Source organism: Heptranchias perlo, unplaced genomic scaffold (assembly GCF_035084215.1).
Source record: "Heptranchias perlo isolate sHepPer1 unplaced genomic scaffold, sHepPer1.hap1 HAP1_SCAFFOLD_73, whole genome shotgun sequence".
NCBI classification, from domain to species: domain Eukaryota; kingdom Metazoa; phylum Chordata; class Chondrichthyes; order Hexanchiformes; family Hexanchidae; genus Heptranchias; species Heptranchias perlo.
In genome coordinates, this window is record NW_027139761.1 from 1815956 (window position 1) to 1883985 (window position 68030).

The 68030-nt window shown below is 44.0% G+C and overlaps 5 non-coding genes across 5 annotated transcripts; 2 read left to right on the plus strand and 3 right to left on the minus strand.

The window, feature by feature from the left end:
- The first annotated feature begins 8856 nt into the window (after positions 1–8856).
- trnas-acu (transfer RNA serine (anticodon ACU)) lies at positions 8857–8939 on the plus strand. The gene has a single exon. It is a non-coding gene; the product is annotated as a tRNA-Ser (tRNA).
- Positions 8940–17038: 8099 nt separating this feature from the next.
- On the minus strand, positions 17039–17112 carry trnan-guu (transfer RNA asparagine (anticodon GUU)). The gene has a single exon. It is a non-coding gene; the product is annotated as a tRNA-Asn (tRNA).
- A 24759-nt stretch (positions 17113–41871) lies between these two features.
- On the plus strand, positions 41872–41945 carry trnat-agu (transfer RNA threonine (anticodon AGU)). Its single transcript has one exon. It is a non-coding gene; the product is annotated as a tRNA-Thr (tRNA).
- A 2915-nt stretch (positions 41946–44860) lies between these two features.
- trnas-uga (transfer RNA serine (anticodon UGA)) lies at positions 44861–44942 on the minus strand. Its single transcript has one exon. It is a non-coding gene; the product is annotated as a tRNA-Ser (tRNA).
- A 3886-nt stretch (positions 44943–48828) lies between these two features.
- Positions 48829–48913, minus strand: trnak-uuu (transfer RNA lysine (anticodon UUU)). Its single transcript is given in 2 exon segments — positions 48829–48864; positions 48877–48913. It is a non-coding gene; the product is annotated as a tRNA-Lys (tRNA).
- Positions 48914–68030: the final 19117 nt, after the last annotated feature.

The window sequence follows — 68030 nt, forward strand, 5'->3', positions numbered from 1 at the left end:
AGCAAAGAGATCAGAATCAGGGAGAACGCGTTTTGACCAAGGGTAATAAAATAAATTGAAACCCCAAAACTTGGTGCTATTAAGACCGCAACAAACACTCAGCACAGCTGCGACCCGCTACTTTGGTGAACTGCACATATGATTTTTTCACCGTGACTATTAATTGATTAAATGTTGGAACTGACGGGTTCAATTAATGTTTATTGCCCAATTGTCCCTCAGGAAGTCACTCTGACCATTAACCCGCCCTGGTGACGAAGGAGCGATCCGGACCAATAGGAAGAGTGGAGAGGGACTGGAGGACCGAGCAGGCAATTGGTCCTCCAACGAGTCGGAGCGTGTGAGGGGCGGCACTTACGGCACCGAATGGGTGGCTCTGAGCCCGGATAGCCCTCATTATCTGAAACTCTGCATCATTTTTAAAACTTAATTTATCTTAAACACCAGGAGAAACCTTCATATTGTGGCAATAAACAGATGAAACCCTGTGAGGTGGAGCTAACGTTTGAACATTTGTTAGAAAATGGATTAATTAAGGACACCGTGGGTTATTTGAAGTAATAACTCAAGTGCAGTGATAAAGGAAATGCAGCGGATGTTGTGTGGATGGATTTTGAAAAGGTGTTTGATAAGGTACCGTACGCGAGCCTTGTTGATAAAATTCAGACTAAAGCAATGAAAGGGCCTGGGGAGCACGGATAGCAAGTTGGGTAAAGGGCAGAAAACAGAGAGTAGTGGTTCATGGATGTTCTTCAGACTGGAGGAATGTAAACAATGGTGTCCCCAAGGGACAGCGTTGGGACCATTGCTCTTCTCAATATAATGAAATGATCTGGGCTTGGGTATATGGGGCACAAGAAGAAAATCACCAGATGACGCCAAAAAACGAACCAGGGCAAACTGTGAAGAGGATTGTAAGTGACTTTAAAGTGACAAACACAGGTGAGTAAATGGGGCAGATAGGGGCCAGATGAAATTTAATGCAAAGCAATATGAGGTGATACATTTTGTGATTTAAAAAAAAAGATAAAATCGGGCTAAAAGATAAAAGTTTAAAATGAGTAGAGGAGCAGAACAGTAGAGGGATGTAAGATTCTAACTAACGCCTTGTCTTATTAATCAGCAGATTCGAGAGACTTGTGTCAGCAACTTTAATACTTTATTAAGAAATAAAATATGAGCAGATTATCTGTCCTCAACCGTATCTTATATTGATCTATCGATCAGAGTAAACATGCAAGTCCCCCTTATCCACAGTAACTTACACGAGGTCAGCCCATTGGATGGAACCTCGGACGCCCTGAGCTTGATCTCCGGTGTCTCCACTCCCGAGTGTCCACTTCCATCAGTATCCCATTACTTTTATACCCTGTCGTGATCGATCTCTGTCACCTGACTCTTCTTTGTTTTCTCTGCTGCGTTTAGGACAGAAGTGAGGAAAAGACAGCAGGAACTTCTCTGATCTGTGATTTACAAGGACACATTCCTTGGTTCCCAGCAGTTACTTTTCTTCAGTAATATCATCACTATCCCTAAACTACCCTGTTAATTATGTCATTTCTTATACTTTTACAATTATAGTTGGAAACATCACACATTATAATCTAATCTATTATATTGCTCACGCTGATTTAAGTTTATAGTGTGGATAATAACAGAGAAAGCCTCTGTTCTCTCCCCTTATCTGATTAGAGTTACCATGTAGCCGATTCTGTGGAATGGAATGTCTGATCAATGTTGCCATGGCGACCTGTCTGCTGTGAAGCGCTTGTTTGAGTTTTCAACTCAGACTAAATTTCTCTTTCCCATAATACACATTATATCAGATTTATGTCAATGTATTTTAACCAAGTTAGGTAAATTTCTCCAAAATCTACAAGGGGTTCAGTACACAAATCTTTAAAAGTGGGAGGACAAGTTGATAAAGTGGTTAAAAAGCACATGGAACCCTAGGTTTCACAAATATCGGTATAGAGTACAGAAGGACAGAGGTCATGTAAAACTGTACAAATCTGCAGTTAGAATATGGTGTAAAATTTTGGGCATCTTACACTCGGAAAAATGTCAAGGCCATGGAGAGGGCGCAGAAGAGATTCACGGAGATAATACCAGGGACTAGACACTTTAGTAATGAGGAGAGACAAGAGAAACTGGGGCTCTTTTCATTCGAACAATGATGGGTAAGTGGTGTTCAACAATTGATCTGTTAAATAAAGTAAAAATAATTCCACTGGTTGGTGATTCAGTAACTAAAGCGAATCAATTTCAAATCATCAACAAAAGACTCAGATCCAGGGATAAAATATCGAACACACTGTACAAAAATGTTAGGGACACTCACTGTCCTTCCAGATCTGTGTCAAGGGACAAACTGATTGGTTTCTCTTATCAACGGGAGCTACAGGGAAAGAGCGGGGGAATGGGTCTAACTGGATTGCTCTTACAAAGAGCCAACACAAGTTTGATGGGCCGAAAAGCCTCTTTCTCTGCTGTAATGATTCTATGATTCAATGATTATATCTTCGGGTTAAATGTTGTACTCATCGAGGAGATGGATGTCAGCGCTGGAGAATGTGGCATTCTGAGCACGTCGTGTCTGCTTGAAACACTCTCCAGTCAGGTACAGCACGGATTAGATACAAAGCAAATCTCCCTCTAAACTGTCCCATCAAACACTCCCAGGGCAGGTACAGCACCAGTTAGATACAGGACAAAGCTCCCTCTACACTGTCCCATCAAATTCTCCTCAGGCAGGTAAAGCACGTGTTAGATACAGAAAAAAGCTCCCTCGACACTGTCCCATCAAATTCTCCTCAGGCAAGTAAAGCACGTGTTAGATACAGAATAAAGCTCCCTCCACACTGTCTCATCAAACATTCCCAGGGCAGGAACAGCATGGGTTAGATCCAGAGTAATAGTCATTCTACACTGTCCCAGCAAACACTCCCTGGGCAGGTACAGCACGGGGTAGATATAGAGCAAAGCTCCCTCTACACTGTCCCATCAAATTCTCGCAGGGCAGGAACAGCTTGGGTTAAATACAGAGTAAAGCTCCCTCTACGCTGTCCCATCAAACAATTCCAAGGCAGGTACAGCACGGGTTAGATTCAGAGTAAAGGTCCCTCTACACTGTCCCATCAAACATTCCCACGGCAGGTACAGCATGGGTTGGATACAGAATAAAGCTCCCTCTACACTGTCTCATAAAACAGTCACAGGGCGAGTGCAGCACGGTTAGATACAGAGCAAATCTCCCTCTACACTGTCCCGTAAAACAAGGACAGATAAAGCACGGGTTAGAAACAGAGCAAAGGTGCCTTTCCACTGTCCATCAAGCACTCCCAGGGCGTGGACAGCATTGGTTAGATACAGAGCAAAGCTCCGACTACACTATCCCATAAAACACTCCCCAAACTGGTACAGAATTTGTTAGATTCATGGTAATGTTCCCTTTACATTGTCCCATCAAACACTCCCCAGGCAGCTACAGTCAGTGTTATCTTTAGCCTTTGATGTATATCCTTGTATACCATCTTTTTTTTTATTCGTTCATGGGATGTGTAAGACGCTGGCAATTTATTGCCCATCTCTAACTGCCCTTCAAAAGGTGGTGGTGAGCCGCCTTCTTGAACCACTGCAGTCGGTGTGTTGAAGGATCACCCACAGTGCTGTTCGGTCGGGAGTTCCAGGATTTTGATCCAGCGACGATGAAGGAACGGCGATATATTTCCAAGTCGGGATGGTGTGTGACTTGGAGGGGAACGTGCAGTTGGTGTTGTTCCCATGTGCCTGCTGCCATTGTCCTTCTAGGTGGTAGAGGTCGCGGGTTTGGGAGGTGCTGTCGAAGAAGCCTTGGCGAGTTGCTGCAGTGCATCCTGTGGAAGGTACACACTGCAGCCATGGTGCGTTGGTGGCGAAGGGAGTGAATGTTTAGGGTGGTGGATGGGGTGCCAATCAAGCAGGCTGTTTTGTACTGGATGGTGCCAAGCTTCTTGAGTGTTGTTGGAGCTGCACTCGTCCATGCAAGTGGAGAGTATTCGATCACACTCCTGACTTGTCACTTGTAGATGTTGGAAAGGCTTTGGGGAGTCAGGAGGTATGTCACTCGTCGCAGAATACCCAGCCTCTGACCTGCTCTTGTAGCCACAATATTTATGTGGCTGGTCCAGTTATGTCTCTGGTCAATGGTGACACCCAGGATGTTGATGGTGGGGATTCGGCGATGGTAATGCCGTTGAATGACAATGGGACGTGGTTAGATTCTCTCTTGTTGGAGATGGTCATTGCCTGGCGCTTGTCTAGCGCGAATGTTACTTGCCATTTATCAGCCCAAGTCTGGATGTTGTCCAGGTTTGCCTCATTATCTGACGGGTTGCGAATGGAACTGAACACTGCAATCATCAGCGAGCATCCCCATTTCTGAGCTTATGATGGAGGGAAAGTCATTGATGAAGGAGCTGAAGATGGTTGGGCCGAGGACACTGCCCTGAGGAACTGCTGCAGCAATGTCCTGGGGCTGCGACGTTTGGCCTCCAACAACCTCTACCATCTTCCTTTGTGCTAGGTATGACTCCAGACACTGGAGTGTTTTCCCTGATTTCCATTCCCTTCAACTTTGCTAGGGCTTCCGAGTTCCACACTATGTCAAATGCTGCATTGAAGTCAAGGGCAGTCACTCTCGCCTCACCTCTGGAATTCAGCTCTTTTGTCCATGTTTGGATCAAGGTTTCATTGCAAGAGGATTTGAGTACAGGAGCAGAGATGTCTTACTGCAGGTATACAGGGCCTTGGTGAGACCACATCTGGAGTATTGTGTGCAGTTTAGGTCTCCTTATCTGAGGAAGGATGTTCTTACCATGGAGGCAGTGCAACGAAGATTTACCAGACTGATTCCTGGGATGGCAGGGCTAACGTATGAGGAGAGATCGGGTCGACTAGGCCGATATTAACTAGTCGAGATGGTGTGTGACTTGGAGGGGAACGTGCAGGTGGTGTTGTTCCCGTGCGCCTGCTACTCTTGTCCTTCTGGGTGGTAGAGGTCGCGGGTTTGGGAGGTGCTGTCGAAGAAGCCTTGGCGAGATGCTGCAGTGCATCCTGTGGATGGTGCACACTGCAGCCACAGTGCGCCGGTGGTGAAGGGAGTGAATGTTTACGGTGGTGGATGAGGTGCCAATCAAGCGGGCTGCTTTATCTTGGATGGTTTCGAGCTTCTTGAGTATTGTTGGAGCTGCACTCATCCAAGCAAGTGGAGAGTATTCAATCACACGCCTGACTTATGCCTTGTCGATGGTGGAAAGGCTTTGGGGAGTCAGGAGGTGAGTCACTAGCCGCAGAATACCCAGCCTCTGATCTGCTCTCGGAGCTGCAGTATTTATATGGTTGGTCCAGTTAAGTTTCTGGTCAATGGAGACCCCGAGGATGTTGATGTTGGGGGAATTCGGTGATGGTAATGCCGTTGAATGTCATGGGATGTTGAGAATTTTAACGTAAACCGAACAGTTATTTGGGTGGAGGTGCTTTTACGACCCAGTTGATTTGCTTCTTCCAGAAAAACAACCTGACCTGCATCCGCGACAGGTTTGTTTTTATTGGTTGTAAGAATGGACAGAGTTGGGGTTCAGCAGAACACGGCCCGTTGAATCAATCTATTGTGAGATAGACCAGTGTTGTCCAATAGGTTGGATACATGTCACGTGTGGCTAATTGGGTACAGATGTGGATAATTTCAATTGTAATTGTAATTTAAAAACACATTATTGGACACAGTCTTTTGGCAAGTGATCTCATTCGCATGGCGTATACATATGGACTTTAACCTTTCTGTTGGTAAAATGATCAGATGATAAGCAGAGTGTGCGGGTGTTTTTGATCATTGTGAGTGCTTTACTTCCTTGGTTACTGAATGGTGGTAGATGTTTGTAATCAAATATACACATGTAGAAAACCCAAAATGTTTATCAGTGCATTAAGAACAAGAGGATAGCTAAGGAAAATATAGGACCTGGGTATTTCTCCCTTTCTCTGTCTCTTGTCTCTCTGTTTTGTCCCCGATGGACTTCTCAGGCTTCCACGAACGGCAAAGGCTGATCTAACCTGCAACACCAGCAGAGAAGGGTAACGAAACACAAGACAGAGATGGTAGGAAAAGTAAAGCTGCGATCCAGCTGATAAAATCGTAGCTGATGTATCCACATGTATGTCTCTTCGCTCTCATAGTGAATGAAAGCAGCAATTTGAGTAAAGTATACTTACTGTAGAGTGTATAGTTTGGCGATGTCGAGACAGACGTTTCAGAGCAATTCATCTGCAAAGTGTTACTTGATAATTCAAATCGTCCAAGTCGGGGTACCGCATGTCTTGGTGCTAGGTCCGTTGCTTTTTGTGGTATACATTAACGGTATGGATTAAATGTAGGGGGCATGATTAAGAAATTTGCGGATGACACAGGATAGGCTCTATGTGGTTGATAGTGAGGAGGAATGCTGGAGAATGCAGGAAGATATCAATGGACTGGTCAGATGGGCAGAAAAGTGGCAAATGGATTTCAATCCGAAAAAGTGTAAGGTAATGCATTTGGGGATAACAAATAAGGCAAGGGAATATAAAATAAATGGGAGGGTACTGAGAGGTGTAGAGGAAGTGAGCGACCTTGGAGTGCACGTCCACAGATCCCTTAAGGTAGCAGGACAGGTAGCTAAGGTGGTTAAGGAGGCATATGGAATGCTTTCCTTTATTAGCCGAGGCATAGAATATAAGAGCAGAGATATTGTGCTGGAATTCTATAAAACACTAGTTAGGCCACAACTTGAATACTGCGCACAGTTCTGGTCACCACATTACAGGAAGAATGTAATTGCACAAGAGAGGGTGCAGAGGAGATTTACGAGGATGTTGCCAGGACTGGAGAATTTTAGCCATTGATGACAGGTTGGATGGGCTGGGGTTGTTTTCCTTGGAACAGATGAGGCTGAGGGCTGAATGGATTCAGATGTAGAACATTATAAGAGGCCTCGATAGAGTGGATAGGAAGGACCTATTTCCCCGAGAGAGTGGCAGAGGCAGAAACCCTAAACTCATTTAAAAAAATACCTAGATGTGCACCTGAAGAGCCGTGACCTGCAAGGCTACGGATCAAATGCAAGAAAATGGGATGAGGCTGAATGGCTCATTTCTCAGCCGGCGCGTACACGATGGGCCCAATGGCCTCCTTCTGTGCCGTAAATTTTCTATGAATCTATGATTCTGTACATTCAAAACGAATTTGCTAAAGATAGGCTAGTATTGTTGATGTGAAATAATTAGTGTAGAACCTGATATTTTTCTACATCGTACATCGTACAAGAAAGTGAGATTGGATGGCCATTGTGTTCTGAAAGGATGGCGGATCGGCTGCGTGGCAGCGAAATTTTACAGTGGCTGCACGGCTCTGTTGCCAGTTGATTTTTCGATCTGATTATCGCTCAGGATTTTCACTGATTCAAATCCCGGATGAGCTCCTTTGCGTCCCCATTTTCAAAAATCAACAATTGGCTTCTCACATTGTTTCAGCAGTGCAGAAGGCAGGTTTGACTTATCTTCAGCAGAGCATGTTTGAGCACCAGAGGACAGAATGCAGAGGATTTGTCCAGGCAACACACGTAGACGACATGAAGATATTATTTCAAGAAGTTGCACAGATCGAAGCCGACACATTCGCTTATCGCAATTCATGCGATCTCATGGGTGCAGAATTCAAAAGGTAAACGATGCTGAATTGGCCTGGAAACAAATCCCTGGTTTCCCGCCGGTAGGGGAGGAGTCGACTATTAACTCATGTGGAATCGCGGTATAATTGCTTACGGCGTTTGGTTAAAATTGCGACCTTTGTGAATACACATGTTCGAATCCCACCGCTGCTAGAATTTGTGAAGCTGTTTAATTTGGCCTTCAACAAAAACATGACTTTACTCAGATGTGCTTTTCGCATTGTTGGCTTACATCTGTTTGCTCAAATCAGCAAAGTCTTGTTTGCCACCCAAACTGCTTCTTGCACGGAGGTGTTGGGAGTGCACGGTGTGATCGAGTTGAACCATCAATCAAAGTGCGCAATGGCGCCCTGGTAAACCGAGTGTTTCGTTCGGTCAGCATAAGATAAAAAATATATACAATAATTATGAACAACTTCTTCGCATCACGCTAGGATGTATTATCAGTGAATGTACATGAGCAGGTCGATTAACGTCACACTCCGGTCGCTTTTCATCGCCTCCTGTACCTTTTGGATCGGTTCACTAATTGGGAATCGGATTTAACTGCTGTGGTTCGGCACACGGTCCCACACTGCTGAACTCCCAGCCCCTTCTATCAGCACTCGCTTTCTTTCACACACCGACTGGATTTCAGCATGTTGCTGTTCCATCTGAAATTCATCAACGGCCTCTCCGCCAAAATATCGAGTGAATCGTTCTGCTTGGTATCCTGGCAATTCCCCACGCTCTCCATTACAGTCTTTGGTCCTTCGAACATCGCTGCATCCAGTGGCAAAAGCTGTTCTTCCACCGAAGTTTGGTTACAGCAGCTGATTGGACATTTTCAACATTCTCGATTTGGGTGCATGGGCAGGTCATATTGTACGGTCAGACTTTCTTGTCCTCAGAGTCCAGAGCTTTACATTGAGAAATAAGACAATAAAAGCGCTTTTGTTCTGACCCAGCTCTGACCAAAGGTTATCGACGTGAAACGTTAATTCTGTTTCTCTTTTTACAGATTCTGCCTGACCTACTGAGGATTTCCAGCATTTTCCGTTTTTATTTCAGATTGCCAACATCGGCAGTATTTTCATTTTGAATAAAAGGGCTTACGCACTTTTTGTCATGTGACGAGGTGGCCGAGAGGTTAAGGCGATGGATTACTAATCCATTGTGCTCTGCACGCGTGGGTTCGAATCCAAATTCTCGTCGTTATTGCGTTTAAGTTTTATTTCCTTCATTCAGTTTATCCAGAAAGTCTGGCTTTCAATCCCATCCATCTGGAAACGGCAGAGGGAGGTTTTTGCATTGTTTGCTGAAATCAGTGACAGTTCCTTCCAGGAAGTATTGAGATTGTAAGGTCACGAACTATCAAAGTCCACGGTGGAGTCCTGGTAAGAAGAATACATCTTATGGTCAAGGTAAGAGAAACTTATGTCCATAATTATGATTTATATCCCGGATCATTCCGTGCCTGTGCATGTTTAAAAGGAATGTGCTGTCAGTCCCGGATCATTCCGTGTCTGTGTCACCCGATTTTCTTGATATATTTTCCTTCTGAACTGAAATGACGATCCTCTCTCGTGGAGAAGGTTCACCGCCTGCTGTTGAGATCAAGTTCATTCTGCTGGGCTTCCATTCCAATCTCCGCACTCTATCCCCCATTCAGTCCCACCCCGCCTGGATATTATAATCTGCGATATTCATAAGGGAATGGAGAAACCGAATATCACGGTTGTAATTTTCTTGGTTCCTCAACACTGAAAAGGATCAATTGTAATTATTCAGAAGGTAATCATAGAATCTTACAGCACAGAAGGAGACCATTCGGCCGTTCTCCCTGTGCCGGCTCTTTCGAAGACCTGTCCAATTGGACCCACACCCCAGATTTTTCCCTGCAAATTAGTCCTCTTCAAGTACATGTCCAATTGCCTTTTGAATGATCCCATGGAATCTGCTTCCACCACCCTTTCAGGAAGTGCGTTCCAGATCTTAACAACCCTCTGTGTGAAAAAAATTCTCCTCAGTTCCCCTCGAGTACTTTTGCAAATATTTTAAATCTATGATCTCCGGTTACCGACCCACTCGCCAGAGGAAACAGTTTCTCCCTACTTGTACTTTCAAACCCCTCATTATTTTCAATACCTCTATTAGGTCTCCCCTTAACCTTCTCTGCTGTAAGGAGAATAATCCCAGCTTCTCCAATCTTTCGATATAACTGAATTCCCTCATCCCTGGTATCATCCAGGTCAACCTGCTCTGAATCCTCTTCAATGACTTTTCATCCTTCCAAACGTCTGGTACACATAACTGTACAATATACTCCAGTTGAGGCCGAACCACTCCATGTCATTATAATGATCTCTGTACATGGACCCCAAATCCCTTTGGAACTCCACAGTTTCGAGCTTTTCACCATTTAGAAAGTATTCTGATCTACACTTTTCAGGTCCAAAGTGGATGAACTCACACTTGCCTAAATTGAAATCCATTCGCCACAGTTTTGCCCATTCATTTATTATATTAATGTCTCTCTGAAATTTTATGCTTCCATCTGCACTGCTTACACTGCTGCCCTTCATAGTGTCATCGGCAAACTTGAATATGTGGCTCTCTTTCCCGTCATCAATATCAATGAGACCGCCTGAATTGGGGTAAATTCACTTCCAGCTTCAATCTGCTCATCATCTCGAGGCATCTTATTTAATTCACCTGTGTTGCGCCTTGGACACTTTCGCATTCTGTCCTCTCGAGATCAAACATGCTCTGGATAGAATTCAATTCTACCAAAAGCCGCACTGAAAAGATGTCAGAAGTCAATTGGTGATTTTCACTAAAAGCAGTACATCAGCAGGGCTCGTCTGGGAGTTGTACACGGAATCTCTCGCATATCAACCAATGAAACCCCTGAAGCGAGAATGATATCCCTGGACCAACGAGCTGCTGTCAGTGGAGTCCTGCAGCCAGTGTAAAGTCTCGCTGTCTCCCATGGCCGATCGGCCATCCTTTCAGACCTCTTCTGTCCATCCAATCACGTTTTCTGTTCCGGTGCACAGAAGTATCAAGTTATACACTAAATATTTCCAGTCACCAATATTAATCTCCCTTTACCAAATTGGTTTCGACTGTGCGACTTGAATTTTCAAGTAAGACGTTTCAGAATTAGTTGCTCTGAAACTACATTGCTAGGGACGATACTGAGAGGTGTTAGATTAACAGAGGGACCTTCGGGTGCACGTCCACAGATCCCTGGAGGCAGCAGGACAGGTAGATAAGGCGGTTAAGAAGGCATACAGGCTACTCTCCTTTATTAGCCGAGGAATAGATTATAAGAGGAGGGAGGGTATGCTGGAACTATATAAAACTCTAGTTTGGCCACGGCTTGTGTATTGCATACAGTTCTGGTCACCGCATTACAGAAAGGATGTGATTGCACTGGAGAGAGTACAGACGAGATTTACGACGATGTTGCCAGGACTGGGGAATTTTAGTTATGATAAAAGATTGGATAGACTGGAGTAGTTTTCTTTGGAAGCGAAGAGGCTGAGGCGAGATTTTAATTGAGGTGTATAAAATTATGACGGGCCTAGATAGAGTGGATAGGAAGTACCCATTTCCCTTAGCAGATAGATCAATAATCAGGGAGCATAGATTTAAGGTATTTGGTAGAAGGATTAGAGACGAGCGGAGGAGAATTTTTTTTCACTCAGAGGGTGGTGGGGGTCTGGAACTCACTGCCTGAAAGGGTGGGAGAGGCAGACACCCTCATCGCATTTAAAAAGCACTTAAATATGCACTTGAAGAGCCGTAACCTACAAGAGTGCGGCCCAAAAGCTCGAAAGTGGGAAGATGCTAGATAAATGTTGCAGGTTAGATCAGTCTTCTCTGTTCAAGGAAGCCTGAAACGTCCATGAAGGACAACACGGAGAGGTAAGAGACAGAGACAGGGAGAGATAGAGAGATGAATGCAAACAAAATAAAGATTATAAATGTCAGGTTTTGCAAAAGAGCAGAAATTAAGTTACGGATTGGGAGAGATTCCTTCTCGGGTCTTGAAATCCAGCAAGAGAAGATTGGACTCCCAATTAGAAGCAGCTGCCACGGTGAAGTATCTCTCATTCTGGAAGAGAGGTAAATGCTGTCAATTAACTCCAATTAATCGACTTGATCATTGAAGAGATCTTTAAACAGTCGCTCTGCGAGCAGACTTCAAACCTACGTTGAAAACTCGATTGGAATTTTGAGACCAACGGTTCAACCACTCAGCCATGGCAGCTGTGCACGGCATGTTCGTTCAGACTGGATTCCAAATGGACACATGCTGCTACTACCCATCCGAGCATTGGTTGTTCAGGGGTGGAGTTCTCACCTGCCACGCGGGAGACGCGGGTTGAATTCCCGGGCAATACATGGTCATTTTGCATTCTCCACCAATGACAAACTTAGGGACAGCAGTAGGCCATTTCGCCCTTCGAGCCTGTTCCGCTATTCAATGAGATCATGGCTGGCCTGTGAGCTAACTCAATTTATCCGCCTTAGCCCGTTATCTCTTAATACATTTGGTTAATAAAAATCTATAAATCACGGGTTTGAAATTAACAATTGAGCTCGCAACAACTGTCGTATTTGGAAGAGAACTCCAAACTTCTGCAACTCTTTGCTTGTAGAAGTGTTTCCTAACTTCACTCCTGAAAGTCCTGAATCTAATGTTGAGTCTATTTCCCCGAGTCCTAGACGAACAGAAATAGTTTCTCTCTACCTACCCCATCAGTTCCCATTAATATCTTGAAAATTTCGATCAAATTAGCTCTTAATACACTAAATTCCAAGGAATACAACCCTAATTTGTGTCATCTCTCCTCGTAATTTAACGCCTAGCGTCCAGGTATCATTCTAGTAAATCTATACTGCAGTCCTTCCACGGCCAATATATTTTTTCTAAGATGCGGTGCCCAGAACACAATCCTCCAGGGGTGGTCTAATGAGAGCTTTGTAATGTGATAGCATAATGTCAATCCACTTGTATTCTCGTCCTCTCGATACAAAGACCAGCGTTCCATTCGCCTCTTATGATTATTTTCTGTACCTGTCCATGACATTTTAATGATCTATATACATGGATCCCTAAGTCCCTTTGGAACTCCACAGGGGTTTCGAACTTTTCACCATTTCGATCGTATTCTGATCGATCCTTTTTAGGTCCAAAGTGGATGACCTCATACTTGCCTAAACTGAAATCCCATTGCCACGGTTTTGCCTATTAATTTATTATATTAATGTCTCTCTGCAATGTTATGCTTCCATCTGCACTGCTTACAATGCTGCCCATCTTGATGTTATCGGCAAACTTCGATAAATCGCTCTTTGTCCCGTCAACTAATATCAATGAGACCAATTGAACTGGGGTAAATTCACATTCAGCTTCCATCTCCTCATCATATTGAGACATTGTATTTATTTCACGTGTGCTGCAACTTGGAAAATTCTGCACTCTGTCCTCTGGAACTGAAATATACTCAGGATATAATTCAATTCTACTAACAGCAGCACTGAAAAGCTGTCATAAACCAATTGGTGACTTTTCACTAAATGTAGAAACAGTCGGGCTCATCCGCGATTAGAACCCAAGACCTTTTGACTCTTAATCAATGGTACCAACTAAACAAGAGTCAGCCCCCAAGACCAAAGAGCCGCTGTTGCTCGAATCGTGCAGCCAGCGTAATGGTTCTCTGCTTCCCAGAGCCGATCGGCCATCCGTTCAGTCCTCTTCCATCCATGCAATCTCGTTTCCTATTCCGGTGTACAGCAATATCAAGTTGTACACTAACTATTTGCAGTCAGCAATATTAATCTCCCTTTACCAAATTAGTTTCGACTCTATGACTTGAATTATCAAGTAAGACGTTTCAGAATTAGTGGCTCTGAAACTACATTGCTTGGGAGCATACTAGGAGGTGTAGATGAACAAAGGGACCTTTGGAGTGCATGTCCACAGATCCCTGAATGTAAGAGGACAACGAAGTAAGGTGGTTAAGAAGGCATACAGGACACATTCCTTATTTAGCCGAGGCATAGCATATGAGAGCAGGGAGGTTAGGCTAGACCTGTATAAAACACTACTTGGGTCACAGCTAGAGTACTGTGTACAGTTCTGGTCACCAAACTACAGGAAAGATGTGATTGCACTAGAGAAGGTACAGAGGAAATTTACGACGTTTCCAGGACTGGACAATTTTAGTTATGACGATCGATTGGATAGGCTGGGATGGTTTTCGTTGGAACCGAGTAGGCTGAGGAGAGATTTAATTGAGGCGTATAAAATAATGACGGGCCTAGATAGATTGGATAGGAAGGATCTACTTCCCTTAGCAGAGAGGTCAATAATCAGGGGGCATCGGTTTAATTTAATTGGTAGAAGGATTGGAGGGGAGCGCAGGAGAATTTTTTTCACCCAGAGGGAGGTGGAGTTCTGGAATTTCACTGCCTGAGAGGGTGGTAGAGGCACAAACCATCATCGCATTTAAAAAGAACTTGAATATGCATTTGAAGGGCGGAAACAAAAAGACGATGGACGAAACGTTGCAACGTGGGATGAGGCTAGATGCCTGTTCATTTCGGACGGCACAGACATGATGGGCAGAACGGCCTCCTTTTGTGGCGTAAATTTCTATGATTGTATGATTCTATGATTTGATTGCCGTCTGTCTCGGCATCGTGATAATATACACTCTACCATAAACATACTTTAATCAAATTGGTGCTTTGTTTCACTGTGAGAGCGAAGAGATATTAAGGTATAGACATTAGCTGCAGCAGCTGGGTTGCCCCTTTACTTTTCCTACAGTCTCTATCTGTCTTTAACCTTCTCTGCTGGTGTTGCAGGTTAGATCAGCCACCGCAGTTCAAGGAAGCCTGAGAAGTCCATCAGGGGACAACACAAGAGATAGACAGGAAGAGATAAAGAAAAGCATGAAAAGAATATATAGAATATAAATCATGAAATGTTAACAGCGCAGAAGGAGGCTATTCAGCCCATCGTGCCCGTGCCGGCTCATTGTAAGAGCAATCAAATTAATCCGATTCTCCCGCTCCTTCCCTGTCGCCCTGCATGTATTCTTTTCAACTATTTATCAAATTCCTTTTTGAAAGCCACGATTGAATCTGCTTCCACCACCCTTTCCTGCAGTGCATTCCAGGGTACAACTACTCGCTGGGTAAAAAAGTGTTTCCTCATGTCGCCTTTGGTTCTTTTGCCAATCACCTTAAATCTGTGACCTTTGGTTCTCGACCCTTCCGCCAATGGGAACAGTATCTCTTTACTTACTTTATCTAAACCCTTCATGATTTTGAATACTTCTATCAAATCTCCTTTTAACGTTCTCTGCTGTAAGGAGAACAACCCCAGCACGGGGTAAATGCGGTCAATTAGCTTCAATTCATTTATTTGAGAATTAAACAGCTCTTTAAACATTACCGTAACATTATGGTAGCGTGGGCCCCACGGTCTAAAGTGTTCAATCAAATTTCGATGGAGGCGTGGGTTTGAATCCCACTGCTGCTAGAAGTTCTGCCAATGTTTACTTTGACCTGTTCACAGAAAACCCGATTGTAGTGCGATGGAGCAGAGGATGTGAAAGAAGCTGAAAGTGAAAATGTAGATATTATTTTCATCACGTGGACAGGACACGTTTCCACGGGTGAGGGCCTCCCACGTTAATATTCTTTCTAGCAGAGTGACCGGGCTCTCGCGGCGCAATCAGTCAGTGCGCGGTCCTTTTATGACAGTCCAGGGCCGGGAAATGCCGAGGTTGTTAGTCGAGTCTCACTTTGATCAATCAATCCTTTTCCTTTTGAACATTTTGACCGGAGTTGAAGGTACAATTGGTGTGTTCCAAAATGCATCTACTTTGTATTGTCGTGTAGTTCCTCCGGACGACGCTGTTGCAATAGCAGATTAGATGTTTCGTGTTATAATTTTACAGGAGGGAGGCTGCGGAATTGGAGCCACAAACTATGATTTTGATCCATCTGCAAATAATAGGATTTAACTTGAGCTTTAAACCAGCGCGTGAGACCGCTCGGCCACCATACTTTCCATCTTGCGATCTTCAGGAACTACTTTTACAGAAATAGAATTACTGCAAGCAAAAATTCTCCCCCTCAAGCACCAATGTTCGCACCGCAGCAGGATGCATGTGTCCAGTTAGAAACCTGTCTGAAGGAACATGCAGTCTGACAGAGCCGGAAGTCCAGCAGATTGACTTTTGCAGTTAGCAGGTGATAAGCCTCCTTCGTGAGAGTGTTTCGCCAATCCAGCTCAGGGTGGATTAAGCATTATAAATTCGGGTGGGACTGGAGCCACTTGTATAAGAGGAAGTGGAGGGGGTTGTTTCCCTTCCTTGACGAACATTAATGATCCTGTTGCTGTATTGCTGCAAAATTTTACTTTCCAGCACCGAAATCGCTAGTTTTAACAGCAGGTCAAGATCAAAAGTCGTTGGGAAAATGAGGTCTCGTCCCGGATTTCTCGCATATTTCAATCAGCAACCCCAAGGCGAAAATCACACCCCTAGACCAAGGAGCCTGCTGAAAAAATAGCACCAAGTAGCGACACGTGAGGGAGGGTTTCTGAGTATTAGCGCCCACCTTCCCCAAATCTCCATTAACGTACAGTAAAAGAAATGTGTCCGTACATGAGTGAAAAGTTATAAAGCTCATTTCTTCTGTGTTGGGTTTTGTTTAGTGTTCCAGATGCTGTTAAAGCTGATTGGGGACGGTTACTGAATTAACGGGTGTAAGGGTGCAGGTACTCCGATGTAAGGGTGCAGATGCTCCGGTGTAAAGCTGCAGATACTCCGGTGTAAGGGTGCAGATGCTTGGATTTAAGTGTGCAGATAAATGGATGTAAGGATTTGTTGCCGCGACTGAAATGCGGCTTAGAACTGTTGTTATTATCCGAGGCAGCGCTGCAGGATCCTTTAATGATCTCTTACAAAAATAACTGAAACCCTTCGGAATGTGAATGCAATTTAGCGTTTCCAAAATAAAGGGAGTGACATTCATTGTGGAAACAGTCTGGTGTCACTCACTGCAGAAATATCCATGTCAGAGTGAAGCGGCTCTCCTGCAACCTTCAGAACTTGTCTATCAAGAAGAATTCTGATTTCCATGAATCCAATCACAGATTCAATGGTGGAAGATCGGCCGGGCTCAGCTGCCCATCTCAACGGTGCATTTTTTTTGCAGCCAAAACACACATTCGAAACCAGGACACGCGAGACCATGAATCTTAAAGTAAAACTTTCCTCTATCGTCCCTGGGTGGGCTCGAACCACCAACCTTTCGGTTAACAGCCGAACGCGCTAACCGATTGCGCTACAGAGACCACACGGATTCAAGATTGAACAACTGATTTAACGAGCTAAAAATTCAGGTTGCAGCGACCAAGACAACATCTCTCAACCATCAGTTTATTGATGGTGAATCTGCGTTGCACCCATTTCAAGGCCAATATATCCTTCGTGAGGTGCAGTGCCCAAAAAGCAACAGAGTACACTAAATGGGTTCTATTCAGAACTCTATACAGCTGCAACATAACTTTCACCCATCCGTGTTCCATTAGCCTTTCCAAGTTTTTTGTACCCGTGAAATACATTTTCGTGATTTGGCCCCCCAAATATTTCTGCTCATTTACAATTCCCAGCTTCTCACCATTTATAAAAAAACTCTGATCGACCTTTCTTTGGTCCAAAGTGGCTGGCCTCACACTTTCCCACCTTGAATTCCATCCGACACAGTTTTGAAAGGTAATGAACTGAAACCCTTCGGAATTTGAACAAAATGTTAACTTTCCAAAATAAAGAGCGTGACATTCATTGTTGAAGCAGTCTCGTGTCACTCACTGCAGAAGTGTCCCTGTCAGAGTGAAGCGGCTCTCCTGCAACCTTCGGACCTTGTCTGTCAAGAAGAATTCTGATTTCCGTGAAGCCAATCACAGGTTAAATGGTGGAATATCGGCCGTGCTCAGCTGGGCAACTAAACCGTGCATTTCTCTTGCAGCCAAAACACAAATTCGAAACCAGAAAAAGCAAGACAATGAATCTTACGGTAAAAGTTGCCCTAAAGTCCCTGGGTAGTTTCGAACTATCAACTTCGACAGATCAATAGCCGAAACGCGCTAACCAATTGCGCCACAGAGAGAGCAAAGATTTGCTATTGGATCATTATTTCAACCATCTAAAAAAATCAGATTTCAAAAGTTGAAAACGATCCGTGCTGAACCCAATCTCGCCAGTTCCACGCTGACAGATACAAGGCGGTCACACTCTGGTTCATTGAGACGAAAACTGAGAGCGATTTCACCGTCGAATGCGAAGGCGAACAAAACTCATTCAAAGACAGTTCAGGTCATTGAGTTGCCTTTAAAGTCCTCATTGTTTGCAGTGAACTTCTTCCCAAAGCGTTTGAGATTCAGGTGGAGCGATTTGGGGATTCTTATCTCTCTCTGCAAAGCTTTCATTCGCAGTTCAAGATCAAAAGTCGAGGGCAGAATGAGACGCCTTCCTGACATTTGGGAACCATGGAAGCAGAATGTCGAGCAAGGTTCTGTTTATTGAGAAAAAGCATATAAAACATTCATTCCGGAACGATCCAGAATCCGATCAGCTCGAAAAGCAACGGTCACCCCGTGATTTGAACACGCAGTCTTCTGGTGGCGCAATAAGTAATGTCGATAGAAGCAGGAAGGTGAAAAGTGGGAATTGATTGATTAAGTGAGTGGGCAAAACTGCGGCAAATAGAGTTCAATGTGGGGAGAGCGAGATCATCCACTTTAAATCCAAAAAAGATAAATCAGAGTATTTTCTAAATGGTGAAAAACGAGGAACTGTGGAGGAGCAGAGAGATTTCGGGATCCATGTACAGAAACCGCTACCAACAAACGTAAAAGTACAAGGATTAATTCACTGGTTGACTTGATGGTTGGTCCGGCCGGTTAACTCATTTGCTTAGAATGTGCTGTTATGATCATGGATCGATTCTTGTAGTTTATTTCGGGTTTTTGAAACTTTTAAAATCGAAGCTTCACAAAAAAATTCACAGAGTTTTCACAGGGACAGTTTTTTGAATAACATCCATTGTAACTTTGCCCCTGGGCCGGAGAAACACGTGTTTTTTTATTTGTCTTTCTCCGCTTTGCAGATAAACGTTTAACTCGCGGCCTGTTCCCATTAATGATCATCAGCAGCAACAAACAGACAGAGAGTGTCTGACTGCCCCGAGATGTGGAAAAGGGATCAGTTTAGAACAAATGCATCAAATCAAATAGTCACCCGGCACCGAGAGAAAAAAAAACAAGAGAAAAAGGCAGAAGGAAACAGAGAAATAAAAACCAAATACAGACGATATCAATATTTCCCATCCTTGATGCCTCTCTAATCCATCCCCAATCCTTCAGTTGCGGGTAACAAATTTCACTGTAAATAAATGCGAGAATCGACCCACAGAAGAAGAAACTAAATCACCAAAAACTGCCGAAACCCGGAACCTTTGGATCTTCAGTCTAACGCTCGCCCAACTGAGCTACTTCGGCTCTCCGTCAAATTGAACTTTGTGTCATTGTCTTCGAAGAAGATAAATCACCGGGAGGTATTGCACCTCCCGTTCATTCCGCATTTCATTTATAAACATCGCACTCATATATACACACCCCAGTTAATATGTCAACATCGCACTCATATATACACACCCCAGTTAATATATCAACATCGCACTCATATGTACACACCCCAGTTAATATATCAACATCGCACTCATATATACACACCCACAGTTCATATATAAACATCAGACTCATATATATATACACCCACAGTTCAGATGTAAACATCACACTCATATATACACACCCACAGTTCATATATAAACATCACACCCATATATACCCATCCACAGTTCATATGTGAACTACATACTCATATCTACACTCCCACACTTTATAAAACAACAGCATACTCCTAATACACACCCAGTTTATGTCTACCCAAAGTCCTGTTCACATCTCTCACCAAAGTCTGAACACTGAAAGTTTAACTGTTTTCCAGATACTGTCCGTCCTGCTTTGTATTTTCAGCTTTGGATTTCCTGCAGTCCGGCAAAGGGAGCGCGATATCGGTCCTGACGGTGAATGCTGCTCCTGACGGATGGCTCAGTATCCACAAGCTGGCGCTGACCCCTCTGCTAAGGGAAATTGGTCATCCCTATCCACTCCATCTCGTCCCTTTATACTTTTATACACCTCAGTTAAATTTCCCCTCAGCCTCCTTTGATCCAAAGGAAACAACCCCAGCCTATTCAATCTTTTCTCATAGCTTAAATTCTACAGCCCTGGCAATATGCACGCAAGTCTCCTCTGTACCTTCTCTCGTGCGATCATTCTCTCCTGTAATATGGTGACCAGAACTGTACGCAGTGCTCAAGCTGTCGCCTAAGCAATGCTTTATACAGTTCTAGCATAACCTCCCTGGTATATATTCTATGCCTAGACTAATAAAAGAAAATATCCCGTATGCTTTCTTAACCAACTTATCGACCTGTCCTACCACCTTCAGGGATCTGTGGACATGCACTCCAAGGCCCTTTCGTTCCTCTACACCTCGCAGTATCCTCCCATTTATTGGGTACTCCCTTGCCTTGTTTGCCTCCCCCACAAATGCATTACCTCACACTTCTCTGGATTGAATTCGATTTGCCACTTTTCTGCCCACCTGACTATTCCATTTATATCTCCCTGCAGTCTACAGCTTTCGTCCTCACTATGAACCACAAGACCAGTTTTTAAATTATGTGCAAACTTCATGCTCAAGCCTTCCAAATACAAATCTAAGTCATTAAAATATATCACAAAAAGGAAGGAACCTCGTACTGAGCCTTGCGGGACCCCACTGGAAACAGCCATCAACCATTACGCTTTGTTTCCTGCCACTGAACCAATTTTGGATCCAACTAGTCACTTTCCCTTGGATCCCATGCGCTTTTACTTTTCTGATCAGTCTGCCATGTGGGACCTTGTCAAAAGCCTTCCTTTAATCCATGTACGCTACATCAAATGCGTTACCCTCATCGTTCCTCCTTGTTACCTGTTCAAAAATGTCGATCAAGTTAGTCAAATCACAGAATCATAGAATCGTTAGAGCATAGACAGAGGCCTTTCAGCCTATCGAGCCTGTAGCCGCTCTTTGTAAGAGCAATTCAGTTTGTCCCATTCACTCGCTCTTTCCCCGTAGCCCTGCATTTTTTCCCTTCCTCTACTCATCCAATTACCTTTTGAAAGCCACGATTGAATTTGCTTCCACCACCCTTTCAGGCAGTGCATTCCAGACCACAACTACTCGCTGCTTATTATATTTTCATCGTGTCGCAGGGATCCGGGACTTACATCACATCACTTTTAAACAGACAGAGACACGGAATGATCCGAGACTTACAGCACATCCCTTTTAAACAGACGCAGACACGGAATGATCCAGGACTTACATCACATCCCTTTTAAACAGACGCAGACACGGAATGATCCGGGACTTACATCACATCCCCTTTAAACTGACGCAGACACGGAATGATCCAAGACTTACAGCACATCCCTTTTAAACAGACAGAGACACGGAATGATCCGGGACTTTCATCACATCACTTTTTAAACAGACACAAACACGGAAAGATCCGGGACTGACAGCATATCCCTTTGGAACAGACAAAGACACGGAATGATCAGGGACTTACAGCACATCCCTTTTAAACAGACACAGACACGGAATGATCCGGGACTTACAGCACATCCCTTTTAAACAGACAGAGACGGAATGACATAAATTATAATTATGGTACTAAGTTTCTCTTACGTTGACCATAAGATATATTCCTTTTACAATGACATCACTTTACACTTTGATACTTCGCGACCTGATAATCTCAACACCTTCGTGGAAGGAACTGTTGCTGATTTCAGCAAACAACATCAAAAACTTTCGTCTGCCGTTTCGACTGAATGAGAGAAACAAGACTTAAACAAAATAACGACGAGAATGAGATTGAAACCCACGCGTGCAACGCACAATGGATGAGTAGTCCATCACCTTAACCTCTCGGCCACCTCGTCGAATGCGCAAAGCCGCCAAAGCCCTTTTATTCAAAATGAAAATACTGGCTATGTTGCCAACCTGAAATAAAAACAGTAAATGTGGATATCCTCAGCAGGTCAGGCAGAAACTTTCGATATAGAAACAGATTTAACGTTTCAGGTCGATGACCATAACACGAATATTCCATCACACTCCTGACTTGAGCCTTGTAGATGGTGGAACGGCTTTGGGGAGTCAGAAGGTGAGTCACTCGGCAAAGAATATCCAGCCTCTGACCTGCTCTTATCGTCACAGTATGTATGTGGCTGGTCCAGTTAAGTTTCCGGTTAATAGTGACCTCCAGAATGTTAATGGTGGGGGATTCGGCGATGATAATTCCGAATCCCCCAAAGAAGCGATTTACCGTAAAGATTCCAGGGATGGGGGGTTTTAGTTACATGGATAGACTGGAGAAGCTGGGGTTGTTCTCCTTGGAACAAAGACGGTTGTGAGGAGATTTGATAGAGCTATTCAAAATCATGAAGGGTCTGGATAGAGAGAAAACATTGCCATTGGCGGAAGGGTCAAGGACCAGAGGACACAGATTTAAAATATTTTTGCAAAAGAACCAAAGGTGACAAGAGGAAAAACTTTTTTACACAGCGAGTGATTAGGATCTGGAACGCACTGCCCGAGGGGGTGGTGGAGGCAGATTCAATCATGGCCTTCAAACGGGAACTGGGTAAGTATTTGAAACGAAAAAAATACAGGGCGACTGGGAAAGGGCGGGGGTCGATCTGGATTGCTCTTACTGTACCGAATGGCCTTTTTCCGTGCTGTAACCTTTCGATGATTCTATTCTATGTGCAGGGGGCGATGCAAAGCGACCGGAGCGTGACGTAAATCGACCAGCTCATGTACTTTCCCTGATAATAAATCCTAGTGTGATGCAAAGAAGGAATTCATAATTATGGTCATCTCCTTTATCTTATGCTGACCACAAGAGATACTTCGTTTACCAGGGGACCTTGCGCACTTTGATTGATACTTCACCTGGATCACCCCTTACACTCCCAACACCTCCGTGCAAGAAACAGTTAGGATGGCAATTTATACTTTGTTGATTTTTGCAAACAGATATAAGTCAGCAATGCGGAAAAGCACTTCTTCGGAAAGAAGAAGTGAGGCGGCCAAAATAAACAGCTGCACAAATTGTGGCGGAGGTGGGATTCGAACCCACATAATTCAAAGATTGATTCCATCAACTCAGAAAACTAAGCTGCTTCTCCGACATTGCAGTACATTCATTTTTGATGAAAATGGTCATGGAGCTGAAACATTATCTTCGGTTCTTTCTCCACAGGTGCTGCCTGACCTATTGAGTGTTTCCAGCATTTTCTGTTTTCATTTTTGTGAATTCACAATGGCTGTTTTCCTGAAAACACCTAATTTGACGCAAGGACAAAGCTCACACTTCACTTACCCCACGCGCTTTGAAGTTTGTCGTTTCGGAACAAAATCCCCTCCGCGGCGAACATTCAAAGGACCTTTCGCTCACGGCCAATCTCCTGTAATGGACAGTTTTTCACCATTGCCGCTCTTTTCATTTATCTTCATTCCTGTTCAATTGGACTTTTCCACAGACCTATTAAGATCAAGCGGAATATTTCCGATCTAATTGCACCGCCCAGATTGCCAAATGTGCAACTTTAAGCCGTTATTCACAGCTATGTACCGCCGCCCGTCTCTCCCGCACATCAACTGCTCGGGGAAAAGCGCCAACGACCATGAAAACAAAACCCAGTTCTTCAGTTAACATCCCCCGTGTCACAAGATACCGCATGGAAATTTCACGGAAAAGTATGCGCTGTCCTTCCGAATGCCAGCCCTGCTTTCTTAGTGCTTGTCTCTGGAACAGTCACGAAGATCGAAATGTATCGACTGGTCTCAAGGCACAAATGAACATTGGTGCGAACGGGACATGTGCCGCCGAGGAACAACGGTCGCTGTAGAGCAAACTAAAAGCGTAAGAATGTGAGAGTAAATATTAGAGTAGGAAAGGCCGCAGGAAAGTGTCAATGAAATGGACCATGATTGTGGAAGGAAGAAAAAGCTGGAAGAAGCGGCGGGTCTGAATTTAGGATCATCCAGCAGAGACACATGAGAGTGCTCGGATGTAAAAGAGTCGGCGGACTTTCGCATCCACAAAACTTCTTTTTTTCATGTAGTAAATATTGATTTCTCGTTGCGTTCTATTAGCGTGTGTCGCAGAGAGCAAAACAAGCGGTGCCGTGACCCGGATTTGCACCGTAGTTGTGGCGCCAACAAAGCAGATAACTGACCTCACATAAACTGCCCCGACCGCATCAATACCGCGAAGGGCACTGCTGAGATTCACGGGGAGTGATCTTGTCGATTATTTTTTGTTGTCCCCAATTACTAACAGCTCTCAAACTGTGATAGGATGAATGTTAAAGATGCAAGTATCTGCGCCCTTTCATCCTTCCATACCTTCACTCTCATCCAGTCTGTACTTCCTTTCACTGGTCTCCTCCCGTTTACATTTCTGTATTTTGAACTGTACTCCCGTCCAACGGCCTATCTGCCCGCTCCCGTTTCATCTCATCATTTCAACAACGAACACAAAAAGATTAAAGTGCACATGGGTACGTCATTCGAATATGAGTGTTGGGATCACATATTCAACAACGGTGTCTATCACTGATATTTATTGATTATCACTGGATCGGTCCCTTCCTTTAATCGTGTGCAGCAGCAGTGAAAATAACTTTGTGGATTTGAGGGTTGACCGATAACCAAATCAATTCCCCAGTCCCCAGGAGCAATTTCCCAATTCCAGGGCAATTTGAATTAAGTAGAATTTAGCTGCAAAAAGTGTTGTTAATGTGAATAGTGGGACTGAGAAATGCTTAAACAGCCGGTACCCTGTAAAACAGAGCTCCAAGTATCGGTTTAAATAAAGTCCTGAACTGACAGAGCGGAGTGCAGATGAGGATTGAATTAAATTCCAATTCACTGAATCTAAACAAGGTTTGTACAAGTGAATCTGTCAGGAGTGGGATTCCTGAACCTGCGTGTGAGCTGTACCTGGATCGCCCCCTTCCCCATTCTCCATCTTCCTCTTTTCCCCTTCCCCATTCACCCCTTCCCCAGTTGCTCCCTTACCCATTCGTTCCCTTCCCTATTCGACCCCTTCCTCATTCACCTCCTTTCAAACCTCCCGGTTGAAGAGCACCTTCCATCTGCTCCTCCGCTCCAATGCCATTAATATAACAGGAAAATATTCTCAACCTGACATTTCCAGCCAGTGAACGTTACTTTAAGATAAGGTTTTGAGAAATTAATTCCCTCTAAACACGGAGTGAGCAGGTCTCGGTGTTCAGGCTGAGAGCCTGTGTGGTTTTTCCAGCTTTGTTCAGAGGGGGACAGACATGGACCGTTGGCCATCAGATGTATATGTGAATTTATCTCGTTTTGGTGCAGGCTGGTAGACCCACTTGTCGTTGGATGTAAAGTGTAAGATGGGGCCGACTGTTAAGTCTCGGTGAAGCAAACATGTTAGTCATTGGTTGTTAAGGTGAGAGACGCGGAGTGGGTTAAATGAATGTTCCTGTTAAATCTCTGACTGCACGAAATAAAAGGCTTAAACTAAACGGGATTGAAAACTTTCTTAAAATGGCACTGGCAAGAGTTTAACACAGAATACTGCAGGGCAGAGATGGAATTAAACTCTTGACATATTAACTACAGTAAAGAGTAAATGGAGCGAAATGATTTACTTCGAAATAATGTTCATGGAGAGGGAGAGATCGATCACTCTGAGGGAAAGGTGTATCCGTCATTATCTGTAGAGAATGCGAATACACTTTTATTTCATAAATCTCAATAAAATTAGGTTAAACCTTAATGTAGTTCTGAAATCTGATTCAGCTTATATATCTTTTTCATCAAATTTTATATAATCTGAAACAATAACAATATTTGTAACAATAAAAGAAAGGGGGGGTTCAATGCTGCGGGACCCTGTCTAGTTTAGTAACACAACAGAAGGGTAAGAGTATATTGTGATTTATTACAAAATACAGCAGATCACTGGGAAATTTACACATTGTACCGAACAGTTGGGAAAACTCATGCAGTAAGTAATGGGCAGGGTCAGTTACACAAGACTGAGTGACTTTATTGTGCAGTCTCCAGGCATCAACTTTACAATTGTCAAAATTAAATCGAAGAGAACGTTACTCCAGAAAAAAACATTAACTGTCTCGCCTGCTTCATCTGCTGCTGTTCTGCCAGTCAGCACTCACACACTTCAGGCTGATAATAATTAGTTTTTAAATTATTCAGTGCTTTCTGTATGTACTCTCCGGGGGTAATTTTGATTTTGTGCTATACTGCAGAACGGGAGATAGCGAATCTGCAGCCCGTTCTACATCTATAGTGATTTTTATTTCCATTGACTTCAATGCAACTTTTAAAAGGAATCTTTGCATTGTACATATGTCGCCCAAAAATTGATCACTTTATTCTTTGTTTCACGACGTATCTGTTTCTGACTGTTATGCTCAGGCTCTCCCTCTTTCTTTGTATTTAAATTCTCTTTGCTTGACTTTTTCTGACTATATCACTGCTTCTTTCTCTCTGTCATTTTTCTGTGTGCTTGACTTCTGTTATCTCTACCTGATTTCTCTCTGTGTCTCTGTCTCTTCTCCCGCCTCTCTCTGCTCTCTGTTTTATTTTCTCTCCCTTTCTTAATCCATTTCTTTATTTCCCCTCATCTCTCACTCACCCTCCATCGAACTTTGTCTCTGCTCCTCAGTATATTTCTCCATCTGTGTACCCATCTCTCTCCCTTTTCCCTCTCGCTCACACACACTCACCGTCCCTTTTAATGGTAATCTGTGTTATTCATTTCCTGTCTCTCTTTAATGTATAACTGTCATTGTTCCCTATGTGCGCGCGCTCTCTGCCTTTCTTTCACTTCTCTCTTTCACTGTTCGCTTTCCCTTTTCTCTGCCTCTGACTTTTTTTGTTTCTCTCTTGCTTTCTCTTCCTGTCTATCACTTTTCTCTGTCTGACTGTCTCTATGTCTGGCAGTTTCTTTATCTATATCTCTCGCCCTCTGCCTCGTTGTGTTTTAATTAGTCTTTCACGTGTTTTTCTTTCTTTACCTTGTTATTTCTGTCGATGCCTCTCTGCCCCTTTCTACTGTTCAGTACTGTCTCGCATTTTCTGTTGATCGATCTGTCTTAATACCTTTCTCTTCTTTATCTGTTTCTAGCTGTTTTCTTTCTCTCTATTTTGACTCGTCCTCTCTCTCAGTTCCCCCTTCAGTCTGCCGCTTGCTGTGTCTTTGCATCTGTAACTATAGCTTCCTTCCCTTTTTTCACGTTATCTCTCTCGCTTCTCTCTCTCACTGTCACTTTCCAAGAGCAGCTGAAGGGAATACTATAGCTGGAAGTTCTACAGTAAATGATCCAGAGGATCTCTCTCTCCCTCTCTCTCTCTCTCCATGTTATGTTTCTCTCTTATTTTACAAAAAAATAATCAAAAATGCTAATCGAATGTTAGCCTCTACCTCAAGGAGGCTGGAATACAAAGTGGTTGAAGTTAGAACTATGGAATCATGGAATGATATCGCACAGAGGGAGGCCATTTGGCCAATTGTGCCTGCTACGGCTCTTTGAAAGAGCTATCCAATTAGAACCGCTACCCTGCCCTTTCCCCAATGTCCTGAAAACATTTTCTCCTTGAAGCATTATGCAATTCTCTTTTGAAAGTTATTGTTAAATCTGCATCCACCATCTTTAAGGCCGTACATTTCAGATCATAACAACTCGCTGTGTAAAAAAAAACTCACCTCATCTCGCCTCAGGTTCTTTTGCTAACGAACGCCAATCTGTGAACTCTGGTTACTGACCTCTCTGCCACTGGAAACTGTTTCTCCTTATTTACTCTATCAAAGCCCTGCACAATTTTGAACACTTCCATTAAATCTCCTCTTATTTTTCTCTGCTCTAAGGAGAACAACCCCAACTTCTCAAGTCTCTCCACATAACTGATGCCCCACATCACTGGCACCATTCTAGTAAATCTCTGCAACCTCTAAAAGGCATTGACACCTTTCCAGTGCCCAGATTTGGAAACAATTCACCAGTTGGGCATAACAATTAATTTATAACGTTTTAGCCTAATTTCCTGTTTTTGTACTCTATGCCTCTGTTTATAAATCCAAAGATCCCGTATGCTACAGTTGTTTAAAGCCCAGGTAAGACTGCATCTGGAGCACTGCTTTCAGTTCTGGGCACCGCACCTCAGGAAGAATATGTTGGCTTCGGATGGAGAGTAGCCCAGATTCACCAGAATGATGCCAGGACTCAAATGGTTAAATGATGAGAACACATTGAATAGACTACGCTTGTATTCCATTGATTATAGAAGATTAAGTGGTGATCTAATTTAGGGTATTAAGAGATACGGAACCAAGACATGATCTAATTGAATGGCCGAAAAGGCTTGTTGGGCTGAATTGTCTACTCCTGTTTCTATTTTCCGATGTTCTCTCCGTTTTTTCTCCCTTGGTTTGTCTCTCTCCGTTTCACACTCTCCCTCGTTTTCTGTGTTTCTCTCTTTCTTTCTCTTTGTTTAACTCCCTTTGTTTCTCTCTTCCTTTGTTCTTCTGTTCGCTCTGCTCCTATCTGTCTCTCTATATATTGTATGTTTTCTCTGTCTCCTTTCCCGATCTCTCTCTCTCTCTCTCTCTCACCCTCGATCCTTCTGTCTCTCCATTTAGCTGGAGTGCACCTCGTTCTGATCAGGCCCACGGCCGTGACTGTGATTGGCCAGTTTGCCCATTTTGATGCAGGTGCAGGTCGGCCATTTAGTTGAAGTCCAGCTGAGCTCTTCAGTGCTGCCTTTTTGAGGAAAAATTCATATGTCTGCAGAGCAATTCCTGCCTCAATTGGTAAGATTATCAACAAAATATGTCAGAACCAGACTGAAGATCATTTCATGGCTTTGTGCTGCTAATATAAGATGTACTTTCCATCCCGGGGGAAGTGTAGGGGATGGAGTGTGAAATGGGATTTAGTTCTGGTGCTTGAAACCCTTCAGCTCTTTTTATGATTTCACTAATTTAACAATTAGATTGAAAGGGTATGTTACGATGTTCTTCAGTTCCTCTCTGAATTTAGTCAGGGTGAGGACATAAATACAAGTGTTTGTGCAGGAACTGAGAAGTTGCAACATTCCAGTTGTGGATTGTACGATATAAACAGAGTCAGTGTAGGAATAATAGTATCGACTGCCTGCAATTCGCACATAAATGTTAGACACAACCCGGCCCACCCATAACAATATAAAACTGCCCGATATACTGAAGAGTAAAATGATGGATTTCTTTCGGTTCTCCATCTCTGGATCCTTGTGATTCTCTCCATTACTGCGGCCACGGAGTCCCCTGCGAACTCGACTGGACACTAAAATGCGCCTGACCGTCAGAACATTGAGCAGCAAAATCAGAATGAACGGAGCACAAGGGGTTAAAATGCGGTGAAACATGTCAAATGCGGCCCATGCGGGGGAAGTAAAGAAAATCGTTTTCAGGATACAAAACCAGGGAACATTGTCGACGATCTTTTCAGGTTCATATGGAAAGTACCAGGGGACACACACTGAACAGCTCAGCACACTCACTGTTCCGAGAACCACAGCCGCCGTTTTCTCCGCGCAATATTTTGTTTTCATCTTCTCACAACAAATGGCCACAAATCGATCAAAGGTAAAAGCGACTGTGAGCCAGACAGAAACATCTGTGGATGAATAAACCAGGAAGTAAATGAGACGACATACGGGATTAATGTTCAGGAATGAAAATGAGAAATAATTCCAACCAATCTGCCTCAATATCACATCAGAGACAACGACCAGGAGATCGGCCACTGCCATTCCCATCAGGTAGCGACTGATACATTTGGAGAGACCGCACTTTCCTCGGGACAGGATCACAATCGCCATCAAGTTAACTGAGAGAGAGGAAAGAATGCAGAGAAATTACTACCAAAGCAGCAGTTTGAGAGGATCGGCGATGAAATTTCCACCTTTGTTGCTGCATGAAAAGTTGGAAAATGATTCATTGCCCTGGGCAGCGTTTTCGAGCAGAGAGATGTTTTAAACACAATGAGCAGTAATGAATCGGGAGATCGATACACAAAGTGAATAAAATGAGAACTGGATCCATTGGGAGGGCTGAGTGAGGGCGCAGTGCCGGTAGGGACGGGAGAAGGGGTCCGACCGAGCGGGAATCCACCGTATTAAAGCTGGATTTGGGCTCCAGGTGGGCGGGAAAGAGAGCGAAGGTGAGGGGACAGGTGGCGGTGCAGCTGGTTTATTGATTTGGATTAAGAGAGCTGACAGGGGCTGGCACTAAATTGGAAAGGCAGCTGGAGACCGAGCCAGTGAATGAGATTGGGAGGGAGACAAGGAAAAGGAGGAGCTGGAGGGGAATCAGGATCAGATGGTTTACTAAAGTGGGTCAACTGAAGCAACGGATGTGGAGACAGAGGATTCAGTGCAGTGGGCGGAGAGACTGGGATTCACAGGGAGAGACTGCAGCAGAATGTTGGATGTATTTCAATCTATTGGCCCCAGAAGCACAACGCAATTAATAAATTAACCTGTTCATGTCTGTGGTTATTGGTGTCAAGGAAAAGCTCGTGGGGTACATAATGTGTGCAATAAATTTACTTTGCACGTTCAATTAAAATTAAATCAAAATATATTGATTAAATCACCTCGTTCTTTATTGAATTAAGCTGACACATAACTTTTAGAATACAGTACCTAATAGTTTATTACGATCAAGAAAACACTGATTCTATTCTTTAAATACATTTCAATTATGTTTGTGTATTCATTCAGTAAATAAGTAAAAGGAACATTCACTTAAACAGACTGAGGATCTGATAGCCACAAACACAGCCGGCGAGAGTACATTTAAACTCTCACAATATGACAACATTCTAACAACACCTTCAAGTAACATTTCCTCCTCATAATTGTACTGGAAATTTCAGCAGTTCATTCCATGAATTGTTTACACCGCTGCCGCTCTCTCTCTCTCTCGCTCTCTCTCTCAGCCTTGTCTCTCTCTCTCTCTTTCCTCGCGTTCCATCTCCCCTCCCTCTCGCTTTGCTTCTCAGTCGCTTTCTCTATCGCTCCTCTCTACTTCTCTGCACTGTTTGTACTCTCTTTCTCAAAGCCACTTTTCATATCCGATGAAATCCGATCATCCTGCGCCTGCATTCTGCTCACCAGTCCCGTGTTCCAACGATCCTATTTTTAGTGTCAATTTATAAAATGGTGAAGCCTCTGTGAATAGTTTAATGTTTCTACAGATCACCCAAGTCTCCACCTGTTCACCTACGCTGTTCACTTCCTCTATATTGCATGGAATAAACAGAATGGATCGCCTCTTCCAGACAGATCTCACAATAATTGAGATTTCTTCTCCTGTAATTATCAAATACAGTGATAGGTAGCGGCATTGTTCAAAGAATAAAAGGCCAACGTTATCACTCCGACTTATAATCTACAGATAAATCGAAGTACTCCAGATTCGAACAGATACAGTGCAAACTGATACAACATAACGTCAAAACATTTCATTTCACAATGCAGTCCAGTGACAGCCAATCAATTAATCGAAAGTGAAGCAGAGAATGAGATGTGAAAGAGTCAGCAGCAAACTCAGTTCAGTAGCCAGACATCTGAGGCAACGTCAGACACAAAAATAATAGAATAATATTTCATAATAGTGATAACCAATAAATACATTGAAATCCCAGTTAAACTGAAGCATGTTCTGGGGGGGAGCTGACATTGCGTTGCCTCCTTGTAACACTGAGACCGTGAGCTATCTTATGATCAATCTCTGAAAACACATTAATGAAAAAATATTCCAAGACACTTTTGATGCACAATATGAAACTGTTAACCGCTCCCAATGGTCTAATACCAGCTCTTACCCCAGATAGCTGATTCCTATACATTCAGCACAGATAATATTCCAGCAACAATGCCAGGCTTGATACAAAAAAGCAAAATACTGCGGGTGCTGGAAATCTGAAATAAAAACAAAAAATGCTGGAGTAGCTCAGCAGGTCAGGCAGCATATGTGGAGACAGAAACATAGTTAATGTTTCAAGCCGAAGACCTTTCATCACAACTGTCAAAAAGATCATTACAAATAATAATGCAATTGCTACAAGACAGAAAGAGCACTCGCTTAGGGCATTTCATCATTCAACTGATAGGACAGAAGAGGCGGCTGTGTAAAAGATGCAGGTAGAAATAAAATATCAAGTACAGCAGCAGAGTTGATACCGATATACAACATTAACAGCTGGAGATAATCGCTTACCAGAAGTTCCAATGGCTGCAAGAACAGGATAGTAAATGTCTTCTATCTGATAGATTACTGGGTATTCCATTTCTGTGAGAAGCACTGACTTCTGTTGGCCTGAAACCCAGAGCTCCGGCAGGCACTCTGAGCTGATCCATTCCAACAAGCCTTGATTTATACAGGGCATAAGTCTCCCCTCACAAGGTGAAGCCCCTGATCATTGCTGCTAGTTACAGTCACTTGAACAAACACATTACATCAGCAGCTTTGACTCCAATATTAATTATGTGGTGCATATAACACAAACATCTCAAAGCCTAGGAGATTATCTTAATCAGCCTTCTCTTGGGAATAAGACTAAAGGCTGTACACATACAGGACTGATCCCACAATAATGAACGGCTTCATTCTCAGTTTTCATATAGTTGTATTGAACATGTGCAATTCTGCCAATTCATTTACAAATTTTACCGAATTCCCTGCAGTGTGGACTTAATCCAATGACACAAGCAGACTTGTTTCACTCTGTTCCGGCAGTTTCCCAGTTAAAATATAAATTTTGAGTGTCTGACAGGAGGACAGTTGAAGGCCACGTTCCGGATTGCAGCCGACAATTTACTGTAGATGATAAAAGGGGACGGACACTGAACGTGCCCCAATGAGATTCCTCTCTCCGCTATTTTACTGCAGATATTCTACATTGGTGAATGGCTGCAGTGAAATTGGTCACGTGTAACACCCAGCTAAGCACATGACCCAATTTTACCTCCATCGCAAAGGCGCCGTGATTCCCTCACTCGCCTTCATTCCATACTCATCCCATTGCCATTGACACCCTCAACGATGCCTCTGTCCTCTCCAGACTCCCTACCTCCAATGCGTTCCTGGCCGGCCTACCATGACCACCTTATTGAATGGACACTGGCCTCTTTTGGTGGGACTACCCTCGCTTGGTTCCACTCACCTATCTCATCATAGCCAGGAGAAGCTTTTCTTCCCATCCTATTATCCTTATCTTTGGTGATTTAAAAGGTTCAATCCTTGGCTCCCTCCTCTTCCTCATCCACATCCTGCCCTTTGGTGACGTCGACTGCAGATACGGACCAGCTTTCAAATGTCCGCTGACAAAACCACCACCGCTCTTGACCGTTCCAATGTCTTTGTGTTGTCAGACCCACATTCTGTTATAGATTAGCCTCAATTTCCGCAAGATAAAAATTGGGAACTCATGATCTTTGGCCCCATAATATTAATACCCTTGGCACGGATTCCATCCCTACTCTTGTACTTTCATTGGTGAGAAGCTCACAAATCACCCAAGCCCTCACTGATCTGCATTGGATTGCAGTCTCCTAAGCCTGCAGATTATTTTTATTCTTTCTTACACTTAAATCCACCAGGGCCTCCCCACTCCTATCTCTGTAACCTCCTCCAGCCCGACAATCCCTTCCAAGCGTTCTGCTATTCACCCTCTGGCCGCCTGTGCATCCGCAGTATATTTGCCCTACTTTTGACAATCGTGCCTTCAGCCATATTTGCACTCCAGAATGCCCTCCCTCAGCCGCTCGATCTCCCTCTCCTGCTTTCATTCAGCCGTGGCTCAGTGGTAGCAGTCTCACCTCTGAGATAGCAGGTTGTGATTTTATGTCCCACTCCAGAGACTTGAGCACATAATCCAGCTGAGATTGCAGCGCAGTACTGATGGAGTGGTGCACTGTCGGAGGGTCAGTAATGTGGCAGTGCTACACTGTCGGGAGTGCCGACATTCGATGGACACGTTAAACCGAGGGCCCCATCGGACCTCTCAGGTAGATGTAAACGATCCCCCTGCACTATTCGAAAGAAGTGCAGGGGAGTTTTCTCCGGTGCCCTGGTCAATATTTAACACTCAACCATTATTACTAAATCGGATTTTCTAGTCATTCATCTCATTGCAGTGTGTGGGACCTTGCTGTGTGCAAATTGGCTGCCGCGCTTCCTACATTACCACGATGACTACACTTCAAACTGTATTTCATTGACTCTTTTGGAATGTTCTGAGGTCTTGAAAAGCGCTATATAAAGGCAAGTTCTTTCCGCCTTTCAGTCCTTGCATGGAACCCAGCTCTTGCTTCAACCTTTTGTCATCCCTCCTAATATCTCCTTCTGTGGCCGGAGCCCCATTTTTATCCTTCAGAGATCTAAATTCTACTCATGTAAACCAATCTTACCCCCTCCACCTCAACATTTAGGACAATAGGAATATAGAAAGATAGGAGCAGTAGTCGGCCATTTAGCCCCTCGAGCCTGTTCAGGCATTCAATGAGATCATGGCGCATATGTTACCTAACTCTTTTGACCCGCCTGAGCCCCATATCCCTTTGGTTAACAAAAATTTATCAATCGCAGATTTTAAATTAATAATTGATCTAGCATCAACTTGCGGAAGAGAGTTCCAAACTTGTACCAACCTTTGTTTCTTAACTTCACTCCCGAAAGTCCTGGCTCTAATTTTTAGGCTATGTCCCCTATTCCTAGACTCCTCAACCAGCGGAAATAATTTCTCTCTATCCAACCTATCAGGTCCCGTTAATATCTTGAATACTTCGATCAAATCACCCCATACCTTCTAAATTCCAGGGAATATAACCCTAGTTCGTATAATCTCTCCTCATAATTTAACCATTGGAGTCCATGTGTCATTTTAGTAAATCTACACTGCACTCCCTCCAAGGTCAATATACCCTTCCGAAGGTGTGGTGCCCAGAACTGAACAAAATACTCCAGGTTTGGTCTAACCTTTGTATAGCTGCAGCATTACTTCTATTCCCTTGAATTCTAGTCCTCTATATATAAAGGGCTGTATTCCATTAGGCTTTTTGATTATTTCCTTTACCTGTCACTGACATTTTAATGATCTATGTACATGGACCCGTAAGTCTCTTTGGACCTCCTCTGTTTCAAACATTTCACCATCGAGAAAATACTCTGATCTATCCTTTTAGGTCCAAAGTGGAGGATCTCACACTTGCTTACATTGAAATCCATTTGCCACAGTTTCGCCTATTGACTTAATCTATCAATATCTCTCTGTAATTTCATGGTTCCATCTGCACTGCTTACTTGTACGCCCGTTACTCCATCCATAAACCCACTCTTTGACCAAAGTGTTCGCCAGTACTGTTGATATCTTCTTATTCCTATTGTGCCTGTTGATCCCCACGCCTCTGTGAAGCCCCTTGGGATGGTTTTTCATTTTAAAGACGGCCTGTGAAGCATAGAAACATAGAAAATAGGAGCAGGAGTCGACCATTCAGCCCTTCGAGCCTGCTCCTCCATTCAATATGATCATGGCTGATCCTCTACCTCAATACCATAATCCCGCTCTCTCCCCATACCCCTTGATGCCTTTTGTGTCTAGAAGTCTATCTAGCTCCTTCTTAAATATATTCAGTGACTTGGCAACAACAGCCTTCTGAGGTCGATAATTCCACAGGTTCACCACTGTCTGAGTGAAGAAATTTTTCTTCATCTCAGTCCTAAATGTCCTACACCGTATCCTGAGACTGTGACCCCTCGTTCTGGACCCCTCAGCCAGGGGAATCATCCTCCCTGCATCCAGTCTATCTCGCCTTGTAAGAATTTCATATGTTTTAATGTGATCCCCTCTCATTTTTCTATAACTCGAGTGAATACAGGCCGAGTCGACCTAATCTCTCCTCACACGATAGTCCTGCCATCCCAGGAATCAGTCTGGTGAACTTTCGCTGCGCTCCCTCTATGCCAAGTATATCCTTTCTTAGGTAAAGAGACCAAAACTGCATACAATACTCCAGGTGTGGTCTCACCAAGGCCCTGTATAACTGCAGTAAGACATCCTTGTTCCTGTAGTCAAATCCTCTTGCAATGAAGGCCAACATACCATTTGCCATCCTAACTGCTTTCTGCACCTCCATGTTTGCTTTTAGTGACTGGTGTACAAGGACACCCAGGTCGCTTTGTACGTTAACATTTCCCAATCTATCACCATTTACATAAAACTCTGCCTTTCTGTTTTCCCTTCCGAAGTTGATAACTTCACATTTATCCACATTATACTGCATCTGCCATCTATTTGCCCACTCACTCAACTTTTCTAAATCGTCTTGAAGCCTCTTTGCATCCTGCTCACAACTCACGATCCCACCTGGGATTCTCTAATATCCCATAGAAAGCCCTCCTATTACAGGCCATGTCCACTAACATCTCGTCAATTAAACACAAGATAGACCCGAGCATGAGATTGGCGAGTGTGCATCAGACTGACGGGTTGCATTCCATGAATGAACACAAAAAAAAATGTTATGATTCTCTTCAGTCTGAAACAGGAAGTTACTGGTTGATTCATGGCGATTAGAACAAGTAGTTATCTTTTCTACAGAGTTTAATGAGTTTTGCAAAACTGACAGTAAACTATTTTGTAAAAGTTAATTCCCTGCTTGTGAACCGAACCCGTCTCCCGCATTCAAAGCATTTGTTGACGGCAGCTGTCTTCTGACTTTTTGCTTTACGAATTCCCACAGTAGAGTTTCCGCAATTGTTGCTCCGCTGCAAAGACAGAACTTTCCAGTTGTTTCAAAATTTACAGCCTGAACAGGGGCTTCAACCCGAGACCCTCAGATCACCACCCACTTTACAATTTTGATGCTCCACCGACTGAGCTAACCAGGCTCGCTTTCGAGCAGCTACCATTATATAGATTGATGGTAGAACTCTGAATTATTCCTCGTCGAAATCGAAACATGGTGAAGATCCCTTTTTTAAAATTCTCAATAACGTGTTGAGGGGAACCCTTGATTTTGTTGAACATGATGTAAGAAACATGGACAGTGAACTCGTGAGTTTACAATTCTTCTTGTTTGTGCCAAATGTCTTGTCATTCGTTAGCAACAATTAAAATAACACTTTGCCCAATGGCCCAAAAGCTGAACTTGTCCCACACGGGAGCTGGAAAAGGCCTCTCCACCTTTAAGCGTATTAACATCTGTAAGCTGAATAATTTCACCCGTTACACAGTGACACCAGGCAATGAATATCCGTTTAACGAAAAGAAGAATTGTGTGTTTGGTTCTTTAGATTTAAAGATCCCGTACTGGCCCCTTTGCCATATAAGCTGCAGCTAAAAGCCCCCTCTCACCTGATGAACAAGTAAACTCACACCTGCTGTTGCAAGACGGTAGGCCAGAGGAACCCTCGTGCCCACATGGGAACACTAAGAAATAGATGCGTTATGGAACATTCCAGTTGAACCGTAAACTCCGTTCAAAATGTTCGGAGTGAAAGGTTCGACTGTTGAAGGTGAGGCTTAAACTTACAACCTGGGCATTTCGGGACCGATTGCCCCACAACAACGACTCTCAATGATACGGCGACGGAGGATCAATGCACCCGTCAAACAGCTTCATTTTCGGTCTCTCAATTATCGCTTGGTGATCTTTCTCAAACAGAAGCCTCCAATCAGGATGCACTTCGTCAAATATCCGCAATGAACTTTAAAAGCCGTGGAATCTGAAACAAAACCACAAAGGATAAGAACATTTATTCATATTATTATTAACTGAAGGATATTTTTTTCATGGGACTTTAAGAACGATTTGGGCAAAGTGGGAGCTGAAACTAAGAAACTCTCTCTGGGCTGTCGGTGACTGAAGAGATGGGCGTGATTTCATTTGAAAACTGAGGTACGGAACTTTCTGATGGAGAAGTGTGACAGAAGATTGTGGTTAGTCGCAGTTGCCTGGGAGATCTAGAGGAGAGGGAGAAAAGTCAAAGTCACAGCTGTGACAGTTCAAGTGCTCTGCTTAGCTATAATATTTAAATGTACAATACAGGTAAAAACAATTTGGTATCGGTTATCAAAAATATTTATAAAAAACCCAGGTCCAAACGCGGATTCGTAAAAAGGGAACGGATTTAACCGCCAGACCGAAATCATTCCACATGAATCTGAAGCGTCTTGCGGAAAACGGCAGTGCGAACTGTTATGATCGTGTCATGACTTGAAAGACCCTCCAATTACCGACAGTATCTTTGAACGAGTTGTGCAGCAAAACCGTGATTGAAGCCGCTTTGCATTCGTCAAACGTGTAGGTGACGATATTGGGGTGGATAAGGGTCGATTTCAATTTTTTGAAATCTCACCATGTGACCCGAAAATCGACTGTAAAATCGAGTTTTCCTTGTGAGTCGTGAATTGAAGGGAAAGACGCATCAAACAGATCAGGGAAATGAAAAGCAGAATACGTGGATGAAACATGCACGAGTGAAAATCCCTGTTTTCGGAAGACTCCGTCCCCAGTGGTGGAGAGGATTGGTATTTCGAGCTGTTATTCACCAGCCTCAACTTCAGTAATTTCCTGTTTGCTGACAATGAGATGAGACAAAATGAACAGGTCTAACGAGCCGGTCTGTAACACAGGACAATGATTCAGTGCAGCTCCTTATCCAGTCACTGGGCTCCGTTGCAGCCGCTCCTCTCAGTAACACAGAAAGAGAAATTGTAAATCTGAAACAGAAAGCGATAATGTATAACACTTTATATCAACCTTCAGTTTTTCCCTCTTTCCGGCTTTTAGAACAATCTCTTTCACAGTTTGTGAAGCCCGAAACAGTCTCTGGGATTTTGCTGATTCAGAATTTCAGTGGAAATTGGGACCTTCACTGAGTATCGGAACAAATATACACGCTGAGGTTTCGGGGTTGTTACTGGTTTATTTATATCAGTGAGTGACCGATTTTAAACTAGGTGACGGTGTAAACCTAATGTAAGAGCCTGGGATAGACATGAGATTCTTCAATGTCTCAAGTTAAATTACACTGATTCCACCAACACTGTACATCACATCCCTTAAACATTGTTACCTGTTACCATATAAAATTGGTGAGGGTGGAAATGGGAAATAACGGAAAAAACCTTCATTGTATCAAACTTAATTCTGATCATTATTATTATACAAACATTGTAAAGCCTAGTCCTTAAAAACGACCAATAAAAAACCAGTCGCTAGTCCCTGAGGCACTGTGCCCATGGTGTGATTTGCATCCGCTTCTGACTGACTTGGGACCAGACACACTCACGTCAAAAGTAAACGGATGGAGCCGGATTCATATGAGAAAAATGAGGACCGACCTCCGCGGGTCTCCGAGAGTGCGGGAGGCGGAGTAACAGCAGCACACAGAGTGATCTCTCTGAACCAGCCGCTGCCGCCGGAGAGAAGCGAGTCCCGTTCCGAGCCGTGTCTTCCAGGTGCCTGCCGACCCTCTCTTCACTGAAGGGGTCCGATTCAACACCAACTCATACACACACTATTGGATCATTCAGTCATCTTCAATACCTGAATTACATCAACACTTAATCTTCTATACACAAGGAAATTCAAGCCTTGTCCACGCAACCTGGCATCATAAGGTAACCATTTTCGCCCCGGTATCATTCTGGTCTTTCGCGCTGCACCTCCTGCAAGGCCAATATATCCTTCCAGGGGTCAGGTGCCCAGGACTGAATGCCGTACTCTAAATGTGGTCTCAACAGAGTTGATATAATTGTAACATAACTTCCACCCCTTTGAATTCCAGCTCCCTTGAGATAAAGGCCGACATTCCATTCGCCTTTTAAAAATATTTTTGCAACTGTTTGCCAACTCTTCTTGATTTCCCTCAATATCGCTGCTCACCCACTGTTCCTAGCTGCTCACCATTTCGAAAATACTCTGATTTATCTTGCTCAGGGCCAAAGTGGATGGCCTCACATTTCCCCATATTGAAACTTTGAACAGTCTGGGGCTCTTTTTTATAGAAAATAGAAGGCTGAGGGTGACCTGATATAGGACTTTAAGATTATGCAAGGGTTTGATAGGTCAGATGTAGATTAGGCGTTTATACTTTTGGGAGTGGGGACGTCAAAACTTAGGGCCATGAATATAATAGTCATCAATAAATCAAATATCGCATTCAAGAGAAACATATTTATCGAGAGAGTCGTTAGAATGTGCAACTCGCTACCACAAGGAGTAGTTAAGACAAGTAGCATGGAGACATTTACGAGGAAGCGAGATAAACACATGGAGGAGAAAGGAATATTCGGGTTTGCTCATAGGGTTAGATGAAGAGAGGTTGGTGGAGGCTCGTCTGCAGCATTAACACCGGCATAGATTGGTTGGGCCGAATTGCCTGTTTCTGTGATGTACATTCTATGTAATTCTATGTAAGCTCCATTTGCCACAGTTTTACCAACTCACCTAATCTGATAATTTCCCTTTACAACTTTATGCTCTCATCTACACTACTCACTGTGTCACCTAACTTGGTGTCTTCGACAAACGTGGATATACGGCTCTCTATTCCTTTATCTCCCTCATTTATACATATAATAAAAAGATGATTCGCCGGTACAGATCCCTGGGGGGCACCATTAATCAAATCCTGTCAATTTGTGTACATACCCATTAACCCTACTCTCTATCTCCTGCCTCCTAACTAACTCCCTCCCCATGTAAATGGGTTGCTTTGAATTCCACATGTTCTCATTTCTGTTAACAGTCTCTGATGCTAAACATTATCGAATGCCTCTGGAAGTCAATATACATATAACACCCATAGACACTCCATTATTTACTACGTTAGTTACATCTTCAAAAAGTTCAACTAGTTTTGTTAGACTTGCATTACACTTTACAAATCCATGCTGGCTTTCTCTGATCAATTCATGTTTATCCAAGTGCTCAGTTATTCTTTCTCTAATGACAGATACTGGTAACTCCCCCACAAGAGACGTCAGACTAATAGGTCTATAATTTCCTGTGTTATCTCTCCTACCCTTCGTATATAATGGAATGACATTTGAAATTTTTCAATCCGTGGAATAATTCCTGAATCAAGATAGTTTTGAAAGATCATGACTAAAGCATGTACAATGTCCTCACCGATTGCTTTTAATCCCCTGGGGTGGTAAACATTATGTCCTGGAGATTTGTTTATGTTTAGTCCAATTATTTTCTCCATTACCATTATTTTACTTACACTGAATCTCCTTGATTTATTTTCAGTTTTCCTCTGTCTGTGGTATATTGTCCTCATGCCTTTCTGTGAGTATCAGCAAGTCTGCCATTTCCTAATTTTCAATTACAATAGAACCTCCATCCGTCTTTAAGGGCCCACATTACTCTTAGTCACCCTTCTGTCTCTTAATATACGTGTAAAAACCTTGAAAGTTGTCCTTAATTTCAATCACAAGTTTTTCTCGTTTTCCCTCTTTGCAACTTTTATGATTTTTTTTAGTTTCAGTACCACAATAAACAACACTTCGCTGTGAAATTTGCTTAATTAGTTCTTCAGTGTCAGAGCGAGAATTGTCCATCACTAATTTTTATTTAAAGTAACAAACAAACACAAGCACACATATTCATTCGTGCACCAAAGCACTGATGGACACAGAAAGATAAACACAGCTTGAAATGCAGGCAGTATCGGGATTCACAGGTGAACTGGCAAGCGAAATCGACAAAGAGAAAACAGTCTGAACCCACAACAGAATGTGACGTGTAGCTGATAGATATTAATGAGGAGGTGGGGAACAGCTCCGTGAATTGGCACCGTGGCTTAGTTGGTTAAAGCGCTTGTCTAGTAAACAGGAGATCCTGGGTTCAACTCCCAGCGGTGCCTTTTTTTTGTAATTCATGGCGTTTCGTGAATTTGAGAAGCATGCAGTGCTGTGTTTTGTTTAGGAGCAAACACGGAACTGATCAGCAAGTCTCTTCAGAAATGCCGTTTCATCATACGGACAGCCCTCACAGAGAATGTGTCCGTGACACGTTCTTGTTTCTGCGCTCCTTCAGGTCGTGGTACAATTATTGATTCGATGGTTCATACCCCGGAGAAACCCTAATTTAGCCCTAGATTTTGGATCTTGAGCTGCGGTTCAAACTTTTGCAAAGAGGGAAAAGGAGTCCCCAAATCACTCCACCTGAACCTCAAACGCTTTCGGAAGAAGTTCAGTTCAAACAATCAGGACTTTAAAGGCACCTCAATGACCTGCACTTTCATTGAACGAGCTTTGCTTACAATTGCACCCTGAAACCGCTCTGGGCTTTCATCTCACTGAAGCAGAGTGTGGACACTTTGTATCTGTGAGCATGTCGGTGACGAGGTTAGCTTTGATATTGGTCGCTTTCAATTTTTAAGATCTCTCCAAGCTCAGGGAAAAGAAACCGAGAATCGAATTGTCCCTGTCAGTGATGAAGTGAAGGGATTGGTGTTCCAAGCGGATCTGGAAATTGCGCAGTGCGGTCGCTCAGGAATTCCAAATCCACCAGCCAGCCACTCGGCGATCATATTAACTGAACTTTACTCTGGCCCAGTGTCACCGCGCTGAAATCGAGTATTTCTCCGGCACGTTTCTCTCAGCTTCATAGTTGCTGGTTTAAGAGTGAAGACCGGCTCGTTGGATTTTCACTCCTGCAAGCTTCAACTATTGATTTTGCAAAAGTGAACTGACATTGACAGCTGTTATATAGGCTGTTGCCGCCTCAAGGTTTAGCTCAGTGAATTATACATTTAACAGAGGGCTTTTCCGTCTGTTTCAGTGGTGCGAAAGTTTGATGTTTGAGTCCTTATTTTCTTTTTCCTCAGGATTCATCGCCTCAAATTTCCATGGTTTCAATGTGTGTTTTGTCTGCAAGAAAATGTACCGTGATCATTGCCAGCTGAGCATGGCTGATAGTCCGCCATTACCCTGCGGTCGGAAATCAGGCACATGAATCATATAAAGGAATGGAACATTGGCTTCACGGAAATCACAATTCATCTTGAGAGACAAGCCTCCGAAAGGCCCGAAGGGAGGCCGCACTAGCTGCAGGAGAGACGATTTCTGTGATGAGCGAGACCAGACTCTTTCTATGTTCAGAGAAGAAATGTCACACCCTTTATTTTGGAAAAGCAAAACGGTGGGGATTTTTGTCATAACCCGATGCCTCTCCTGTTCTGTCAGATGTTCCTCGTTGCGTTACTTTCATCTTGATCGTTGAACCGGTTCTGGTGTTCCTGTGATAAACGGCGACAATTGCCTGTTAATTTGAAATTTAACAACGGCTGCACTGAGCTTATATTCGCACTCTTAAGATTCAGTCTATAAAATGATGAAATTTCATCGCATGCAAAGCACAAAAATCTTATTAAAGTTTTGACTGTCTCTCGGTAATCACGTCAGTATCTTCTTCAGCCTGAAATAGAAAGTTATCGGTTGATTAATGGTGATTAAAACAGTCATTCAACGACGAACAGGGTTTAATTCGCTTCATGTGGTTAATTTAATAAGTTCATAACTCTTGTTGAAGTTAATTCCCTGATTGGGAATGGAACCACGCGGCGGTGGGAGCACTGAATTTTAACCATCAGTCCATCGGGGAGCTCCCAGGATTGCGCACGAGATAAAGTGGAACTGATGATTTTTTTTCACTCTTCCGTGATTCATTCAGCTCTGTGTTTATTCTCAGGCCGCTTATCTCTCCCTTCTTTTCAGCTTCTGATTGCGGATATTCCTGTCGTTAAATATGAATAATATAGAATATCTCACAGCCCCGGTATATCTGCTCCTTCTCTGTACTGTTCTTTTCAAAATCAAACTGTACGCAGATACCGACAGCGTCTCTCCCTCACCCCTGACAGGAGCAGCAGGAAATGCCACTTTAAACTGCCCGTTGCTTCAAATGATGCCCGATTGAACTGCGTTGCCTTGCACTTTTTCCATTGATCCGGTGCGTGAATTTTGGAAATGGAATCATGTCCATCAGCAGCTTGTGGTCGTACTTTACCTCATTTTCCATTTCATGCACATGCCTACTTGCACTTTGTGCTATCATTGCCTGAACATCACCTTCTGTCGCGATAGAAGTTCGAACCGAAAATGCCATTTTGTGCGAGCAGCTTGTCTGGCACAAAAATGACCTGAATTACAAAGGGGCAAGTGGGAAAGGCCGCGTTGTTCTGCTTGTTCGCAGCAAAGAATTTTCATGCGTTTCCTTGCGGTCCAGTGTTTAGGATTCGGCGCTTTCATCACCACGGCAACGGTTCGATTGGTGTCTGTCTCAACATCCGCATATTATACACTCTACCATAAGTGTACTGTAATCAAATTGCTGATTTTTCACTGTGAGGGCGAAGATACATAAATGTGTGGACATTAGATACGAATTCATCTGCTGGGTTGCACCTTTGCTTCTCCCCCCGTCTCAGTCTTTCCATCTTTACCCTTCACTGTTGGTGTTCCAGGTTCAATCATCCGTGGCCGTTCAAGGAAGCCTGCCATGTCAATGAGGGGAAAACACAGAGAGTCAGAGACAGTGACAATGTGAGATCAAAGTATAGGAAGAAATCGTATAAATGTCAATTTCTGCGAACCGGCTGAATTTAAGATGGAACTTGGGAGAGATTCCTTCACGTGTCTTGCAATTTTGCAAGAGACCATTGGGGTCCCAATTAAAAGCATGTACCGTGCTGAAGCATCTCTCTGAGGGAGGGAATGCGGTTCGTCAACTCCAGTTCATATTTATTTGTGCAGTAAACATAACTTTAAGAAATAGCGCTGCGAGCAGGATTCGAACCTGCGCAGGAAAATCCCATTAGATTTCAAGTCCAACGCCTTAACCACTCGGCCATCGCAGCCACAGATGTCTGTGGTGCACGGCTGAAAATCAGAATGCGTGGGTTTATCACAAGCGATCTGTGATACGAATTTCTCTCCGACAGGTTTCCAACTTCATAGTTGGAGCTTGTTAACGCCGGGCATTGCTGTTTTTGTGAAGGAATTCTCCTCTATTACGTGGTGAGGTCGGGCTTCAATTTCCGCTCAATTCAGGATTATTTTCATTCTCCATTCATAAGATTGCGTGAATTGGGATCTATTTGCACGCAGCTTCAATCTGCTCACCATTCTGAAATATTTTCCTTTCTCCACGTGTGTTGCGTCGAAGCTGGGGAGGAAAATCACATTGCGAGTTCCAATGCCTTAATCTTTGGGTCATCGCAGCTGCAAACGACGAAGCCTACACGGCTTCAGATCAGAATGAGGAAAGTTATCACAGGAGATCTATGAGACTGTATGTTCTTGAGACAGGTTTCCAGCTGGACACATGCAGCCGACTCCCGTGCGGGCATTTCTGTTTCTGGGGTAAAAATCTCGCCTGTCATGCGGGATATCCGCGTTCCTTTACCGGCCAATGGTGGACCATTTCCATTTTCCATTCATGATGTCAAGTTAATTGGGATGCATTTACATTCAGCTTCAATCTGAACACCATCGTGAGACATTTTCTTTTCTCTATTTGTGTTGTCGTCGACAGAACCTTTGCATTCTGTCCTCCTCCATGCACTGGAATTAAGTCAATCCTGCCGACTACACCGCTGACAAGACATGAGAAGCCAATTAGTGATTTTGCACTAAAAATGGGAACACCGCAGGGCTCGTCCGGGTTCTCTCACTTGTCAATCAGCAAATCCCCAAAGTGAGAATCAGAGCCCAAGATCAACGAGCCGCTGATAACAGAGGGGTGCAAACAATGCAGAATTCGCTGACACCCACATCCGACCGGTCCATCCAATCACGTTTTCCAATCCGATGGACAGCAATGTCAAGTTGTAGCAACATAGGAACGTCGGAACAGGAGTAGGCCATTCAGCCCATCGTGCCTGCTCCGCCATTTGATCAGATCATGGTTGATCTGTGATCTAACTCCATATACATGCCTTTGGCCCATATCCCTTAATGCCTTTGGTTGCCAAAAAGCTATCTATCTCACATTTAAATTTAGCAATTGAGCTAGTATCAATTACCGTTTGCGGAAGAGAGTTCCAAACGTCTACCACCCTTTGTGTGTAGAAATGTTTTCTAATCTCACTCCGGAAAGGTCTGGCTCTAATTTTTAGACTGTGCCCCCACTCCTAGAATCGTCAACCAACCGAAATAGTTTCTCTCTATCCACCCTATCTGTTCCCCTTAACATCTTAAAAACTTCGTTTAGATCACCCCTTAACCTTCTAAACTCTAAAGAATACAACCCCAATTTGTGTAATCTCTCCTCGTAACTTAACCCTTCAAGTCCGGGGATCATTCTATTGCAACTCAAGATAAACTGTTTTATGTTCATTCAATGCAGTCGAGACAGTTTTCGAGATCAATATGTCGAAGAACCAACAAGGGAACAGGCTATTTTAGATCAAGTATTGTGTAATGACACAGGGTTAATTAGTAATCTTATAGTCAATGATCCTCTGGGGAAGAATGATCATAATATGATAGAATTTCATATTGAGTTTGATAGTGATGTCGTTGAGTCCGAAACCAGGGTCTTAAATTTAAACAAAACCTATAAGGTAGTTATGAGGGGTGAGTTGGCTGAGGTAGTTTGGGAAATTAGATTAAAAATATGATGGTAGATAAGCAATGGCGAACATTCAAAGAAATAATTCATAATTCTTCAACAAAATAACATTCGCTTGAGGATTAAAAACTCAACCGGAAAAGTGGTCCAACCTTGGTTAACTGGAGAAATTAATGATAGAATTAGGTTAAAAGAGGCTTACAATGTTACCAAAAAGATTACTGAGCCTGAGGATTAGGAGGGTTTTTAGAAATCAGCAAAGGATGACCGAGGAATTGCAAAAATGCGAGAAAATAGAATGAGGGTAAACCAGCAAGAAATATAAAAATGGATTGTAAGAGCTTCTGCAAGTACGCAAAAAGGAAGAGATTAGCGAAAGTAAACATGGACCCCTTGGAGTCAGAGACGGGAGAATTAAAAATGGAGAATAAGGAAACGGCAGAGACGTTAAACAAGTATTTTGTGTCTGTCTTCACAGGAGAAGACACAAAAATCATACCAGAATTATTGGGGAACCAAGGTTCTAATAAGAGTGAGGAACCTAAGCAATTAAATTAGTCAAGAAAAAGTACTGTAGAAATTAATGGGACAAAAAGCTGACAAATTCATTGGACCTGATAGCCTACATCACAGGGTTTTAAAAGAGGTGGCTGCAGAGAAAGTGGATGCATTGGTTTTATCTTCCAGAGTTCCCATGATTCTAGAAACATCCCCATGGATTGGAAGATACCAAATGTAACTCCACTATTCAAGAAAGGAGGGAGAGAGAAAACAGGGAACTACAGCCCATTTAGCCTGACAATAGTAGCAGGGAAATTGCGAGAATCTATTACTAGAGACTTGTTAACAGGGCACTTAGAAAATCATAATCTGGTTCGGCACATGCGACACGGTTTTATGAAAGGGAAATCGTACTTGACAACTCTATTCAAAGTTTCGAGGGTGTCGATAGCAGGGTAGATAAGGGAGAACCAGTGGATGTCGAACATTTGGATTTTCAAAAGGCATTCGACAAGATGCCACACAAAGGTTGTTAAACAAGATGAGGGCTCATGGGATTGTGGGTAATCTATTAGGATGGATTGGGGATTTGTTGACGTCCAGAAAACGGAAAGTAGGAATAAACAGGTAATTTTAGGGTTGGCAGGTTGTAACTAGTGGGGTGTCGTGAAGATCAGTGCTCGGACCTCAGCGATTTACAATCTATATTACTGACTTCGATGAGCTGACCGAGTGTAATGTATCCAAGTTTGCTAACGATACAAAACTAGGTGGGAAGGTAAGCCGTGAGGAGGACGCAAAGAGGATGCAAAGTGATACAGACAGGTTAAGTGAGTGGGCTAGAAGTTGGCAAATAAAGTATAAAGTGGGGAAATGTGAGATTATTCACTTTGGTTGGAAGAATAGAAAAGCAGAATATCTTTTAAAAGATGAGAGACTACGAAATGTTGGTATTCATAGGGATTTGTGTGTCCTTGTGCACGGATCACAGAAAGTTAACGTGCAGGTGCAGCAAGCAATTCGGAAAGCAAATGGTATGTTGGCCTTTATTGGGAGGTGGTTGGATTCCAAAGATAAGGAAGTTTTGCTGCAATTATATAGGGCTTTCGTGAGACCACATCTGGTGCACTGTGTACAGGTTTGATCTGTGGAACAATACACTTGCCTTAGAGTGGGTGCAACAAAGGTTCACTAGATTGATTCCTGGGATGGGAGGGTTGTCCTGTGAGGGGAGATTGAGTGGAGTGGGCCGACATTCTCTGCAGTTTACAATAATGAGGTGATCTCATTGAAACATGTAAAATTCTTGGCGGGCTTGACAGGGTAGATGCTGGGATGCTGTTTCCCCTGACTGGAGAGTCGAGAACATAAGGGGCCGGCCATTTGGAACAGAGATTTCTTCACTGAGAGGGTTGTGAGCCATTGGAATTCTCTCCCCCAGAGGGCTGTGGATGCTGAGCCATGAAATAGATTCAAAACTGAGTTCGGTCGATTTTTGGACACGAAGGCACATGGGAATCGGTCGGGAAAGTGGAGTTGAGGTCGAAGATTAGCGATGACGTTATCAAATGGCGGAGCAGGCTCGTTGGACTGGATCGCTGACTCTGAGCTCCTTTCGCTGATGTTGGTCCGCTGGAAAAGCAGAACTTGCCAGCTGTTTTAAATTTTTTAACCTGAACAGGGACTTGAACCCTGGACCCTCAGATCACTCCCTGTTTTAAAAATCTGATGCTCTACCGACTGAGCTATCCAAGCTCGCTGTTGGATGGGTTTCCATCACACAGATACATGGTGGGTCTCTGAATTATCCCTGTCGATGCCGAATTTGGGGGAGGATCCCTTTGAAAAAAATTTCAGCAACGTGTTGAGGAGAATCCTTGTTTCTGTTGAACATGATGTAAGAAACATGCGCATCGAAATCGTGATTTTGCAGTTCTTCTTGGTTGTACAAAATGTCTTGTTATTCGTTAGCAGCAATTAAATAAAAACACTTTACCCAATGGCTCAAAAGCTAAACTTGTTCCACACGGGAGCTGGAAAAGGCCTCTCGACCTTTCAGCCGATCAACAATTGAAAGCGGAATAATTTCACCCGATACACGGTGACACCAGGCAGCAAGTTTGCCTCACGAATTTTCCCTACACGACACTTCAAACCGATCAAAACCTGCTTCACGGAAAGAAGAATTGTGTTTGGTTCTTTGGATTCAAAGATCTCGTGCCGGCCGCTTGACCATTTCAGCTGTCGCCAATTTCCCCCTCTCCTCTGAAAACAAATAAACTCTCACCTGCTATTGCAAGACGGTCCGCCAGAGGAGCCTCAGTGCCCACATGGGGACATGAAGAAGTGGATGCGTTCTGGAACCGGATGTACCTTGAACTCCAGTCAAGATGTTTGGAAGGTTCAACTACTTTCGATGGCGCTGGAGCTCACAACTCCAGCATTTCTCCAGCGTATGATTATTTTTGAAGTAACGCGCGTTGACCCATTGCGCCACTGGAGCCGTGCACGGTCTGTGTCACCACTGCTCGCATCAAACAGCTTCATCCTCGGTCTCTCAATTATCGCTTCGTGATCTTTCCCACACAGAAGCCTCCAACCAAGAGGCGCTTCGTTAAACATCCGCAGTGACCTTTAAAAACCGTGGAATCTGAAACAAAGCCCCAGACGATAAGAACTTTTAATGATATTATTATTATTAACTTAAGGACAATTATTTCCATGCTACTTTGAGGATTTGGGGAAATTGGGAGCTGAAACTAAGTAACTCTCTCTGGGCTATCGTTGATTGAAGAGATGGGCGTATTTTCATTTGGAAACCGAGACTCTGAACTTTCTGATGGAGAAATGTGACAGAAGATTGTGGTTAGTGGCAGTTGCCGGGGAGCTTTAGAGGAGAGAGAGAAAAGTTAAAGTCACACCTGTGACAGCTCAAGTGCTCTGCTTATCTGTAATATCCGGAAAGTAATGTAAAATACAGGACAAACCAGTTTGTTCTCGGTTATCAAAAATACCAAAACTCCCGGGTTCAAAGGTGGATTCGGAAAGAGGGAACGGATTTGACCGCCAGACCGAAATCATTCCACATGAATCTGAAGCGCCTTGGGGAAAACGGCAGTGCGAACTGTTATGTTCGTGTCATGACTTGAAAGACCCTCCAATTACCGACAGTATCTTTGAAGGAGTTGTGCAGCCAAGCCACGATAGAAGCTGCTTTGCATTCGTCAAACGTGAAGGTGACGATATTGGGGTTGATAAGGGTCGATCTCAATTATTTGAAATCTCACCATGTGACCCGAAGATTGACCGCAGAATCGAGTTTTTCCTGTAAGTCCTGAATTGAAGGGAAAGGCGCAACAAGCAGGTCGGAGAAATGAAGAGCAGAAAATGTGGATGAAACTTACACGAGTGAAAATCCCTGTATGTTGGAAGACTCAGTCCCCAGTGGTGGAGAGGATTGGTATTTCAAGCTGTCTCACAGCTCACACACACACGATTGGTTCATTTAATCACCTTCAACAACTCGATTACATCAACACTTAATCTTCTATACACAAGGAAATACAAACCTTTTCTATGCAACTTGTCCGCATAAATTAACCATTTTAGCCCCGGTATAATTCTGGTCAATCTGCGCTGCACCCCCACCAAGGCCAATATATCCTCCCTGAGGTGTGGTGCCAAGAACTGAATGCAGTACTCTAAATGTAGTCTCAGCAGAGTTTATATAACTGGAACATAACTTCCACCCCTTTGAATTCCAGCTCCCTTAAGATAAAGGCCAAAGTTCCATTAGAATTTTAAATTATTTTTTTTAACTGTCCACTGACATTTCATGATTTCTGCACTTGGACTCGGAACATCTTTCCTCCCCCACAGTTCCTAGCCTCTCACATGTTAGAAAATATCTGATCTATCTTGCTGAGGTCCAAAGTGTATGACTTCACATTTCCCCATATTGAAAGATTGAACAATCTTCGGTTCTTTTCCATAGAAAATAGAATGCTGAGGGTGAGCTGAAATAGGACTTTAAGATTATGCAAGGGTTTGATAGGTCAGACGTAGATAAGGTGTTTGCAATTTTGGGGGGAGGAGTCTAAAATTGGGGCCATAAATATCAGATAGTCACAATTTAATCCAATATGGCATTCAAGAGAACCACATTTGCAAAGATGCTCGCTAGAATGTGCAACTCGCTACCAAAAGGAGCAGTTAAGGCGAAAAGCATGGATGCATTTACGGGGAAGAGAGATAAACACATGGAGGAGAAAGGAATATTAGGGTTTGCTCATTGGGTTCGATGAAGCGGGGTTGGATGAGGTTCGTCTGCAGCATAAACACCGGCGTCGTCTAGTTGGGCCGAATTGTCTGTTTCTGAGATGTACATTCTATGTAATTCTATGTAAACTCCATCTGCCACAGTTTTACCAACTTACTTAATCTATCAATTTCGCTTTGCAACTTTATGCTCCCATCTACATTACTCACCGTGTCACCTAAGTTGGTGTCGTCGACAAACTTGGATATATGGCTCTCTATTTCTTCATTTGCCTCATTTATGCATATAGTAAAAAGCTAATGCCCCGGTACAGATCCCTGGGGGACACCACTAATCACAGCCTGTCAATTTGAGCACAGATCCATTATCCCTACTCTCTGACGCCTACCTTCCAACCAACTCCCCAACCATGTCAATAGGTTGCTTTAATTTCCATGTGCTCTCATTGTTAACAGTCTCTTATGTGGTACCTCATCGAATGCCTCTGGAAGTCAATATGCATATAACACCCATAGACACTGCATTTTCTACCACGTTATTACATCTTCAAGATGTAATAACGTGGAGATGAAATCCCGTCTTCGCACTGAGGACACCATCCAACGTGTTGCGTGGCACTACCACCGTGCGAAATGGGATAGATTCAGAACAGATCTAGCAGCTCAAAACTGGGCATCTATGAGGCGCTGTGGGCCATCAGCAGCAGCAGAATTGTATTCCAGCACAATTTGTAACCTCATGGCCCAGCATATTCCTCACTCTACCATTACCAACAAGCCAGGGGATCAACCCTGGTTCAATGAGGAGTGTAGAAGAGCATGCCAGGAACAGCACCAGGCGTACCTAAAAATGAGGTGCCAACCTGGTGAAGCTACAACTCAGGAGTACATGCATGCTAAACAGCGGAAGCAACATGCTATAGACAGAGCGAAGCGATTCCACAAGCAACGGATCAGATCAAAGCTCTGCAGTCCTGCCACATCCAGTCGTGAATGGTGGTGGACAATTAAACAACTAACGGGAGGAGGAGGCTCTGCAAACATCCCCATCCTCAATGATGGCGGAGTCCAGCACGTGAGTGCAAAAGACAAGGCTGAAGCGTTTGCAACCATCTTCAGCCAGAAATGCCGAGTGGATAATCCATCTCAGCCTCCTCCCGATATCCCCACCATCACGGAAGCCAGTCTTCGGCCAATTCGATTCACTCCACGTGATATCAAGAAACGGCTGAGTGCACTGGATACATCAAAGGCTATGGGTCCCGACAACATCCCAGCTGTAGTGCTGAAGACTTGTGCTCCAGAACTAGCTGCGCCTCTAGCCAAGCTGTTCCAGTACAGCTACAACACTGGCATCCGCCCGACAATGTGGAAAATTGCCCAGCTATGTCCTGTCCACAAAAGGCAGGAAAAATCCAATCCGGCCAATTACCGCCCCATCAGTCTACTCTCAATCATCAGCAAAGTGATGGAAGGTGTCGTCGACAGTGCTATCAAGCGGCACTTACTCACCAATAACCTGCTCACCGATGCTCAGTTTGGGTTCCGCCAGGACCACTCGGCTCCAGACCTCATTACAGCCTTGGTCCAAACATGGACAAAAGAGCTGAATTCCAGAGGTGAGGTGAGAGTGACTGCCATTGACATCAAGGCAGCATTTGACCGAGTGTGGCACCAAGCAGCCCTAGGAAAATTGAAGTCAATGGGAATCAGGGGGGAAACTCTCCAGTGGCTGGAGTCATACCTAGCACAAAGGAAAATGGTAGTGGTTGTTGGAGGCCAATCATCTCAGCCCCAGGGCATTGCTGCAGGAGTTCCTAAGGGCAGTGTCCTCTGCCCAACCATCTTCAGCTGCTTCATCAATGAACTTCCCTCCATCATAAGGTCAGAAATGGCGATGTTCGCTGATGACTGCACAGTGTTCAGTTCCATTCGCAACCCCTCAGATAATGAAGCAGTCCGAGCCTGCATGCAGCAAGACCTGGACAACATCCAGGCTTGGGCTCATCAGTGGCAAGTAACATTCGCGCCAGACAAGTGCCAGGCAATGACCATCTCCAACAAAAGAGAGTCTAACCACCTCCCCTTGACATTCAACGGCATTACCATCGCCGAATCCCCCACCATCAACATCCTGGGGGTCACCATTGACCAGAAACTTAACTGGAACAGCCATATAAGTATTGTGGCTACGAGAGCAGGTCAGAGGCTGGGTATTCTGCGGCGAGTGACTCACCTCCTGACTCCCCAAAGCCTTTCCACCATCTACAAGGCACAAGTCAGGAGTGTGATGGACTACTCTCCACTTGCCTGGATGAGTGCAGCTCCAACAACACTCAAGAAGCTCGACACCATCCAAGATAAAGCAGCCCGCTTGATTGGCACCCCATCCACCACCCTAAACATTCACTCCCTTCACCACCGGCGCACTGTGGCTGCAGTGTGCACCATCCACAGGATGCACTGCAGCAACTCGCCAAGGCTTCTTCGACAGCACCTCCCAAACCCGCGACCTCTACCACCTGGAAGGACAAGGGCAGCAGGCGCATGGGAACAACACCACCTGCACGTTCCCCTCCAAGTCACACACCATCCCGACTTGGAAATATATCGCCGTTCCTTCATTGTCGCTGGGTCAAAATCCTGGAACTCCCTTCCTAACAGCACTGTGGAAGAACCGTCACCACACGGACTGCAGCGGTTCAAGAAGGCGGCTCACCACCACCTTCTCGAGGGCAATTAGGGATGGACAATAAATGCCGGCCTTGCCAGCGACGCCCACATCCCGTGAACGAATGAAAAAAAAACTAGTTTTGTTAGACTTGACTTAACCTTTACAAATCCATGCTGGCTTCTCTGATCAATTCATATTTATCCAAGTGCTCAGTCACTCTTCCCTAATAACATATACTGGTAACTGCCTCACAACAGACGACAGACTAATAGGTCTATAATTTCCTACCTTATCTCTCCTCCCGTTCATAAATAATGGAATGACATTGGCAATTTTTCAATCCATGGAACAATTCCTGAAACAAGAGAGTTTGAACGATCATGAATGAAGCATGTACAATTTCCTCACCTACTCCATTTAATCCCCTGGGATGGTAAACATCGGGTCCTGGAGATTTGTCTATCTTTAATCTAATTTTTTTCTCCAATACCATTATTTTACTTAGACTGAATCCCCTTGACTTATTTCTGGGCGCGATTAGGTAGGTGTATAATTCTCGATTCGAGGTTCATACCCGGGATGAGCCCAAATTTAGCCCTCGACTTTTGATCTTGACGTGTGGTTCAAACTTTTGGAAAGAGGGAAAAGAAGTCCCCAAATTACTCCACCTGAATCTCAAGCGCTTTCGGAAGAAGTTCAGTTCAAACAATCTGGACTTTAAAGGCACCTCAATGACCTGCACTTTCATTGAACGAGCTTTCTTTGCAATTGCCTTCCGCCTTGAAACCTCTCTGGGCTTTCATCTCACTGAAGCCGAGTTTGGTCGCTTTGTATCTGTGAGCATGTCGGTGAAGAGGTTAGCTTTGATATGGGTCTCTTTCAATTTTGAAGATCTCGTCAAGTTCAGCGAAAAGAAACCGAGAATCGAATTGTCCCTGTAAGTGATGAATTGAAGGGATTGGTGCTCCAAGCAGATCTGGAAAATGCGCAGTGCGGTCGATCAGGAGTTCCAAATCCACCCTCTCGCCACTCGGCGATCATATTAACTGAACTTTACTCTGGCCCAGTGTCACCGCGCTGAAATCGAGTATTTCTCCGGCATGTTTCTCTTAACTTCATAGTTGCTGGTTTAAGAGTGAAGAGCGGCTCGTTGGATTTTAACTCCTGCAAGCTTCAACCATTCATTTTGGAAAAGTAAACTGACAGGAGACAGTTGTTTTTTTGGTCGCTACAATCTCAAGGTTTAGTTGAGTGAATTACTGGTTTAGATGGTGACCTCTTCACCTTTCTCGTTGGTGCTATTGGTAAGATTGATTCGAGCCCTTATTTTATTTTTCCTGAGGATTCATCGCCTCAAAGTTCCACGGTTTCAATGTGTGTTTTGTCTGCAAGAAAATGTACCGTGATCATTGCCGGCTGAGCAGAGCTGTTAGTCCAACATTTACCCTGTGGACTAAAAAAAACCTTGTGATCGGAGAGCAGGCACATTAAACTTATGAAGGAATGGAACATTGGCTTCACGTAAATCACAATTCATCTTGATAGACAAGGTCACTAAAGGCTAATTCGCTGTGACGTGGAGATTTCTGTCGTGAGCGAGACCAGACTGTTTCGATGTTCAGAGAATAAATGTCACACCCTTTATGTTGGAAAAGAAAAACGGTGGGGATTTTTGTCAGAGCCCGATGCCTTTCGTGTTGTATCAGATGCTTCTCGTTGCGTTACTTTCAACTTGACCGCATATCCGGTTCGGGCGTTCTTGTGATAAACGGCGACAATTGCCTGCTTTGATAAATTTAACAACGGCTGCACAAGATTCCTGGTGTCATAAACACTGAACTTTTAATCCCACTCTTAAGATACAGTCGGTAAAATGATGACATTTCTTCACATGCAAAGCACAAAAAGCAAAGATTCCAACCACTCGCTGTGTGAAGAAGTTTTTCCTCATGTCACCTTTGGTTCTTTTGCCAATCACCTTAAATCTATGCCTTTTGTTTCATGTCCCTTCCGCCAATGGGAACAGTTTCACTCTATCTACCCAATCTGGACCCTTCATGATTTTGAATATCTCTTTCAATTCTCCTCTCAGCCTTCTCAGTTCCAAGGTGAACATTCCCAGCTTCTTCAATCTATCCATGTAACTTAAGTCCCTCATCCCTGGAATCATTGTAGTAAATCTCCTCTGCACCCTCTCAAGGCCGTCACATCCTTCCAAAAGTGCACTGCCCAGAACTGGACACAATATTCCATTTGTGGCCGAAATAGTGTGTTATGAAGGTTCATCATGACTTGCTTGTTTTTGTACTCTATGCCCCTCTTTATAAAGCCCAGGACCCCGTCTGCTTTTTAAACCGCTTTCTCAACCTGCCCTGCCACTTTCAACGATTTGTGCACATATACCCCCAGGTCCCTCTGTTCCTCTAACCCTTTTAGAATTGTGCCCTTTAGTTTATATTGCCTCTCCTCGTTTTTCCCACTGAAATCCATCACCTCGCATTGTTCCGCGTTAAACTTCATCTGCCACGTGTCCGTCCATGCCACCGGCGTGTCCATATCCTCTTCAAGTCTATCCACCTCACTGTTCTCTACTCTTCCAAGTTGTGTGTAATCTGCAAATTTTGATATTGTACTCTTTACTCCAAAGCCCAAGTCATTAATATATATCAAGAAAAGCAGTGGTCCCAGCACCGACCCCTCTGGTACACCATTGCCCACCTCCCTCCAGTCCAAAAAAACAACAGTTTTCTGTTTCCTGTCATTTAGCTGGTGTTGCATCCATGTTGCTATTGTCCCATGTGTTCCATGGGCTGCAATCTTGATCGCAAGCCTACCACGTGGCACTTTATCAAACGCTTTTTGAAAGTCCATATACACCACGTCAACTGCATTGACCTCATCTACCCTCTCTGTTACCTCATCAAACAACTCTATCAAGTTGGTTAAACACGATTTGCCTTTAACAAATCCGTGCTGGCATTCCCTAATCAATCCACACTCGTCCAAGTGACTGTTAATTCTGTCCCGGATTATCATTTCGAAAACTTTCCCCATCACCGAGGATAAACTTACTGGCCTATAGTTGCTGGGTTTATCTTTACACCCTTTTTTTGAACAAGGTTGTAACCTTTGCAATTCTCCACTCCTCTGGCACCATCCCCATAACTAAGGATGTCTGGAAGATAATGGCCAGTACCTCTGCAATTTCCCCCTTTACTTCCCTCAGCATCCTCGGGTGCATCCCATCCAGACTAGTTGACTTATCTATTTTAAGTACAACAAGCCTTTCTAGTACCTCTTCTTTCTCATTTTATAGCCCATCCAGTATCTTAACTATATCTTCCTTTATCGAGAATCTGGCAGCATCTTCTTCCTTGGTAATGACCAATGCGAAGTACTAATTTAGTACCTCTGCCATGCCCACTGCCTCCATGAGTAGATCTCCTTTATGGTCCCTAATCGTCCCCACCCCTCCTCTTACTACCCGTTTACTGTTAACATGTCTGTAGAAAACTTTTTGATTCAATTTTATGTTTTCCGCTATTCTTATGCTTTCTCTTTGACCCTCTTATTTCCTTTTTCACTTCCCCTCTGATCTTTCTATATTCTCTCTGGTTGGCACTTGTGTTATCAATCTGACATCTGTCATACGCCACTTTTCCCCGCTTCATCTTATTCTCTATCTCTTTTATTATCCAGGGAGCTCTGGCTTTAGTTGCCCTACCTTTCTACCTCGTTGGAATGTACCTTCTACATACCCGAATCATCTTTCTAAAAGCCGCCCACTGTCCAATTATAGTTTTGCCTGACAATCTTTAATTCCAATTTACCGGGGCCAGATCTGTTCTCATCCCACTGAAATTGACCCTCCTCCAGTTGAGTATTTTTATTTTAGAGTGGACAGAGTCCATTTCCATAGCTATTCTAATCCTTATGATACTGATCGCTGCTTCCTAAATGCTCCCGCACTGACACTTGCTCCACTTGGCCCGCCTCATTATCTTGAACCAATTCCAGCAATGCCTCCTTCCTCAGTGGGCCAGAAACGTACTGGTCGAGAAAGTTATCCTGAACACATTTCAAAAATTCTTCCCCTTCTATGCGCCTTATATTATTGTTATCCCAGTCTATATTAGGGTAGTCATGATGTGGAGATGCCGGTGATGGACTGGGGTTGACAATTGTAAACAATTTTACAACACCAAGTTATAGTCCAGCAATTTTATTTTAAAACATTTACCTGAGGAAGGAGGAAGCCTCCGAAAGCTTGTGAATTTAAAATAAAATTGCTGGACTATAACTTGGTGTTGTAAAATTGTTTATATTAGGGTAGTTGAAATCCCCAGTTATTACTGCTCTATGCCTTTTGTACCTCTCTGTAATTTCCCTGAAAATGTGCTCATCTATATCCGTCCCACTAGCTGGTGGCCTATAGAATACACCAAGCAGTGTAATCGCACCTCTAATGTTCCTTAACTCGAACTCAGTACCCAGGAGAAATTCCCTCGTTCCTGGGAACTTTGTATGAAGCAGAAGTTAGCAGCAAAAGGTGTTTGTAGTGGGACTGAGAAATGCTTAAACAGTCGGCACCCTGTGAAACAGAGCTCCAAGTGTCGGTTTAAATAAAGTCCTGAACTGACAGAGCGGAGGGCAGATGAGGATTGAATTAAATCCCAATTCACTGAATCTAAACAAGGTTTTTCTAAGTGAATCTGTCAGGAGTGGGATTCCTGAGCTTGTATGTGAGCTGAAACTGGATCGGTCCCGTTCTGTGAAGAAAGAATGCCAGGCGGCTCCCAGACAGGGCTGAGGCCGGGACTGGCAGCTCTCCGCTGGGAACGGCTGGATTCGAGAGCAGGGCTCCTGCGCTGTTGCTGCTGCTGCTTCCGCCTCTTCGAGTCCCTGTGGCGGTTGGTACCGATCTCCCTCCTATGGATCTGGATCCAGCTACTTGCTGTGGACCTCGTGACGCAACTGCAGTGCGTCTGACTCCAGATCAGAAGGATGCGTGTTCGAATCACGTCGGGGTCATCGCATTTTCGCAACATTACAGCGTCACTCTGTTTGATCGCGGGGCAGTCTTTTCGGGATGGTCTGTTCACTGCATGTAAAATAATATTGATCACAGAATGAACACACCACAGAAAGAGGCCATTCGACCCATCAATTCCTGACCTGCCTTTTGTCAGAACAATCCCATTGGTCCCATTCCCCGTCCCTTTCCCCGTGGCCCTGCATTTTCCCCTTCAAGTATTTATCAAATTCTTTTTGAAAGCCACGATTGAATCAGCTTCCACCACCTTTACAGGCAGCGCATTTCAGATCATAACCATTCGCTGCATAAAAAAGATTTTCATCCTGTCGCCTTTGGTTCGTTTGCCAATCACCTCAAATCTGTGTCCTCTTGTTCCCGACACTTCCGTCAATGGGAACAGCTACTCTTTATTAACTTCATCTAAACCCTTCATGACGTTGAACACTTCTATCAAATCTCCTCTGAACCTTCTCTGTTCTAAGCAGAACAACCCCAGCACGGTGTAAATGCGGTCAATTTGCTCCAATGTATTTATTTGGGCATTAAACAAAACGTGAAAGACTGGCAAGGCGATTTGCGAACAAAGCTCGTTGCTTTAAGACAATAAATCGAATCGCTGTGTGGGCGCTGGGTTCAAATCCGACGACTGATAGAATTTCTGGCAATGTTCATTTTGACCTGTTCGCAGAAAACCCGCTTGTAGTGCGATGGAGCAGATGATGTGAAAGAAGCTGAAAGTGAAAGTGCGGATATTAGTTTGATCACAGTGACTGGACAGGTTTCCACAGGGAAGGGCCTCAAACACTGAAGATTCTTTCCAGCAGAGTGGGACAGGTGATCAAAGTGACCGGACTCTAGCGGCGCAATCAGTCAGTGCGCGGTCCTGAAATGACATTACATGATCGGGAAATGGCGAGATTGTTAATTCGAGTCTCAGCTAAGTCAAACAATCCTTTTGCTTGTGAACATTTCGACCAGAGTTGAAGGTACAATTGGTGTGCTCCAAAATGCATCTACTTATTTGAATTGACATGTGGTTCCTCCGGACCACTCTGTTGCAAAGTTTAGTATTTTTTTATTCGTTCATGGGATGTGGGCGTCGCTGGCGAGGCCGGCATTTATTGCCAATTCCTAATTGCCCTTGAGAAGGCGGTGGTGAGCCGCCTTCTTGAACCGCTGCAGTCCGTGTGGTGACGGTTCTTCCACAGTGCTGTTAGGAAGGGAGTTCCAGGATTTTGACCCAGCGACGATGAAGGAACGGCGATATAGTTCCAAGTCGGGATGGTGTGTGACTTGGAGGGGAACGTGCAGGTGGTGTTGTTCCCATGTGCCTGCTGTAGTCCTTCTAGTTGGTAGAGGTCGCAGGTTTGGGAGGTCCTGTCGAAGAAGCCTTGGCGAGTTGATGCAGTGCATCCTGTGGATGGAACACACTACAGCCACAGTGCGCCGGTGGTGAAGGCAGTGAATGTTAAGTGTGGTGGATGGGGTGCCAATCAAACGGGCTGCTTTATCTTGGATGGTGTCGAGCTTCTTGAGTGTTGTTGGAGCTGCACTCATCCAAGCAAGTGGAGAGTAGTCCATCACACTCCTGACTTGTGCCTTGTAGATGGTGGAAAGGCTTTGGGAAGTCAGGAGGTGAGTCACCCACCACAGAATACCCAGCCTCTGACCTGCTCTCGTAGCCACAGTATTTATATGGCTGGTCCAGTTAAGTTTCTGGTCAATGGTGACCCCCAGAATGTTGATGGTGGGGGATTCGGCGATGGTAATGCCGTTGAATGTCAAGGGGAGGTGCTTAGACTCTCTCTTGTTGGAGATGGTCATTGCCTGGCATTTGTCTGGCGCGAATGTTACTTGCCAGTTTTGAGCCCAAGCCTGGATGTTGTCCAGGTCTTGCTGCATGCGCGAACGGACTGCTTCATTATTTGAGGGGTTGCAAATGGAAGTGAACACTGTGCAATCATCAGCGAACATCCCCATTTCTGAACTTATGATGGCGGGAAGGTCATTGATGTTGCAGCTGAAGATGGTTGGCCCTAGGACACTGCCTTGAGGAACTCCTGCAGCAATGTCCTGGGGCTGAGATGATTGGCCTCCAACAACCACTACCATCTTCCTTTGCGTTAGGTATGACTCCAGCCACTGGAGAGTTTTCCCCCTGATTCCCATTGACTTCAATTTTACTCGGGCTCCTTGGTGCCAAACTCGGTCAAATGCCGCCTTGATGTCAAGGGCAGTCACTCTCACCTCACCTCTGGAATTCAGCTCTTTCGTCCATGTTTGGGCCAAGGCTGTAATGAGGTCTGGAGCCGAGTGGTCCTGGCGGAACCCAAACTGAGCATCGGTGAGCAGGTTATTGGTGACTAAGTGCCGCTTGATAGCACTGTCGACGACACCTTCCATCACTTTGCTGATGATTGAGAGTAGACTGATGGGGCGGTAATTGACCGGATTGGATTTGTCCTGCTTTTTGTGGACAGGACATACCTGGGCAATTTTCCACATTGTCGGGTAGATGGCAGTGTTGTAGCTGTACTGGAACAGCTTGGCTCGAGGCGCAGCTTGTTCTGGAGCACAAATCTTCAGCATTACAGCTGAGATGTTGTCGGGGCCCATAGCCTTTGCTGTACCAGTGCACTCAGCCGTTTCTTGATATCACGTGGAGTGAATCGAATTGGCTGAAGACTGGCTTCCGTGATGGTTTGGATATCGGGAGGAGGCCGAGATGGATCATCCACTTGACACTTCTGGCTGAAGATGGTTTCTAATGCTTCAGCCTTGTCTTTTGCACTCACGTGCTGGACTCCGCCATCATTGAGGATGGGGATGTTTGCAGAGCCTCCTCCTCCCGTTAGTTGTTTAATTGTCCACCACCATTCACGACTGGATGTGGCAGGACTGCAGAGCTTTGATCTGATCCGCTAGTTGTGGAATCGCTTAGCTCTGTCTATAGCATGTTGCTTCCGCTGTTTAGCACATATGTCGTCCTGAGTTGTAGCTTCACCAAGTTGGCACCTCATTTTTAGGTACGCCTGGTGCTGCTCTTGGCATGCTCTTCTGCACTCCTCATTGAATCAAGGTTGATCTCCTGGCATGTTGGTAATGATAGAGTGAGGAATATGCCGGGCCATGAGGTTACAGATTGTGCTGGAATACAAATCTGCTGCTGCTGATGCTCAGTTTTGAGCTGCCAGATCTGTTCTGAATCTGTCCCATTTCGCACGGTGGTAGTGCCACACAACACGTTGGATGGTCTCCTCAGTTCGAAGGCGGGACTTGGTCTCCACAAGGACTGTGCGGTGGTCACTCCTACCAATACTGTCATGGACAGATGCATTTGCGACAGGTAGATTGGTGAGGACGAGGTCAAGTAACTTGTTTACAGGAGGGAGGTTGCGGTTTTGGAGACGCAAACTATGATTTTGATCCATCTATAAATCGTGGGATTTAACTGGAGCTTCAAACCAGCACCTTTGACCGCTCAGCCAGGATACTTTCCATCCTGCACTGCAGGAGTAGTTTTACAGGAATAGAATTACAGCAAACAAGAATTCTACCCCTCAAGCACCAATGCTCGCACGGCAGCAGGATGCATGTGTCCAGTTCGAAACCTGTCTGAAGGAACATACAGTCTGACAGAGCCGGAAGTCCAGCAGATTGACTTTCGGTCTGAGCAGAGGATGAGTCTCCTCCTTGAGAGTGTTTCGCCAATCCAGCTCAGAGTCGATTTAGAATCATAAATTCGGGTGTGACTGGAGCCACTTGTGTAAGATGAAGTGCAGGGGGCAGTTTCACATCCTTGACGGACATTTATGATCCTGTTGCGGTTTTGCTGCAAAATTTCACTTCCCAGCTCCCGAAATTAAAATTCAATTCTGGTGGGACTCGAACCCACAACCTTTGAAGATCTTCTCCAATTGATTAGGTAGAAGTCCAACACGCTATCCATTGCGCCACAGAGTCAGTTATGCAATGGGCGGGAGAGCGGGGATCCTGTGCTGTGGTTGAGGCGGTCAGGCTGCTCCTGCTTCCGCCTCTCACATTCCAAGAGCCGCGGTGGCGGTCTGCACGGATCACCCTCCAATGGATCCGGCTCCAGTCGCTTGTTGTTGGCCTGGTCCAAGAACAGTCGCGTCTGACTCCAAATCAGAAGGCTGCGTGTTTTGAACCAGGTTGAAATCACAGCATTTTCACTGTGGCTCAGGTTCCTGCCGAAAGATTTTAGATCGGGTCAGTGTTTTAGGGATGGGATGTTCAGTGTTTGTGCAACAATATCAAAATTAAATTTGAGACATTAATGAGCTTTTTTTCTGTTACTTTCTTTTTACACCCTCACCCGTTTTATGTCGAAACAGTTAACAATGTTTAAAGGATGTGGTGTACAGTGTTTGTGGAATCAGTGTAATTAAATTTGATACTTTCATCTGTTCCTTCTCCAACACAGACTCTTATCATTAGATTTGTAGCTTCACCCTGTTTAAAATAGGTTACTCAGTGATAGAAATAAATCAGTAACAGCCCCGAAGCCTCAGCGGGTATATTTGTTCCAATGCTTTGTGATGGTCGCGATTTCCATACAAATGTTCAATCAGCAAATCCCAAAGGGTGTTTTGGGTTTGACAAACTAATTTATTACTTGGCTGGTTCCTGGAAATGATCCAATGGGGATTTCCTTACCCGTACAGATATAGAAATAAATACATTCCATCATTTCACAAATTACAGTTGTGTATATAAATATATCGCGATATTCAACATGGAAAATCAGCTCTTCATATTTTTAAACAGATCTCCTCATTTTATTTTATTAATCCACTTACGTTTCAATGTAAAACACATATTCAGAGCATCCCTCTAAACTTAAAGAATGGTAAAACAATTGCAGATTTTACAAACACATAGCATGCTATCGTATAAGTAAGATTAAGGCCGACTTTGTGAAATGTTTATTCTAATTGTCTTTATGATGGGACGAAAAATATTTCTCGATGTCCGTCCCCAAGTTAATGGAGAAACTAAGATGAAAACCGAAAGGATTTTTCAAAAACGATTTGATCGGTTCCCACTTCTCCTTTCTTCAATTGTTACCTTTTGCTAATTGTTCATCTTGATCCGTTTGCTTCATTTTTTCCTCAGTCATTTATGGTGAATTTTCGATCTGTTAACGTTCGTAAATATTTGATTTGTTTGCTCTCTTCATCTTGACTTGTGAATTGTTGACCTTCAGGTAAAAGTCTGAAACAGAAATGTGTTCATATTTAGGCGTGACTCTGAAGTGTGAGACCGAGAGGTGATGCCGGATGTGTGACCGAGAGACCAACTGCAGGAGGCAGAACTGTCCGTAAGTAACATTCCCCCTGTGGCATTGCTCATGGTAGGTCGGATGACAATGCTTTATATTGACTGAACTGCGATATACACAACACTGAACATATTTACTGCTGCTTTAAATCCACAAAGTATAATCACCAATAATGACCAAAGTCTCAGATCAGTGAGAATTGAATTACTGTTGGTGAGGGGAGTTTGTACATTAGAAGGAGTTTATACATTTACAGCTCCAGGTAAACCTGCAAACCTCTCTCGCCTGTCGGTTAGGTCACCATGAAATGTCCACCTTTCTTTGTGCTTCTGGAATTCTGAAGTCTGATTGAACCTTACCAAAAGTTTTCTATAATTAGTGAGGAAGGAAGGTTTCAGTGTAAATCTGAGATATACACGTGGATGTTTCACTGGGTAACCATGGGAATCAGATACATTGCTCATTCCAGTTATTTGTCCAACAGGAAACAGAAATCATTCTCTTCAACTGTACTCGTCCGAAGGAAAAGGAAACAAACAAAACTGCTCAGTTCTTTGTTTTAGCTTCTTCTGCTGGTTTATGATCACTCACCGAGAAAGTGTCAGAGAGAGAGACTGAGAGATTGGATTCGCTTTTTCACTTTGTAATCTATTACACTTTGTAATTATTGTAAGAGACGATTCCATCCCAACTATCCTGTGCCTGACATTCTCATTGATTTTAAGATGTGCTCTAAATGAGTTTCTACTAATTGCACATTGTGGAGAAAAGCTGAACGCCGAAAACTGCTCTGAAACCAGCTTCACTTCACAACCTTTAATGGAGATGGGTTGCTGGTTGCAGGTAAAGAAGTTTGTAAAATAAGCCCTCTAGAACAGTATCCTCAAAACGTGTTTTGGACACATTTGCAGGTCAAACATCTTACATTAAATGCAACAAATATTCAAATACGTCACAAGTGTTAATATTAACGAGGAAGGATCTGGTTCTGGGGAATGAGGTGGGTCAAGTGGAGCAAGTGTCACTTGGGGAATATTTAGGGAACGGTGATCATAGTATCATAAGGTTTAGATTAGTTATGCAAAAGGAGAAGGAGCTATTTTAAGTAAAATACTTGATAGGAGGAGGGCCAATTCAAGTGGGTTCAGAACGTACCAGGCCCGTGTAAATTGGAATCAAAGATTGGCAGGCTAAAATGTAATCGAACAATGGGTGGCATTTTAAGAGAAGATGTTTCGGGTGCACTCTAAGTAGATTCCCAGGAGGGGGAAGGCAGGGCAACTAAAGCCAGAGCCCCATGGATGAGGAAAGAGATAGGGGGTTAAATGAAGCAGATAAAGGGGGTTAATGACAGATGTCAGTTTGACAATACAAGTGAGAACCAGGCTGAATATAGGAAGTACCGTGAAAAAGTAAATAAGAGGGGTAAAGAGAGAGTATGAACATAGATTGGCGGTTAACAGAAGAGGTAATCCAAAAGTCTTCTGCAGGCATATAATTAGCGAAATGGGAATAAGAGGAGGGGTGAGGCCGATTAGGGACCAAAAAGGAGATCTACGCATGGAGGCAGATGGCATGACTGAGGCACTAAATGAGTACTTTGCGTCTGTCTCTACCAAGGAAGAAGATGCTGCCAAAGTCACAGTAAAAAGGGAGGTTGTTGAGATACTGGATGGGGTGAAAATTGATACAGAGGAGGCATTTGAAAGGCTGGCTATGCTTAAAGTTGATAAGTCACCCGGTCCAGATGGGACGCTTTCAAGATTTCTGAGGGAAGTAAGGGTGGAAATTTCAGAGGTGCTGGTCATAATCTTCCAATCCGCCATGGAAGCGGGGGTGATGCCAGAGGACTGGATAATTACCAATGGAACATCCTTGTTCAAATAGGGTGTAAGGATAAACCCGGCAACTACAGACCAGTCAATTTAAACTCGGAGGTGTGATGCGTTTAGAAACGATGATCTGGGCCAAAATGAATAGTCACTTGGGCAAGTGTGGATTAATAAAGGAAAGCCAGCATGGATTTGTTAAAGGCAAATCATGTTTGACTAACTTGAATGAGGTAACAGAGAGGGTTGATGACGGCAATGCGGTTGATAAAATGCCACACAACAAGAAGAACAACTTGCATTTATATAGCGCCTTTAACGTAGTAAATCTTATCAAGGCAACTCACAGGAGCGTAATCAAACAAAATGTCACACTGAGCCACGTAAGGAGGTTTTAAGATAGGTGAATAAAATCTTGGTCAAAGATGGAGGTTTTAAGGAGCATCTTAAATGAGGAGAGAGAGGTAGAGAGGCGGAGAGATTCAGGGCAGGAATTCCAGAGCTTAGGGCCGAGGCAGCTGAAAGCACGGCCGTCAATGGTGGAGCGATTAAAATCGGGGATGCACAAGAAGCAAGAATTGGAGGAGCACAGAGATCTCGGAGGGTTGTAGGGCTGGAGGAGGTGATAGAGATAGGGAGGGGCGAGGCCATGGAAACATTTGAAAACAAGAAGGAGAAATGTACGGCTGGTGGAAGTTACAGAGATAGGAAGGGGGACGCCATGGAGGGATTTGAAAAGAAGGATTGGAATTGGTGGGCTGTAGGAGGTTTCAGAGATAGGGAGTGGCGAGGCCATGGAGGGATTTGAAAACAAGGAGGAGAAATGTACGGCTGGTGGAAGTTAGAGAGATCGGGAGGGGTGAAGCTGTGGAGGGATTTGAAAACGAGGATGAGAACTGTAGGGCTGTAGGAGGTGACAGAGATCGGGAGGGGCGAAGCCATGGAGGGATTGGAAAACAAGGATGAGAATTTTAAAATCGAGACTTTCCCGTACTGGGAATCAATGTCGGTCAGTGATCACAGGGGAGATAGGAGAACGGGGTTAGGTTACGGTCAGCGGAGTATTGGATGTAAGGGGGAAGATGGGAGGCCAGCCAGGAGACCATTGGATTAGTCCAGTCTTGAGGTAATATAATACGCTTGTCAGCAAAATTGAAGCTATTGGAATAAGTAGGGGCAGTGGCAGCATGGATGCGAATTGGCTAAATGACAGGAAACAGAGTGTAGTGTTGAACGGTTGTTTCTTGAAGATATACAGTGGTGTTCTCCAGTGGTCGGTACGAGGACCACTGATTTCTTGATATATAATGATGACTTGGACTTGGGTGCACAGGGCACAATTTCAAAAATTGCAGGGAACTCAAAAGTTAGAAGTGTAGTAAACAGTGATGAGGATAGTAATAGACTTCAAGAGGACATAGACAGGCTGGTGGAATGGGTGGACACGTGGCAAATGAAATTTAATGCAGAGAAGTGCGAACTGATATATTTTGAAAGGAAGAACGAGGAGAGGCAAAATAAACGAAATGTTACAATACTGAAGGGGGTGCAGGAACAGAGACCTGGTGGGATCTGGGCACAAATCTTTGAAGGTGGCAGGACAGATTGAGAATGAAGTTAAAAAGGAGACTGGATCCTGGGCTTTATAAATAGAGGCGTAGCGCACAAAAACAAGGAAGTTATGTTAAACCTTTATAAAACACTGGTTCGGCCACAACTGGAGCATCTGGGCACCACAGTTTAGGAAGGATTTG